This window comes from Grampus griseus (assembly GCF_964374135.1).
Source record: "Grampus griseus genome assembly, chromosome: 1".
NCBI classification, from domain to species: Eukaryota; Metazoa; Chordata; class Mammalia; order Artiodactyla; family Delphinidae; genus Grampus; species Grampus griseus.
The window spans coordinates 124,499,222-124,571,310 of NC_139017.1; the positions used below are offsets into that span (position 1 = coordinate 124,499,222).

At 38.0% G+C, this 72,089-nt stretch overlaps 1 protein-coding gene across 1 annotated transcript; it reads left to right on the forward strand.

Annotated features, from left to right (window-relative positions):
- Positions 1 to 23,196: 23,196 nt before the first annotated feature.
- Positions 23,197 to 44,875, forward strand: RPE65 (retinoid isomerohydrolase RPE65; the record flags this gene model as incomplete). The annotated part of the gene is made up of 13 exons (XM_082671039.1): positions 23,197 to 23,276; positions 24,944 to 25,090; positions 26,572 to 26,679; positions 26,783 to 26,924; positions 30,376 to 30,523; positions 34,671 to 34,752; positions 34,991 to 35,123; positions 35,234 to 35,373; positions 36,032 to 36,161; positions 42,900 to 43,014; positions 43,112 to 43,206; positions 43,321 to 43,432; positions 44,724 to 44,875. Exons 3-13 carry the CDS (start codon positions 26,603 to 26,605, stop codon positions 44,873 to 44,875), a joined length of 1,326 nt encoding a protein of 441 aa, XP_082527165.1. The 5' UTR covers positions 23,197 to 23,276; positions 24,944 to 25,090; positions 26,572 to 26,602.
- Between the last annotated feature and the right edge of the window lie 27,214 nt (positions 44,876 to 72,089).

The window sequence follows — 72,089 nt, forward strand, 5'->3', positions numbered from 1 at the left end:
CACAAAAACGGAAATATTGACCAATGGAACAGGATAGAAAGTCCAGAGATAAACACACACACCTGTGGTCACCTAATCTATGACAAAGGGGGCAAGACTATACAATGGAGAAAAGAGTCTCTTCAATAAGTGGTGCTGGGAAAACTGGATAGCTAAATATAAACAAATCAAATTAGAACACTCTGTAACACCATACACAAAAATAAACTCAAAATGGACTAAAGACCTAAATGTAAAACTCTTAGAGGAAAACATACACAGAACACCCTTTGACATAAATCGCAGCAAGATCTTTTTTGATCCACCTCCTAGAGTAATGAAAATAAAAACAAAAATAAACAAATGGGACCTAATTAAACTTAAAAGCTTTTACACAGCAAAGGAAACCATAAACAAAATGAAAAGACAACCCTCAGAATGGGAGAAAATATTTGCAAATGAAGCAACCAACAAGGGATTAATCTCCAAAATACACAAACAGCTCATGCAGCTCAATATCAGAAAAAAGCAGACAACGCAATTAAAAAATGGGCAGAAGTTCTAGATAGACATTTCTCCGAAGAAGACATACAGATCGTCAAAGAACACATGAAAAGATGCTCAACATCACTAATTATTAGAGAAATGCAAAACAAAACTACAATGAGGTATCACCTCACACCGGCTAGAATGGCCATTATCAGAAAAATCTACAAACATAAATGCTGGAAAGGGTGTGGAGAAAAGGAAATGTTGGTGGGAATGTAAATTTGTACAGCCTTTCTGGAGAACAGTATGGAGGTTCCTTATAAAACTAAAAATAGAGCTACCATATGATCCAGCAATCCCACTCCTGAGCATATATCTGGAGAAAACCATAATTCAAAAAGATTCATGCACCCCAGTGATCATTGCAGCACTATTGACAATAGCCAGGACATGGAAGTAACCTAAATATCCATCAGCAGATAAATGGATAAAGAAGATGTGGTACATATATACAATGTAATATTACTCGACCATAAAAAAGAACAAAGTAATGCCATTTGCAGCAACATAGATGGACCTAGAGATTGTCATACTGAGTGAAGTAAGTCAGACAGAGAAAGACAAATATCACATGATATCACTTCTATATGGAATCTTAAAAAAGGGTACAAATGAACTTATTTACAAAACAGAAATAGAGTTACAGATGTAGAATAGAAACTTATGGTTACCGGGGGTAAGGGCGGAGAGCAATAAATTGGGAGATTGGGATTGACATATACGCACTACTATACATAAAATAGATAACTAATAAGGATCTACTGTATAGCACAGGGAACTCTACTCAATACTCTGTAGTGGCCTATATGAGAAAAGAATCTAAAAAAGAGTGGTTATATGTATAAATGATTCACTTTGCTCTACACCTGAAAGTAACACAACACTGTAAATCAACTATACTCCAATAAAAAATTTTTTAAAAAGAAATATTGAAATAGAATCTACAACTTGGTTAGAGTCAATAAATAAATAAATAAAAATGAAAGCTGGAAAAGTCAAGGAAACATTCTCTCCTAGAGGCTTCAGAAGGAAAGCGACTCTAAAACCAATTTAGACTTCTGACCTCCAGAAAGATAAGATAATAAGTTTGTGTTGTTTTAGTCACTAAGTGTGTGGTAATTAACAGCAGGAAATTAATATACCCCTCGAGAGCAGGAGGTTTTGGTTTATTGCTACTCTATCTTGAATGATGCCAGAATAATCACCCCAAAATATGCTTCTTTGAGCTAAAGGCCAGTAGAACCTGAACACCCAGGAAAAGCTCTAAAACCAGGGCACAAGATTCCCTTTTGTAAAGGAAATTTACATTTATGAAGGAAACTTACATTTGTAAATAAGATGTCTATTTTCCTATACCAGAAAGAGGAGGACTCTTTTAACTCTTGTGAATGGAGAAGGCACCAAAAAAAACTGGTTAACAAACTTTATTAAACAACTCTTGTTTACCATATTTTTCTGGCCGCCTTCCCCTAACTAACCTCTCTCAGAAGCCCTTTATCCCTTTATCTTACCTAAGATGGTATAAAAACCCAGATTCTAACCACATTTTGGGTTGCTCATCTTTGGGTACTCTCATGTGTACATGCACAGTGCATATTGATAAACTTCTCTTTGTTTTTCAGTTGTTAATCTGTCTTTGGCCCGATTATCAGGGCCCCAGCCAAGGAACTTAAAGTGGATAGAGGAAAAGACCTTTTTCCTCCCCTAGACTTCTGGCAATGAGAATGGGCTAGCTGGGACACCCCACTTACTCTGGAGACTGTAGCTGAAATCCAGGACCCCTGACAAAGCTGGCCGAATGTAAAAATTCTTACCAAAGTCAGCCTCCCAGGTTTCTATCTGCAGGGTCCAATCAAATGAGGGTGGTAAATGTCTCTTTGTCTTATCTTTTCCAAATTTCGATTAACAAGTGAAAAACATTTGTAGAAATTAGTTATTTGGATTTTTACTCATGTGAATTTGGTTCTGAGGGACTCATTATTGATCCTTTCCCTCCCAGGAACAGCTATTGCTTTCTTCTTTGTCTAGTTCTGTGCCCTGAGAGTTTGGCTTTCCTCCTGCCAGGGCATGCAGGTTGTCATACCTGCAACTGCAGGCAGCCACCTGTCAGGGAGGTGGGGTGGAGGCCAAGAGCAAGTGGATGGGTTGCACTGCATTCACAGCTGGTGTCTTACCATTGCCAGTTCTCAGGGTTGGTTTGTCCAAGTCTTTCTTGCTTTTGGCTACCTTTGGATAGATCATGAGATCTATCACGAGAGCTTCTTCTTTTGCACCTTCTATGGTGATGCCTCTTGTGTCCCTGGTTATGCTATAAGAAAGCTAATGTTTTTGGCTTGAGTCAAAATTGGAATAGTATATCTTTGTTTTAAAAAATCTCCAAGACCTAAAACAGTATCTGGAACATAGAAGGTCCTCAATAAATATTTATACAGGAGTGAAATAGGACTTAACAATGAGGTACCCCAAAGAGAGAACCAGAGGCCTTGTGAATTTTTATCCTTTACTGTATCAACAGTATATAGAATTTTTTTTTTGCTTGACCACCTTAAAATAATATGCTTTTCCAACAGGAGAGGTCATATTCCAGGGCATAACCAAAGACAAATAGGACTCATCTTTCTGCAGAGTCAGTTTGTCATGAAATTTTGGAGGAGAAAAATATAAATAAATAATCTATACTATGTGATAGGGTATATGAATATTTTACAAACTTAAAGGAAATTTGATCCTCCAAGCCAGTAGCCTCTGGTTATGCCCACAGATGCTTAGAGGGTGAATTAATTCTCATCCAACATTGAGACTATTTGGGTGGAGAGACTTGATAGACACATATCTACTGGTAATGATGCAAAATACCTCAGTCATGCAGAACTGCTCTCCTAAGCTTTCCATGGTCACATTCTCTTCTCTTTCATAAGAAGTTCCTGAGCACTTTCCTTTACTTTGCTTCCAAAATCAATATGCATTTGTCCTCATTCCTTTTTATTCTCCTAACATTTTGCAAATCTAGCTTTACAATTACTTATATGAATGACATTTTACAAATCACTTTACCTCTTTGAGTTCCAGTTTCTTCATTTGTAAACTAAGGAGTTTATACCAAGATATCTTTAAAGTCTATACCAAGTTTAAAATTCTATGATAATATGTTTTATAGTATTAACCAGCTGCTAGTAGTTGGCTTAGAGTAGCAAATAAGCCAACATTTATCACTTGACATCTGTCCCTCATCTTTAATTACAAGATATCAAGTAGTTATTTTTGCATTAAACAACCACCCTCAAAATCTAAAAGCTTAAAACGACAACCGTTTATTTAGCTCACAATTCTGCAGTTCAATAATTTCAACTGGGCTCAAAAGGACAGTTTTTCTGATCTTACCTGATCTAGAATGGCCTCAGCTGAGATGACTTATCTTCATTTCATGCAGCCTCTCACCTTCCAGCAGGCTAGCCTGGGCTTTTTCTCATGGCAGAGCAAAGGCCCAAGACACAGAGTGGAATTGCACAATGCTTCTAGAGGGCTAGGCCTGGAACTGGCATACCTTCCCTTCTACTGCATTCTGTTGGTCTAAGGAAGTCACAGATCAGCCCAGACTCAAGGAGTGGGGAAATAGATTCCATCTCTTGATAGGAGGAGTTGCAAAGACACGTTGCAGAGGGCATGGAAAAGGGAGAAAAATTGGGGTCATCATTGTCCTCAATCTTCCACATAGTTCAATGATTCTTTTCTTTCTACCCCCAGCATCATAACTACTCTCCTTCTGAAGTGACAATAATAATAATAACTCACATTTATTAAGCACTTGTTGCCAGGCACTCTTCTGAGCACATTACATTAACAATTCATTTTCTTCTCACAAGAACTTGTTGAGGTAGTTATTATTGGTATATTAGAATGAGAAAACACAGGCACAAAGAGGAAAAATAATTTACAAGATCCTTTCCACCAGGAAAGAAAAGTTCTTAGAGGATAAGCCATGTGGTGTTGATGAGAATTAAGCCAGAATTGAACAGCTCTCCAGGTCATCTGAGGGCATAAACACCTTTCCATTGCTTTTCCAGAAGATTCAAAGGCTAGAGCACTCAGGAGAATGAAGTTGTCCCACCATTGTTAAAGAGATATTTGTACATTTACAATCTCAGCCAATGATTTTAAAAAGGCAGATTTTAAAATCATCTTTAATGGAAAGAATTCCTCTGTATAAATTTTCTTCATATCCCTATGGAATCTATTTTGTTTTAATTCCAGCAATCTTTATCAAGTGACAGTGATGCCAGACACTGGGGATATCAAGAACCATGGAGTCTTTTAATTTAACATAACAAAATCAACTTCAACTAATTATGCAGTTCTAGAGCAAGCATCAGCTAGGTAATTCTGGAGCATTCAGCCTTTCCTCAGAGCCACTAATGTCACTCAATGACCTCAACTTTTAAGCACACTCTAACTAATATGACCAAAGACATCTGCCTCTATGTCTGAACTATCTCTGATCTTCCTCTTAAGTTTTTTCTCCCCTGGTACAGCCATCTAAGCTCTATTGTACCTGCCTTGCCTATGCTAGCCCACAGACCCTATTTTAGTGTTTTCCAACGTTGCCTAATCTATCACATCAGACCTAATGAGTCTGAATCTGCAGAGAGGGAATCTGTATTTCTAACAAGTACTCCAGGTGATTCTTATGACTATGTAAGTTTGGTAAATGCTGCCTTATCTTTTATCTAGCATGATTTTAATTAGAATGATTAGTTTAATCTAGCATGATTATAGCCTAATTCTAATTGGCTTGACTGAATCCTAAAATCTGGGTTCATGAAAATTGTTTTCCATGGCAAGAAGTAAACTTTGCCTGGGAACTTAGTCTCATCATTCATACTGGGTATAGCCTAATAGGGAGACAAGATCTGGACCCTCCACCCATGATAATTAAAAGTGATGTAGAGAAGTACTATCTGGTATCCATTTGGGCCATACATGGGCTGTTGGAAGTAAACATTCTCTGGTGGGGAGAAAAGACTAAGACAAATAGATATGTAAAAAAAAATGTGCTTTAAATATCTCAAATCTAGTTGCTATATCCTATACCAAGGCCATTTCAATTCTGACCTAATTGAGAATAAAAACAATGAATTCTTGGGCTTTTACTAATAGGTTAGGTAATTGATCTTTTTGAGTTTTAATTTCCTAACATGTAAAATGGGAAGCTTGTACTAGATATTCTCTAAGCTTTTTAAAGACTAGTGTCTTGGATTCTAAGAGTTAGTTTAGTCAAATAAAATATGACAAGTCATTAGATGACTGAAATGTTTATTGAATTTATTATAGCTTTACTATACTGATCTTATTGGTTAATTCAATAATGACTAATAAAGCTATTTGTTTCTGTAAATACAGCTAATGTTTTTCACTTATTCCAAGTTTGGATATGGAGGAGAAAGGAAGAAGGAACACCTAGTCCCTCCCTTTTCTCTTCACCTCTTCTCTTCCAAGAACCTCTGAAAGGGTCCAGTGGTCCAATGATTGGTTGGAGTAGTTGCCACCCATTCCAAAATAGAGAAAATCACTTAATGCCCTTCAGAGAAGAAATGGTGCCCCATTTCTTCTTTTACTCTCTTTCAAATGTTAACTTTACTGATTCTTTCAAACCCAGAATCTTCTAGTTAGGAACATCACTACCATAATAATCTAAGATAGATCTTTTGAATGTAACAGTTAAAATTTAATTTCAGTGTGGTTGGAACCTTTCTAAATCCAGTTGTTAAAAGAAATTCCTAATTAAATATAACATCTCTAATTAATGAATGCAAAAATAATACATTAGGCACTCAAAAATGTGTCCTCATACAAAAAAAATAAAACAGAAATTTGACTCAACAGTAGATAATTCAGGCAAAAATTGAAAGTGTTAATTCAGAAATATGAACATTACAGGTCAAAGTAATTTTATAAGACCAAGATTCTTTGAATAATTGCCTCAACTGCACACAACCTGGACAGACATGATTAACTTAGCTAAAGAATGATTATGAGGAATTTATGTGGGAAAAAATTACTTGCAAATCTGATTGAATGTGAATTTCTGCATTTACGATTAATGCCAGGAAAAGACATTGTAGCAGTCTCATGGAATATCTCACAGCTCTAGTGCACATTTTTGTGCCGTTATCAGCAGTTGCAAACTAATCGACAGAGCTTGCATGGTAAGCAATTAGAATCTACTAATCTCCTTTTTTTCCCACTCAGCTTTTTTTTTTTTTTTGGTATGCGAGATAAGCAGAGTTTGGAAATAAATAACTCAACAAGTCTGATTTGGGCATCTTCAGTGGATTCTTTTCTGATATTTCACCTTTTCATAATTATATTTGATGTCTTATCAAATGTTTGGCCAAATTTTTAATTATAAAATATCATTAAAGCCCTATAACTTATGCACAACTTTACCACATTATCTTTGTGCATGGCTTTTTTTCTTCTCTTCCGCTGTGTGCCCTTTTACTGTCCTGCTGATTACGTAGAAATATCTTCTGAGAAGCAAGTTAAAACCTGACAGAGGTTTTCAATCTGACATCTCATTTTACAAACTTGATTGGAATTCAGGGTATTGAATCATGGCTTGAATAACTTGAATATAAAGCTAAAGCCTTATATTCCACAAATATTCTGAAAAGCAATCTGCTCGCTCATTTTCTGCAGTGGGCCAAGGCCATTTGATTAGAAAATATCTGCTTTTTTGAAGAGGCAGCTTTAGAAGAAACCCTTTGAGAAATGGAAATTCTCTTCATAAACCATAATAATGCCATCCTCATCAGATATAGAAATTTGAAAATGAAGTCACCTATTTCTTTTTTTCAGCTATGCTCCCAGAGTCATTTTGCTGATAGTGAATTAGCCTTGAGAAGGATGAGATGTTGTTCATTCATCTCTTCATTCATTTCTAGGCATTGTTCTAGATCCTAGAGACACATACAAAGATCCTGCTGCTGTGGACATGAGCCACAATTGTCTGCTGCCTCTTTTTTTTTTTTTCTTTTTATGTTGACGACCACAGAACTGCATTTGTCATATTGTGAAGTAAGTACTGAGTAATACTCAAGTGGATACATGACTAGCTTCTCACTTCTTTGAATTTAGGGAGTACTGCTGCTCATTTGTTTAAATTTGAAGGCAAAACAACTTGAAGTTGTCATAGAAGATTAGTATTAAAACTTTAGAAAAAATGTACTGAGCACTTAACCTATTATTATTATTACATACCAACCTCAGTTGTGCTTGAGAATAAATGTGTTGGCCATTTTGACTGATGGGTATTAGGGCAGCGGTCAGAAGGCCCATTTATCCAAAATAACTCCCTTGACAATCAACCCTAGTACAGAAAATTTGCACTGTTCATTTATCCATTCATTTATTCACTCATTAGTACCTGCTATGTGCTCTGCATTATGTACACAATGGGGTTAAAAGACTAAATAAAACACCCTAGTCCTGATATAGAGATGCTCACAGACTGGTTAGAGGAAGAGATGAATAAATTGCCAATTATAATGTAACAAGTGCTATAACAAAGGAAGTATAAGGCTACGAGGTAACATATCATATGTTGTGTATTTTTTGGATTACATCATCTACCGTAATTAAATAAAGCATCTCAATTAAGTGAATATAAAAATACTACATTAGGTACTCAAAACTTGATCTCATACAAACTGGGATGAAGTTTAATGAAGGAAGGGACTTTGTCATTTTATTCACTGCCATATTTACCACAGTACATGACACTATTTGTATCTTATAAGTCTTAACAGAAAAGTCTTTCTTAAGTTTCTTGCCTCCTGCATTATTTGACTTCCAATACCACCATATCATATGTAATGCCTTCAGTCATGAAACTCCATAATCTCATTTTCTCACTTCTAAAAATGCACAACAAAACTCCCTGCCACTGTTCTGTATGTCACTCAGGCAGTTCTCTGAAATTTATTTCAAAAAAAAAAATGTATATTTATCAATCAGTGAACTTTAGCTCTCAAACAAAATTAAGTACTAAGGACCAGAGTAACCCTCCTATCTGAAATAATTTTTAAAAGAAACAACACTGTTCATGATATGGGACATCATCAATAAAAAAAACAGTGGCCACTAGACAAGGTAAACCATCCAACTGCACCAGCTTAATGCTATGAAAGGATTCTAGGCTGTGATGCCCAGAAAGTGAATCTAGATAGAGCCTAGAAGATTCCAAGTTAAGGAGATGGAGCTGAGAATTGAGGAAAACAAGGTGACTAGAGTTCATACAAAGGAGTCCTGTAAAAGAGGAAGTCTACAGAGAGAGAATTCTGAAGCTCTGCAGAGTGTCCCCCTTGAATATTCAACTGAAATACTTATTAGTGCTTCTGTGTGAGGAGATTACCCAAGGCCAAAAGAATCACCTGAGTGGATTAGAGGTCACAGTGCTAGTCACCCACACAGAGATGAGAATATAGTACCTATTCCCAGCACCCAAACTAGAAAGTCTCATGATTCATGGAGAATTTGGTAAAATAATCAAAAGAGTCTTGAACTCGGTATTAGACAGTAATACTGCATAATACAGTGTTGAGGAAAATTGGTCTTACACTGAGCACTGCTTCAATCCAACCTAACAAATCTTTTAAACAAAACTGAAAAACCAAACTGTTTCCAAAAACAATGAGTCACAGAATAAAGCTCAATAATATTTAAAGGAATACAAATAAACCTAGCAAGCAATGAAGTAAAATTTAAAATGTCTGGCACCCACAGAAGGGAGTGGCAAGATATATTCAAAGTCCTGAAAGGGAAAAATTTGCAACCTAGGATACTCTACCCAGCAAGATTATCATCTAGAGTAGAAGGAGAGATAAAGAATTTCTCAGACAAGCAAAAACTAAAGGAATACAGCAATATTAAACCTATCCTAAAAAAAATATTAAAAGACCTTCTCAAAATAGAAAAGAAGTAAGAATCTATAGGAAAGAGAAAATCACAGTTGGAAAGTAAATCACTTAAATAAGTCAGTATACAGATTTTCTTTTTAATCAAAAAAATTTCTGTGAAAGTGATGATAACCAAAATGAACAGAAAAGGATAAACATGAGGATGTAAAAGAGGAAATCAAAATTATAAAATGAGGGGGAGGAGAGTAAGAAAATGTGGTTTTTTGGTTTTTTTTTTAGAATGCGTTTCAGCCTATATGACTTTTAGTCTAAAACAAGTAGATATAGTAATGGGTTAACATACTTGAAAAACAGGGTGACCACAAATCAAAAACATACAATAGATTCACAAAAACCATAAAGAAGAGAACACAAGCATAATAAAAGAGAAAATCATCAAACCACAAAAGGAAAAACAAAAAGAAACAAAGAAGAAATACAAAATCAACTGGAAAACAAGGTTTAAAATGGCAATAAATACGTATCCATCAATAATTACCTTAAATGTCAACGGACTAAATGCTCCAATCAAAAGACATAGAGTGGCAGATTGTATAAAGAAATTAAAAAGTAAGCCTACAATATGTCACCTACAAGAGACCCACTTTAAGGCAAAGGACACACATAGATTGAAATAAAGGGAATGGAAAAAGATATTTCATGCAAACGGAAATGACAAGAAAGTGGGGGTCACAATACTCGTATCAGATGAAATAGACATTAAAACAAAAGTCATAAAGCAAGATAAAGAAGGACACTATATAATGGTAAAAGGATCAATACAAGAAGAGGATACTACACTGGTCAACATATATGCACCCAATATAGGAGCACCCAAATACATAAAACAAATACTAACAGACATAAAGGGAGAAATTGATAGGAATACAATAGTAGTAGGAGTCTCTAACACCCCACTCACGTCAATGGACAGAAAATCAATGAGGCAACAGAGATCCTAAATGACACAATAGAACAGTTAGACATAATTGATATTTCTCAGGACATTACATCCAAAAAAGCAGAATAAACATTCTTTTCAAATGCACATGGAACATTCTCTAGGAATGATCACATACTAGGGCACAAAACAAGCTTCAACAAATTTCAGAGTATATAAATTATTTCAAGCATCTTTTATGACTACAACATCATGAAACTAGAAGTCAACCACAGAAAAAGAAATGAGAAAAATAAAATAAAATGGCATCCAATCAAAAATTACCAAGCATGCAAAGATGCAGAAAAATATAACCCATAATTAAGACAAAAATCAGTCAATTGGCACCAACCCAGAACTGAGACATATGTTGTAATTAGCAGACAGGTACATTAAAACATACAGAAAGTTAAGCAAAGGTATGGGAAATATAAAAAAGAACCAAATAGAAATTCTAGAGATGAAAACTACAATGTCGGATATGAAACATAAACTAGATGGGATTAACAACAACAAAACTTGATTTAATTCAAAAGAAGGCAGAAAAAAGGGAGAAAAAGAACAAAGAACAGAAGAGCCGAACAAAAGACAACAAGATGATAGACTCACGTTTAACTACATCAATATTTACATTAAATGTAAATGGTCTGGTGGCTTCCCTGTTGGCACAGTGGTTAAGAATATGCCTGCCAATGCAGGGGACACAGGTTTGAGCCCTGGTCCAGGAAGATCCCACATGCCGCGGAGCAACTAAGCCCATGCACCATAACTACTGAGCCTGCACTCTAGAACCCGCGTGCCACAACTACTGAAGCCTGCGCACCTACAGCCCATGCTCCACAACAAGAGAAGCCACCGCAATGTGAAGCCCGTGTACCACAACGAAGAATAGACCCCACTCGGCGCAACTAGAGAAAAAACCCACACGCAGCAACGAAGACCCAACATATCCAAAAATAAATTAAATTTAAAAAAATGTAAATGGTCTACCAAATACTATATGATATCACATATATGGAATCTAAAAGAAATGATACAAATGAATCTATATACAAAACAGAAACAGACTCACAAACATAGAAAACAAATGTATGGTGACCAAAGTGGAGAGGGAGCGGAGGGACAAATTAGGAGTATAGGATTAGCAGGTATAAACTACTATACATAAAATAGATAAGCAACAATGATTTACTGTATAGCACAGGGAATTGTATCCAATATCTTGGAATACCTATAATGGAATACAATCTGCCAAAAAAAAAAATAAATGTCAAACTAATACAATATTGTAAATCAACTATACTTCAATTTCTTTTTAAAGTATATAGTCTACATAGCCCAATTAAAAGGCACATACTGTCAGGTTGGATAAAAGAGCAAGACCAAATCATAGTTGACCAGCAAGAACTGCAGTTTAAACATAAAGACACAAATAGGTTGAAGATAAAAAGATATTTCTTTGAGAAGATCAATGAATCTGATAAACCTCTAACTAGACCTACCAGTAAAAAAAAAAAAAAGGAAAAAAGGCGCAATTACACAATACTAGAAATGGGAGATGCAACATAACTACAGATTCTATAGATACTAAAGAGATAATTTGGAATTATTATGAACAACTTTATGCCACTGTATTCACTAACCTAGGTGAAATGAACATATTTTTAAAAGATACAAATTAACATAGCTCATAAAATGAATATCTCAAATGAAATAGATAACCTAGAGTCATATATCAACTAAAGAAATAGAATTTGTAGTTAAAACTCTTTCACAAAAACAAAGCTCCAGTCTCAAATGGCTTCACTGGTGAACTCTACCAAACACTTAAGGAAGAAATAATAGTAAATCTGTACAAAGTCTTCCAATAAAGTTAAGAGCTGATAACAATTTCCAGTTTATACTTTGAATCCATCATTACCTTGATATCAAAGCCAGACAAAAGCATTACAAGAAAAAGAATAAAAAAACACTATAGACCAATATCCTACATGAACACAAAGGCAAAAACTCTTAAAATTTTAGCAAATAGAATCTAAAAGTTGATAAAATATGTTTCTGGTTTATCCCAAAAATGCAAAATTGGTTTAATATTCTAAATAAATCAATGTAATTCACCATATTAACAAACTAATAAACAATATCCATATGATCATCTTAATGGATACAGAGAAAGCATTTGACATAATCTAACATCCATTCCTGATGTAAAGCCTTCAACAAGTAGGAAATTTTCTCAACCTGATGAAGGATGTCTGAAAAAGCCTACAGTTAACATCATCCTTTGTAGTGAAAAGACTCAATACTTTCTCCTTAAGATCAGGAACAAGACAAGGATATCCTTTCTTGCCACTTCTATTCAGCATTGTCCTGAAGTTCTAGCAGTGCAATAAGGCAAGACAATAAAAGAAATAAAAGGCATCTAGATTGGAAATGAAGAAGTAAAACTGTCTTTATTCATAGCAACATGATCTTTATGTAGAAAACATGATGGCTTATTTTAAAAACCTACTAGGACTATTAATGAGTTTAGAAAGATTGCAGGATACAAGATCAATATACAAAAATCAAATATATTTCTATACACTAACATCAACAAGCAGAAGTTCATGTTAATAAAACAGTAGCATATGCAATAGCATAAAATGTTTAATTACTACTTACTAAATGCTGGGCTTTACGACAAAGTGACAAATAAACAGGGGCACTGTCCTCAAGATGCTAAGTGGGGAAACAAACATAAAAACAAATAATACACTCTGATAAGTAAAGGAATAGAGTTAAGTGTGGACATTCGGTCAAATATTCCTAACAACTTTCTCTTGTTAGGAAACCTATTCTCCCATTGTCTGAGAATAACTCATAAGCAATCCATTAATTCCATAAACTGGATCAGCACAGCCAGAATTCCTAATGCGATTAGAATAGCTCTTTTTTCTGATGTCCATGTGCCTGAAGTTAAGAGGATAAGTCTTCCTAATCCACATGTGAGGTTCTTTTGTCTAATAAACCAGTTCTCTGGCCCAGAGAGGGGGGTAAAAAGTCTATTCTAAAAGATTCAGTTGCCTTTTCTTTTTTTTTTTTTTTTTTGCATTTATACCAGCTGGCAGAACCTGAGAACTTAAAAGTGTACTGAGGCCTTCAATAGCTGAGGCACCATAATCCAATGAGGCTGGCCCAGAACCTTCTTTTGTGTGCCTTTTTTTTCCTGTGAAGCAAGAGCTGATTAATTAAAATGAGTATAATCAAGATTTTCAAGTAAAAGTAAAATATTTCAAATTCTTTCAAGAAAACAAACCCAAATCCTTAAGCACTCATTTATAAATACAATTTTTAAATTATTCTTGTGTTCAGTTCATTAAGGCAGTTCTTCTAGTGGCCTCTATTAACTTGGTTGAAGAAACAGGTTTTACTGAGTTCTTATACTGATGCCCTGAGCATAATGATGCATAAGTGTCACAGTAGGCTGTTGCCAGACCCTAAGTTTTTAAGATATCAGATGTCAAAATACTCCACACTCAAACAAGAGACCACAAGCAATTTAAATTATTACTGACACAGGCATATGCAAAGCAAGGGGGATTTCCTGAGTAAGGGGCAGGACCCACCAGCAAGAGGGCACTCTGATATCCCCTGTAGGAGAGAGAGAGGCAGAATGTACGTGGTCAGGAGGATGTATACACATATATCCCTCCTTCTCTATGACCTTTTTGAATGATGCAAGGGCCGACTAAGTTCTGGTGATGGGGGAGGAGAAAAGAGGGGCAGGGTGAGTTGCCTCACATGTCATTTTTGGGGGTGCAGGAGAAGTAAGTGCAGAGCTTTTGATAGTCCATTGGTTTTCACCCTGGGGGAGCAGCATGGTGGCTGCCAGTTTCCATCCTGACAGGTGTTGAATGATTTAGCCAAATGTCATTGTGCTAGGGTGATTTAATTCTCTCTATCTACAATAAGCAAGAAGCCCACAATCAAAAGTGGAAGACAGACATGCTAACAAATGAAACGACATGATGTGATATATACAAAAATAGACTTATATGTGAGTTTCAGAAAAAGTACAAAAGAGAGCATCCTGTCTGAGGCATCATAGAAAAGCAATGCTCTATCAGGGTTGTGATAGAAACTGGGAATTTACCAGGTGGCCAAGGGAAAGAAGGGAGTTCCAAGTAAAGGAGCTAGCCTGTGTGAAGAAAGGGAAGCATGAAACAGTTGACAGGAAGCAGTGAACAGCTTGGTACTGCTGGAGCACAGATGAAAGGGGAGTGGCAGATGTTGACACAGAAGTAGGCAGGGGTCAGGTGTGTGAGATCTTATATAGCTGTGCTAAAGTGCTTGGACTTTATCCAGTGGTCATGCAGACCTCTTCAACGGTGCCAAATATAGAAGGGACATGATCTGATTTTCCTTTAAGAGGAATGACTCTGACAGTATGGTTGGGGAATGGTTGAAGGCACACAGTAGGGGCAAGTCAGCTGAGAAGCTTCCAGGAGCATCTGTCTACAAGGAGCACTAAAATATCACTGAGCGTGTAATGAAATCAAGAAAATAACATTTACCGAAACTTCCATTTGTGGATGGAAGTAATACTTATAACAGTACAGACCTTAGAATCCGACTGCTTTGGTTTGAATCCTACTTCTACTGAACAAGTTCCTTCAGGGTAAGGAGGATCAGGGGGTGCTACAGGAGGGAAGAAGGATAGACAAGTAAGCCCCATGGAGAAGATGAACGTTTTACAGCATCTCAGATTTTACTGTGAATTCTTGATATACCCATTCCCACTCAACCTTTCCTCCTTTAGTCTTAAAGAATAGTGTAATATTCATTCAGCTGCTCAAGCAAAAACCTAGAAATCCAATTTGTTTCTCCCATGTGCCATGCTACAAAAATTGCCCGGGTTTTTCATCCTTTTCTATGTCCGTGGCCTTTGCCATGTGACACTGCAGTTCTCACTAATGACTAAAAAGGCAGAGGCTATTTTCACACCCCTTGATGCATGGACTGGACTCATGACTTGTTGGATTGACCTAATGGAAGATGGTAGAAGTGACAGTGTATTTGTTCTGAGCCTTGGCCTTAGGCAGCTTTTCATGTTTCTACTTGCTCTGTTTCATCTCTGCCATTGCCAGGAGAATATGCCCAGGTCACCCTACTGGAGAGGAGACCTGTGTAGTAAAGCCAAGCTACCCCACGCATCTCAGCTGAGACCTGGATCAGCTGACAGGCAGGCAAAGGCCAGTTACAAGAGCAAGTCCAGCCAATATCAGCAAATCTACCTTAATGTTGTATGACACTGAGGTTTGGTGTTAATTTTTATGCTGTAATTTTTATGCTGCAATATTTGCAATAAATAAATGATATACCCCATTACCCCATTTTATTTCATCCTAGACATATCACATGAGTCCTATGTTCCTACTTACAAAACAGATCTCAAATCCATTCACTTTTTTCCATCTTCATTGTCCCACTCTAGTTTAAGAACCATCATGCCTCATCTGAACTACTGCTTTATCTACTTCCATGCCAGACACTTATAATCTATTCTTCAAATACCAGGGAGAGTGATTTCCCCCAAATAACATATATTAGATCACCTCAGTCATTGCCCTGCTTAAAATCCTTTAATATCTTCTCATTGCTCTCAGAATATAATCCAAATGCCTCATGATGACCTCATGGTCTGCCTAATACCAAGATGAAAAAGTAGCTTTTATTTTACCTTCAGAAATGGTTTCTTCAAAGAAGTGTGGGATCAATTCTTATTTAGAAATCTCTGCTTGAAGAAAGTTGATTTACTGTTTCAACTCATGGAATATTATTTTGGTAAAAGTACCAAAATATATCAAAATGAAACAGTTTCTTTGGAAAACACAGAAATCAAACATGATGATTTGATTTTACCAAATAGCAAAAAATTAAGGTGGAGAATAAGAGGAGAGGATGAAAGAAAAAATAACAATCCATTGGTGGTCCAGTGTATCACATTGAAATGACAAAAGGATACAATTAGACCTGAAAGAGAAGTCTACATTTGGAGCTTTGGAGAGTATATAACCCAGCTGTTCTCTAACTTCACAGGGACCGGAGAACAGAGGAAATAAGTTACCCTGAGGTAGGAGGTATAAGCTGGAAGATTAGACATGAAATCAAACTCCCTCAGAATCAGCATTGGTAAGTATTACTTAATACTTACATACAGTACTTAGCTAAAAAGTGCTTTTGCTTATTTTGCTTCGTTTATACCTGAAGACCTTGGGGTCTAGTGAGGTTCAGTGGATAGTAATTAGTTTTCATTCTGACATTAATCACACATGGTAACTTGACAATCCACACGATCCATGAGTCTGAAGCCTTCCCATAGTGAATTGCCATTATTTGTATTTTTAAAACAAATAGCCGTCAAGCAGCTGCCTCCTACGATGGAAGCAGGCTGAAAACTAAAGCCTACCAAAGATGCGAAATAAAATGCAAAGATCACTAAAATCAGTTCCTGTTTTTAAATAATGTGGCTACAGCCCCAGAATACCAAAGGCAGCACAGGAATACCTAAGACAGGCATTTGGTGCAGTTGTGGGCACCAGTAAGATTGACTTTAATCTCCCTGGAAGTGATATTCAGTATTAACTGCAGTTTGTCAATGCCCTGTCCCTCAGGGCATAATGTTGTGCAGTAGTGTAGTATAGTGTAGTGTAGTTTTCTGGCACCTGACTACCACAAAGCCTTCTCCTTTGGCCCCTTGTAATGGGAGGTGTACAGGAAGAAGAGCAGCTGGGTCCTGGTATTCCTGGAATTTCTCTTCAGTGGACTGCCAGTGTACAGGTATCACAACGTGGCACATGGCTGTACTCAAGGAGATGAGACTCCTTCTGAGAAAATGAAATCCAGCAGAAGTGGTACAGAAGACAGAAAATTCTTCTAACGTGTGCCTCCCAAACTGCCTTCTCTCCCTCTGTTCCCTTCACCAGGAGTGTCCTCTCCATCTTTGCCTTCTCCACACCCTGCCTATCCTTCAGATTCCAACTCATCACACTTCCCTATAAAGCTTTCAAAGTATACAACCCCCAGTGATCTCTTTCTTTAATAAACATATATCTCAATCAGAATTTATTCTCTCTGCATCGCTGACACATCACACACAGACTGCACTATCCCAATGAACTGTACCATAATTCAAGCCAGAAACCTACTCGTAATCCTTGTCCTGCCTTTTATTTCTCCATACATTCACCAATCACAAAGTTTGATCAGTCTTCCTCTGGAATATCTCTTAAATATCATATCCAGCCGCAACCCATCCCCCTACATCAACTACCTTCATTTGTTTGGTCTCTCTCTAATTTATCTTGCCCAAATCTCCCAGTCCTACATATTGTCCACAATGTAATTAGAGTGGTCTTAATAAAAGGCAAATCAGATCATGTCACTCTTCTGGATAAAGTATTTCAGTGATTCCCTCTGTTTTGGTGATATGGGTATCAATTTCTTTACATAGTTCACAAGGCTCTGCAAAATCTGGCCTATGATTATCTCTAGTCTAGCTTCATCTCTTGCCATTTCCCCAAATCATGCTCGTTTCCAGACTTTTGTAAATTCCCCCAAGCCGTGCCTGAACACTCTTCTCCCTACACTTTTACTGGCTAACATTTACATATTCTTCCTATCTCAGCTTAGATACATCCTCAAAAATCCTTCCGGGACCTCCATATACCAATATAGATGTTCATTATATGTGATACCACAGTATCCTATATTACCATCATTTTCTAGAGACAGAGCTCTTATCTGTAAACAGTGAAATCAACTCTAGTTAATCAAAGCGGCAAATAAAATTTTTAAATATTAGGTAGCTAACAGAATCTCTGGGATCACTAAAGAATGAGACCTGGGGATCACCAGGCCAGTGATAATGCTCCAGGCTTCACTGTGGAATGGCTCTACACTACAGCTGCCTTGGATGAGTGGAGACAACACTGATGCTAAGCACTGGGTGCTACCACTAGGACATCTGGCCCTGCCTCTTATTGATGGAGCTCAGGTCACATTCCTGAATCCTCACTGCAAGGCATGCTGGGACAGTAAGGTTTTGTCATCTATCTTGAGGAGTGCTCAAATTAATTGTTTTATAGGTTTGTTGAGGAGCTTGAGGGTGACTAGCCATAACCACTTATTAATTTTTTATATCAGTTTTTTTAATATTTCTTTTTTTTTTAACATCTTTATTGGAGTATAACTGCTTTACAATGGTGTGTTAGTTTCTGCTTTATAACAAAGTGAATCAGCTATACATATACATATATCCGCATATCCCCTCCCTCTTGTGTCTCCCTCCTACCCTCCCCATCCCTCCCCTCTAGGTGGTCACAAAGCACCGAGCTGATCTCCCTGTGCTATGTGGCTGCTTCCCACTAGCTATCTGTTTCACATTTGGTAGTGTATATATGGCCATGCCACTCTCTCACTTTGTCCCAGGTTACCCTTCCCCCTCTCCATGTCCTCAAGTCCATTCTCTACCTCTGCATCTTTATTCCTGCCCTGCTCCTAGGTTTTTCAGAACTTTTTTTTTTTTTTTTTAGATTCCATATATATGTATTAGCATACAGTATTTGTTTTTCTCTTTCTGGCTTAGTTTACTCTGTATGACAGTCTCTAGGTCCATCCACCTCACTACAAATAACTCAATTTCATTTCTTTTTATGGCTGAGTAATACTCCACTGTATATAAGTGCCACATCTTCTTTATCCATTCATCTGTCGGTGGACACTTAGGTTGCTTCCATGACCTGGCTATTGTAAATGGAGCTGCAATGAAAATTTTGGTACATGACTCTTCTTGAATTATGGTTTTCTCAGGGTATATGCCCAGTAGTGGGATTGCTGGGTTGTATGGTAGTTCTATTTTTAGTTTTTTAAGGAACCTCCATATTGTTCTCCATAGTGCCTGTAACAATTTACATTCCCGCCAACAGTGCAAGAGGGTTCCCTTTTCTCCACACCCTCTCCAGCATTATTGTTTGTAGATTTTTTTGATGATGGCCATTCTGACTGGTGTGAGATGATACCTCATTGTAGTTTTAATTTGCATTTCTCTAATGATTAGTGATGTTGAGCATTCTTTCATGTGTTTGTTGGCAATCTGTATATCTTCTTTGGAGAAATGTCTGTTTAGGTCTTCTGCCCATTTTTGGATTGGGTTGTTTGTTTTCTTGATATTGAGCTGCATGAGCTGCTTGTATATTTTGGAGGTTAATCCTTTGTCAGTTGCTTCATTTGCAAATATTTTCTCCCATTCTGAGGGTTGTCTTTTCGTCTTGTTTATGGTTTCCTTTGCTCTGCAAAAGCTTTTAAATTTCATTATGTCCCATTTGTTTATTTTTGTTTTTATTTTCATTTCTCTAGGAGGTGGGTCAAAAAGGATCTTGCTGTGATTTATGTCATAGAGTGTTCTGCCTATGTTTTCCTCTAAGAGTTTTATAGTGTCTGGCCTTACATTTAGGTTTTTAATCCATTTTGAGTTTATTTTTGTGTATGGTGTTATGGAGTGTTCTAATTTCATTCTTTTACATGTAGCTGTCCAGTTTCAGCAGTACCACTTATTGAAGAGGCTGTCTTTTCTCCATTGTATATTCTTGCCTCCTTTATCAAAGATAAGGTGACCATATGTGCATGGGTTTATCTCTGGGCTTTCTATCCTGTTCCATTAATCTATATTTCTGTGTGTGCCAGTACCATACTGTCTTGATCACTGTAGATTTGTAGTATAGTCTGAAGTCAGGGAGCCTGATTCCTCCAGCTCCGTTTTTCTTTCTCAAGATTGCTTTGGCTATTTTGGGTCTTTTGTGTTTCCATACAAATTGTGAAATTTTTTGTTCTAGTTCTGTGAAAAATACCAGTGGTAGTTTGATAGAGATTGCATTGAATCTGTAGATTGCTTTAGGTAGTATAGTCATTTTCACAATGTTGATTCTTCCAATCCAAGGACATCGTATATCTCTCCATCTGTATCATCTTTAATTTCTTTCATCAGTGTCTTATAGTTTTCTGCATACAGGTCTTTTGTCTCCTTAGGTAGATTTATTCTTAGGTATTTTATTCTTTCTGTTGCAGTGGTAAATGGGAGTGTTTGCTTAATTTCACTTTCAGATTTTTCATCATTAGTGTATAGGAATGCAAGAGATTTCTGTGCATTAATCTTGTACCCTGCTACTTTACCGAATTCATTGATTAGCTCTAGTAGTTTTCTGGTAGCATCTTTTAGGATTCTCTATGTATGGTATCATGTCATCTGCAAACAGTGATAGTTTTACTTCTTCTTTTCAATTTGGATTCCTTTTATTTCTTTTTCTTCTCTGTTTGTTGAATAATAGTGGTGAGAGTGGGCAACCTTGTCTTGTTCTTGATCTTAGTGGAAATGGTTTCAGTTTTTCACCATTGAGAATGATGTTGGCTCTGCGTTTGTCATATATGGCCTTTATCTTGTTGAGGTAAGTTCCCTCTATGCCTATTTTCTGGGGGGGGTTTATCACAAATAGGTGCTGAATTTTGTCGAAAGTTTTTTCTGCATCTACTGAGATGATCATATTGTTTTTCTCCTTCAATTTGTTAATATGGTATATCATATTGATTGATTTGTGTATAGTGAAGAATCCTTGCATTCCTGGGATAAAGCCCACTTGATCATGGTCAGTTTCTAAAAAAGTGTTAAAGTTGTCAGCTGGTATAGTAAGTATCTTGTGTGTTTCATGGGGACTCCTTTGGTCAGTACCATGTCTGTGCTGGCAAACAACTGAGGCTAAATAAAGGAGTGTGGAAATATGAATGAAATAGTGCTATTTACTATCTGAGTGCAGCACACATACCAATGAACAGGAAGGTGATGTGGAGATCAGGAAGGCATTAGTAACAAGCAAAGATATGAAAGGGGTTCATCTGCAGCAAATCAAAAGAACATAACTGAAGTCCTCAGCCTGGTCGGAATTGGGCCCTGAATGGAGCCTATAAGGTGACCAGAGAGAGTTAGACGTGCTACAATATGCTTCCATAACACTCTATACTTCTCCAATCATAGCACTTATAAAATTTTATTGAAGAGTTTGTTAGTTTCTTGTTATTCTTGCAGAGTTACAAGATGTGTGAAGACAGAGATGGCTCATCCATGCCTTCTCCATAGACAATGTGTAATAGATATATTTAAAAATAAGTAAGTGAATGAATAAATGAATGGGGGTAAAGATGAGGGCACAGAAGTGGAAGAGGGAGGTAGGCACCAGAGAATGTTGCCTGGTTCCAGTGGGGTGACCTGGATCAGCACAGGCCTGATGCTAGCCACTCCCACACAACTCCTTTCTTTCTAATCCACTTCTCATTCTCTTTGGGAAGGATTGAGGTCTCTGGAAAATAGCCAAAAAACAATTAAGGGAGCGGCCAGCCCAAATTAATGCTCAAGCATCAGGAGTATCTGAGCACTGAAAGCCACTTCTATTCACGCTCTCTCAGATCAAGGGGTGAGAAAGGGTTCCCAAAGCCATAACTCTTTTTAGGTGGATTTAGAAGGCATATAAAGGCCCCTGGCTGAGGACTTGCCTCCTCATTCCACAACTGGTGCCAGCACTCTCAATCCTCCACTGAGAGAAAATGTCCATCCAGTAAGTATCTCTGGGAGATTATTTTTTTAATTCCTTAGTGTGTTGATGGTAAATGGTCTATTTCAAGAGCTCCTGAAGAGGATTGATGACCCCTTTAGGGAAGGCCTTGACTCATGGTTGGGGAGTTTATTCCTATTTTATGTATTGAAGCAAATATCTAGAATTCAGGTCTAAATTACAGTGGGGTTTGTGTGGCTTGGAATGGGCCTTGGAAGTAGTAGTGAGCATGAAGATTTCAATGAGGCAGACCTGGGTTCCACTTCTTGCCCAGCCATTTCCTAGCTGTGTGATTTTGGGCAAATTACTTTTTGAAGTCTTGGCTTTTCCGTATATAGAATGAGTAGTACTTACCCCCATTATGGTGTTGTGAGATTGAAATGAACGAATAGCATACAAAGTCCTTTTAAAAGTATGTGGCACATGGTAAGTCTTTAATAAAAAATAACTATCATAATTAGGCAGTCTGGTCAGCTCTCACTCTAAGAAGTTATAAAATGGAGCCAAAGTGAGAAGGGAGAAAATAATCAAAAACATAAGACCTAAATCTCCTTGTCTGACTATATTTAAAATGTACTGTAGCTCTTGGAGACTGGTGATGAAGTGAGATGATGGGAAGAAGTGATGGTATAATATGGGTGAATAACAAAGGATGACAAACTGACCCCCAAACCTGTGATCTCCCAGTGCATAAGAGAGAGAGGAATGAGACTGTCTGGAAGGCAAGAGAATAAATGATGCAGTAAAAGCTGAGGGTAGGGACAGGGCAGGCTAATTCTGTAGGAAGGACTCGGTCAGGAAGAGAAGTGACAATGGTGGGATTTTTTGACTTGTCTTCAGAAATATGGGAAAACTGCAGAGGGCAAGCAAGTCCACTGTGGCATTAAAAGGGAGGTCATTTTCTCCTTCATCAAAGGAGGAGCACTGACCTGGGCCCCTTTGCCAACCTGATACATTTCTACCACCACACCACACCAAAACACTGTGTGCTCCCAGCCCAGGCTAGACTGGCAGTATGCACCACCATTGAGCAGAGAGCATCTTTTCTCCTGGAGCTCTGCCTCTATCTCCGTGGACTTCCTGAGATTCCACATGAGCTTCCTCCTCATTATTCCACCATTTCAGAGTCGAACATCCTGCTGGTGGTTACAAGAAACTATTTGAAACTGTGGAGGAGCTGTCCTCACCGCTCACAGCTCATGTTACAGGTTGGTCTCACCTATCTTGAAGCCATCTTCTCTTTTCTGTCTCAATCTCTCTTCTCTGTCTCCTTATTCATTGGCATCTCTCAGTACGGGCTCCCCCTGTGGGCTACAGAGAGAGGAATCTGGACATTTGGGCTTTTTATGCTAAGAACCCATTTCCTCTTTTCTTTACTTCTCTAATATAGAAAAATGCTACCTAACTGGAATTCCTTAACAACTGGGACTATACGTTTGTCATCTTTAAGGTGTCAGTGCCTAGCTCAGTGCCTGGCACATAGAAAATGTCCTGTAAATGTCTGTTCTATCAGTTGCAGAATAAATGAAGGTCTGGTGACAAGCATCTGGGAATATGACAATAAAGGGTGGTAGGTTTCATGCCCATTATATCAGAAGTCTTGGTTCTGGAGTCAGGCAGATGTAGGTGCTAATTGTAGCTCTATTATTTTACTATCTGTGAATCCTTCAACAAGTTATTTAAACTTTCTGAGTCTCAATTAATTCACCTACCATAAACCAAATTTTACCTCATCGAGATGTTGTGAAGATTAAATGAGATAATGTAAATCGAAAGATTCACACAGTATCCAACACAAAGTTATCAATAGATGGTTGTAATTATTACTACTGCTATCATTATCCAAAGTCACCACATGACCCATATAGCATCCTTGCTTAGACATGGTGTATAGGAAGGTCCAAAGCCTGGGCAGGTCTCTTTCCTCCCAATTGTCTCTTATGCAAAATAGAAGGAATGAGCCCGGTGCTCTTTCTCAACTAGATTCTGATGCTAACAATCTAGGTTCTAGCAATCAAATTAATGCTGTGCCTTTTAGTTAAGCCATGCCTTCTTTTCAAATTTTTATCAGAAATATACATCCTTGTAAAGTGGGCTGCTGAAATTGAGCTATATGAAATAATACATTTGTGTTTTTTTTTAATAGCAAGGATTATAAAAACACTGCCAAATGCTGCACTTTTCAAAGGATCAAAGGGCACAAACTTAACTGTTTAGACTGAACAGACTTAAGGCCTTTCTTGTGTGCCCCTCATTTTGCAGAGAAGGACACGGAGGCCTAGAGATGGCACATAGCAAATCCTGAACCAGAATTCAGGTCTCTGACAGCCCTTTGCACTTTCTGCTATAGCAGGTTGACCTTTATCTGGACAGTAGCCCATATTCTCAAAGGAATATAGGTCTATATTTTAAGAAGCCAGTATTCTTGTTGTTTCATTTAAACGGTTTGTTCTGTAGACACATCTTTGTTTAGTATCTAGATCCCTGCTTCTAATCCATCCCTCCTATATATCAAGAAATTTGAAATTTTTCTTAAAAGTGAGACAGTAAAAAGGCAAATGTATTGGTAGCTGGGGAAATCTGTTAGATGGAGAATCCCATTCCATTCGAGATACTTTTCCCTGTCTCCTTCCAACCCTTTATCTAAACTCTGAGATGTTGCCACATTTCCTACCACTTGGTCTCCTAGTGAAAGGAGAGTAGGCCAGCAGGCATTTCCTGAGAGCTACCCGCCATGAGAACTGGGAATGGAAATGACTGCCAGCTTTAAAAGTAAGAGGCTGCCCAATCAGGCTGCTTAGATAATCACTGCTCTTTACCTGGGTGAGAAGGGCAGGGGTAAGAAGCAATGTTCTGAGTCTTGCCTTCATCACAGGCAGGATCCCCCTCTGGTTGACCGGCAGTCTCCTTCGATGTGGGCCAGGACTCTTTGAAGTTGGATCTGAGCCATTTTACCACCTGTTTGATGGGCAAGCTCTCCTGCACAAGTTTGACTTTAAAGAAGGACACGTCACATACCACAGAAGGTAAAGAACACTAGGGCCCACTCCTCCTAGGGTTCGGACCTATCTTAGCTCCTCCCTCCAGGTACTTTTCAACCTCCTGAACCCAAGAGGAGACTTTTATACTCGCCTCCACTCAGAATCCTTCTGGGCCAGTGAGTCTGTATGGACACCTCGGAGATGTACTATGGGATAAAGAAGCAGCTAAGAACTAGGGCTTTGGGGTCTGACACGCCTGGCTTCAAATCCCATATGCCCTACATACCATTTGCCTAGGTGGGTGCCCTTTGGCAAGATGTTAGTCTCTAATTCTTTGTTTTGTCATCTATAAAAATGGGAGAAATAAGAGAATTTACTTCAGGGTTTATTACAAGGATTAAATGAGAACATGGTTCCTAGCCCATAGGAAGCATTTAATAATAATAATAGTTATTATTATTAAACCATGGGTCTCTTGATGTCTTTCCTTTTTTATAATCAGAAAGGCCAATGGGAAGGAGGGAGGGGTGTTACAAAGGAGGCAAGGACCAAATATGTCTTAATAATACAAGAAAGAGAAGTTTTCTAAAAACAGAAGATTGTTGCTAAAAGGCTTGAAGCCCTAAGCCATCACTCCAATTTCATTACAAAGCTTCATTAACACCACAATAAATAGTTTGTCTTATGCGTTAATATTCAGGCCTGTTAGCAGCTTTGTTGATCACCACAGATTTCAGGCATTCTGAAGAGACATCAAAAGAAAGAATAAATGGAGTCTTGAAGTAGTCAGGATAACTTGGACTGTAATAGAAGAGAAACAGATCAGGTCAAGCAGAAATTTAGTTATGAAAGCATATTTTGGAGGTCAGGCAAAGCCTTTATATGCCTTCTAAAGACCTTGGTACTTTTTCCTCTTTATGGAAGTGCAAAATCAGATTTTAATTGGCTCTCCACATGAGAAATCCTAGGCAACGTATGCCATCTAGTCTGGGAGATATGGTTCAGGAGGTCTGCCTGTGCAAGAGACCAGATTCAAGAATATCTACTTTTAAAAGTAGCAAAATAAATTTTTAAATTGAAGAAAAACATAAGAGGGACATAAGGAAGATTGAAAGGAATATAATTCAGCATAACATGTTCTATACTTCCCCGCTCAGTGTAGATTGTTGAATTATAGGCTACAGGAAGTCAGAGGTCCAATGTGAACTACCCATGGGGCTGCATAGTGTGATATGGAACAGGCATGTTTTCTGGCTCTGGCCACATATGCTGATCACTTAATTTCTCTGAACCTTGATTTCCTCATATGTCACTGTGAAGTTTATAAGACATAAATTTAAGCTCGTGGCACATTGTCTGTTTCTCCTTCAGTCACCCCAAGAAAGTTACGAGACTCTTCATTCTTCGTGTTGTGGATTTATGATTCTGACTTTAGGAGGTCACATAGAATGACCATTCTAAGCTCCCCGTGGACTACACTAATTGCCCTTGTCTGTGACCCTTTCCCGTGTCTCAATGTCCTTCAGGTTCATCCGCACTGATGCTTACGTACGGGCAATGACTGAGAAAAGGATCGTCATAACAGAATTTGGCACTTGTGCTTTCCCAGACCCCTGCAAGAATATATTTTCCAGGTTACTGAAACCCAACTGCATGTTATTAAAGACATTTTACATTAGCCCTTTTTCTCTCATGGCTTGAAAGTTACTGGACTGAAAAATCCATTTGCTTCTGCAGGTTTTTTTCTTACTTTCGAGGAGTGGAGGTTACTGACAATGCCCTTGTTAATATCTACCCAGTGGGGGAAGATTACTATGCCTGCACAGAGACCAACTTCATTACAAAGATTAATCCTGAAACCTTGGAGACAATTAAGCAGGTAGGACACAGTGCTCAGACTATATCGCTCAGGAATTTAGAGTTTGCAACTTAGAATTAAATCAGCTGTGCATTTGGGTTTGAAGAATATGAGAGCCAGATAGATTAAGTTTCAAATCCCTGCTTTGTCATCAACTACTAGCAATGTGACATAGGGCAAACTTTGTTTCTCCATCTGTGAAATTTTAAACATTTATTATGTGGATTGGAGGAAAACCGTATAAAATGCCTAACATATTTATTTGTGACACAAATATTTATTGAGTCCCTTCCATGTACCAGAACTTATGCTAGATGCAAAAGATATACCAATGAGTAAGACAACATCGTCCCTGCTCTTCATGGTTTTTATAGACTAGCATGGAACTGGCACATTTAATATTGAAAACCCTACCATTCATTGTTCTAGGAAAGTGTGTTGTACCAACTTGCCCCTTCTTATAGACACTTCTTGTTAGAACTAAAGCTATATCTTAAAAGAAAAAGCATAGAGAAACATGTCAGCAGTATTAAAAAGTGATAAATTTTGATGAGAACTTAGGCAATCTTGGTGCAGCATTTGATAAGATAGATCTACATTTTCAACCAATATTTATTAAGATGTAACTATTTGCAAGGCATTGTTCTTGTCTTCAGAAAGCTTAACACCTAGGTGGAGAAATCAAATAAATACATTACTTAACTATAATAGGACACAGAATGTGAGGACTCTTTTCACAGAGGGAAAACCTTCTATGAAAGAACAAAGATTGCTTCTGGCAGTAGTTGGTGGATGTGAAGTGGGGCAGACCAAGGAAGGTTTAAAAGTCTTGCACTTGAGTTAGAAGTTAAAGGGAAGGCACAACTTCATTGATTTTGGAGAAAGAACATTTCATATACAGGGAGTACCATGATCAGCTGTATAGAGGTGGGAAACTGGAGGATAAAGAATAATTTATTTGGCTAGATTTGCAGTATTTCTCAATGGACGTGGCAGTGGCGTTGGGCCGGTGGTACTTCATCATCGTGGGGACTGTCCCACCCACTGCAGCGGTTTGGTATCCCTGATTCCACCGACTAAACACCAGACATGTCCTCAATCATTGTACAAACTCCAAATGCTCACCAACATTTCCAACTCTCCCCCTAGGGGGCAATAGCACTCCCAGGTGAGAACTAGTGATCTAAAGCATGCCACGTCAAGGGGAATAGTGAAACACAGGGTAGGGTGAAACTAGAAGTTTGAATAATGGACAAAAATTTGGAATAAGTCATTTAGCTGATGGGAAGCTACTCAAAGTTTTTGTTCAGGGAAGTGGTATAAGCAGAGCTGTACTTTAGGTTATTTAATCTGGAAGCCACGTGTAAGCTGTATGGGAGGACAAAAGAGATAAGGGATAGCTAGGAGACCAGTTAAGTGGAATTGAAGACCAGAACTAGATATTCAGTGTAGTAGGAATAAAAAGGAAAAGCAGTCCCAACAATGGGTCTCAATATCACAAGCTGATTTATAATCCCCAACAGACTATTTACTAAGGCTTAACATATTCTCGATAGCTCTTTCTTAGTTTAGATGTATGTTTGAAACCACATATGAGTGTATGTGTAGATCATTTAGAGAAATACTGAAGCTGAGTTTCTAAACCATCCATTTGACTTTGACAGTGAATCCAATTACCATAGTAATTTAATTGGAAGTGTGAAGTTCATGGTATGGCTCCAGAATAGACTTTATTAGGAGTCAGGTTTCATTGTGAGCAGCACTATACCCTGACTTCGTATAAAAATGTAGTTTTAAAATTTTGAGTGTTTTTTTGTTGGTTTACTATTACTGAAATAGACTCCTAACAAGTTCCTTTGCCTCCAGCCCGATTCTCTTAAATACAGCTTCCTTAATTCAGTAGAAGCAATTTTCTTTTCTAAAATGCAAGTATAAATGTGTTATTCCAATTAGTGCACCCATAGTTTCCAAGATAAAGTTAAAAGCACAGACCTTTGTGGCTGGCCATTTTACTTCTCCTCTTCCATGTGTGTGTATCACCACAGCCATGCTGAATGACGAGTAATCCCCAAGCAGCATTCACTTTTTGCGACTCTATGCCTTTACATTAGGGTTCCTACTCCCTAGAACACACTGTCATCCTTCTCCATCTGGTAAATTTTACTCATCTTTCAAGCATGTGTTGGAGTCATTGCCCTTGGGAAGCCCTGCCTAATCCCCTAGTCTGGGTTAGATGGCCTTTCTTTACAGATATCATTTTGCACCTACTGCACTGTATACCAGCTTATTGGTCTAATACAGTGCTATTAAATGGAACTTTCTACAATGATGGAAATGTTCTATGTCTTCATTGTCCAAGTGCTATTGAGCACTTGAATGTGGCTACTGTGACTGAGGAACTGAATTTGAAGTTCTATCTAATTATGGTTAACTTATATTTAAATTGCTATATGTGGCTACCATAGTGGACAGTGCAAATCTAGACTGAAGTTCTTGAAAGCAAGGGCCATCTCTGTTTTCCTAGACCCTGACACGGCACCTGGCATATAATAGAAGCTCAAGGAATACTTGATGAATGACTGAATGACTGAATGAATGTCTTGCCTTTTATTTAAATGAGGGTGCTAAAAACTCCCTATGCTTTAAAACATACTCTCCTAATCACATAGAAAGAATTTTGGTTAGACAAATATATACTCCATCGATTATTCATTCAATAAATCTTTATTGAGCAGGTTCCAGGTAGAAATTCTAGTGCTCTACATCCTTAGATAAGTCATTTGATCTCTCTGACACCTCAAGTTCTCCTTATGTAAACTGAGAGGTTTGTGGTAGATTAGTGGTTTTGAATTTTTTATGAGAATCCAAAACAAATTAAAGCACTGAATCCTATCTTCAAAAAGTTTCCATTAACTCCAGGAATTCATGGTTCCCCTGAAGTCTATTTAGGTTAAGACTTTCTATACTAGATGAATCCTGAAGTTCCTTTCAGTTCCAAATTCATTCTGTATGTAAGATACTGGATTTGGTATTTAGGTTGTATCATAAAAAATTGCCATTTTTATAAAATGAAAATTATTGACTATCAGCATACAATTCAATGTAATTCAATAAGGAGAATGTAAAGAAGTTTCAGGATTCAAATTTGTCACTGTTTGAAGACAAACTGCATGTGCAAAAGGAAAGTAACCAACCAGAGTAATATATGGCCTACATCAATTGAAAAGCTCAATCAGGGAGAACTTGAAGATTTCAGAGGCATGAGGGGTCAGCATGGGGGTCAGAGGAGAGCTCAGCGCTAAAGATGGGACTTCTACAGACTTAAAAGAGGGTAAGACCCAGAGAGATGGAAAGAAAGAGAAAGCACACTTAGGGTGAGGGTGCAAGTGGTAACGATGAGGTCAGACTGAGGAAACAAAGGTGTAATACGATCTTCCTCTTAACATGGGTGACGTTTGTTCTCCTTCCATAGGTTGATCTTTGCAACTATGTCTCGGTCAATGGAGCCACTGCTCACCCCCACATTGAAAATGATGGGACTGTTTACAATATTGGTAATTGCTTTGGGAAAAATTTTTCAATTGCCTACAATATTGTAAAGATCCCTCCACTACAAGCAGGTCAGTTTACCACTTTGACTCTTCTTAAAACAAGTATCTAGGGGCTTCCCTGGTGGCACAGTGGTTGAGAGTCCGCCTGCTGATGCAGGGGACACGGGTTCATGCCCCGGTCCGGGAAGATCCCACATGCCGTGGAGTGGCTGGGCCTGTGAGCCATGGTCGCTGAGCCTGCACGTCCGGAGCCTGTGCTCCGCAATGGGAGAGGCCACAACAGTGAGAGGCCCGTGTATCGCAAAAAAAAAAAAAAAAAAACAAGTATCTATAACATGAGAAAGTTACTGGAAATACAGGGTGTCAGATCAGAAATATATCAGGCTAGCACTATATGGACAGTTAAATTACTCTCAGATTTTAGGACAACTGCCCCTCACCCTTACCCTACCAGGGGACCAATGCCAAAGAGCACCACAGCAGGAAATGACATCTTCAAAAGTAAGTTGCCATGTTCTATTCTACAGTGTTTCAAAGATGTAGTGTATATGTGACTTTGATCATATAAGATTTAGATTCAAATCCAGCAAATATTTATTGAGCACTTATCCATGTGCCAGACAAAATTAAGATTTTAAACAAACATGTGTATGTGTAATAGGATACACACATGTATATGAAAGTGTAGTAAGTATTTTGTGTGTATTTAATTCCCAAAACTAAAAACATAACTTTTTAACTCATATACTATAGAGAAAGAATATTAAAACAGAAGAGAGTACTCTTTAGAATTCTCCATTCATCCTCCATTCATTGCCAGAAATTTGATAATGATCTTGATAATAGAATTATTTGAGTATATATAGATTTTTACATACAAATCTTGAGCCCCACCTGAGGTAGACTGAATGAGTAATTCTAGGGGTGAGCCCATAGTCAGTATTTTCAGAAGCTTTTTATGTGGTTCTTATATACACTAAGGTTTGAAGACACTGCCGTAGTAGTAAATAAACTTTAATGTGCTTAAGAATTATTGTAAAGGGCTATGGACCCAAAACACATATGCCATAACTTTATAGATAACTTAAGAGATTGTAAAAGGCACTTTGACCATACTAAAATTTTGCCTTACCCCCTTGACTTAGAACCCACCTCCAGATGTAAGATGTGACTCCATTCTATCAAACATTTAGAGAAGAGCTAACACCTATCCTTCTCAAACTCTTCCAAAATATAGCAGAGCGAGGAACACTCCCAAACTCCTTCTACGAGGCCACCATCACCTTGATACCAAAACCAGGCAAGGATGTCACAAAGAAAGAAAACTACAGACCAATATCACTGATGAACATAGATGCAAAAATCCTCAACAAAATACTAGCAAACAGAATCCAACAGCACATTAAAAGGATCATACACCATGATCAAGTGGGGTTTATTCCAGGAATGCAAGGATTCTTCAATATACGCAAATCTATCAATGTGATAAACCATATTAACAAATTGAAGGAGAAAAACCATATGATCATCTCAATAGATGCAGAGAAAGCTTTTGACAAAATTCAACACCCATTTATGATAAAAACCCTGCAGAAAGTAGGCATAGAGGGAACTTTCCTCAACATAATAAAGGCCATATACGACAAGCCCACAGCAAACATCATCCTCAATGGTGAAAAACTGAAAGCATTTCCACTAAGATCAGGAACAAGACAAGGGTGCCCACTCTCACCACTCTTATTCAACATAGTTTTGGAAGTTTTAGCCACAGCAATCAGAGAAGAGAAGGAAATAAAAGGAATCCAAATCGGAAAAGAAGAAGTAAAGCTGTCACTGTTTGCAGATGACATGATCCTATACATAGAGAACCCTAAAGATGCTACCAGAAAACTACTAGAGCTAATCAATGAATTTGGTAAAGTGGCAGGATACAAAATTAATGCACAGAAATCTCTGGCATTCCTATATACTAATGATGAAAAATCTGAAAGTGAAATCAAGAAAACACTCCCATTTACCATTGCAACAAAAAGAATAAAATATCTAGGAATAAACCTACCTAAGGAGACAAAAGACCTGTATGCAGAAAATTATAAGACACTGATGAAAGAAATTAAAGATGATACAAATAGATGGAGACATATACCATGTTCTTGGATTGGAAGAATCAACATTGTGAAAATGACTCTACTACCCAAAGCAATCTATAGATTCAATGCAATCCCTATCAAACTACCACTGGCATTTTTCACAGAACTAGAACAAAAAATTTCGCAATTTGTATGGAAACACAAAAGACCCCGAATAGCCAAAGCAATCTTGAGAACAAAAAAAGGAACTGGAGGAATCAGGCTCCCTGACTTCAGACTATACTACAAAGCTACAGTTATCAAGACGGTATGGTACTGGCACAAAAACAGAAAGATAGATCAATGGAACAGGATAGAAAGCCCAGAGATAAACCCATGCACATATGGACACCTTATCTTTGATAAAGGTGGCAGGAATGTACAGTGGAGAAAGGACAGCCTCTTCAATAAGTGGTGCTGGGAAAACTGGACAGGTACATGTAAAAGTATGAGATTAGATCACTCCCTAACACCATACACAAAAATAAGCTCAAAATGGATTAAAGACCTAAATATAAGGCCAGAAACTATCAAACTCTTAGAGGAAAACATAGGCAGAACACTCTATGACATAAATCACAGCAAGATTCTTTCTGACCCACCTCCTAGAGTAATGGAAATAAAAACAAAAATAAACAAATGGGACCTAATGAAACTTCAAAGCTTTTGCACAGCAAAGGAAACCATAAACAAGACCAAAAGACAACCCTCAGAATGGGAGAAAATATTTGCAAATGAAGCAACCGACAAAGGATTAATCTCCAAAATTTACAAGCAGCTCATGCAGCTCAATAACAAAAAAACAAACAACCCAATCCAAAAATGGGCAGAAGACCTAAATAGACATTTCTCCAAAGAAGATATACAGACTACCAACAAACACATGAAAGAATGCTCAACATCATTAATCATTAGAGAAATGCAAATCAAAACTACAATGAGATATCATCTCACACCAGTCAGAATGGCCATCATCAAAAAATCTAGAAACAATAAATGCTGGAGAGGGTGTGGAGAAAAGGGAACCCTCTTGCACTGCTGGTGGGAATGTGAATTGGTTCAGCCACTATGGAGAACAGTATGGAGGTTCCTTAAAAAACTACAAATAGAACTACCATATGACCCAGCAATCCCACTACTGGGCATATACCCTAAAAAAACCGAAATTCAAAAAGAGTCATGTACCAAAATGTTCATTTCAGCTCTATTTACAATAGCCCGGAGATGGAAACAACCTAAGTGCCCATCATCGGATGAATGGATAAAGAAGATGTGGCACATATATACAATGGAATATTACTCAGCCATAAAAAGAAACGAAATTGAGCTATTTGTAATGAGGTGGATAGACCTAGAGTCTGTCATACACAGTGAAGTAAGTCAGAAAGAAAAAGACAAATACCGTATGCTAACACATATATATGGAATTTAAGAAAAAAAAAAATGTCATGAAGAACCTAGGGGTAAGGCAGGAATAAAGACGCAGACCTCCTAGAGAACGGACTTGAGGTTATGGGGAGGGGGAAGGGTGAGCTGTGACGGGGCGAGAGAGAGTCATGGACATATACACACTAACAAACGTAGTAAGGTAGATAGCTAGTGGGAAGCAGCCGCATGGCAGAGGGATATTGGCTCGGTGCTTTGTGACAGCCTGGAGGGGTGGGATAGAGAGGGTGGGAGGGAGGGAGACGCAAGAGGGAAGAGATATGGGAACATATGTATATGTATAACTGATTCACTTTGTTATAAAGCAGAAACTAACACACCATTGTAAAGCAATTATACCCCAATAAAGATGTTAAAAAAAAAAAAAAAAAGACGTGACTCCACTGTACCCTGTCTGCCACACACTGTTTGAGTATACTTTCCAAATCTGCTGCTATTTGGATTTTCCTGGGTGATTGCAGCTCCGCGTGAAATTTCTCTAAGAAATGCCAGTGACTGAGAAAATGGAAATAAACTCTTTAAAAAATCAAGATCTGAAAATGTATTTCTTTGCTTGCATAAGCTGTTCTAAATGCTTTGTATTTTTTTTATAAAAAAAAAAAGAGGCTGTTCCAAAGCCTTTTGAAACCACTTTATTTCAGACAAGGAAGATCCAATAAGCAAGTCAGAGATCGTTGTACAATTCCCCTGCAGTGACCGATTCAAGCCATCTTATGTCCATAGGTAACTTGAAGGCCTGCTATGAATCTTCAGGAAAACTCAGGTTTAAAGATCTGCTTTGCCTACCTTTGATACCAATCCTGATCATGACATTTTCTTGCAGAAACCTAAATTTAAATGTAGTTAATTTCTTGTAGGCACTGTTGATTCATATAACTGAGTATACCTCATGTGTACATATTTCTCTGTGGTTTGAGAATCAACCCTTCCCACTCACAAGTTTATTTCTGTTTCTGAACAGTTTTGGTTTGACTCCCAACTATATTGTTTTTGTGGAGACACCAGTCAAAATTAACCTTTTCAAGTTTCTTTCTTCATGGAGTCTTTGGGGAGCCAACTACATGGATTGTTTTGAGTCCAATGAAACCATGGGGGTAAGTCTTCCATTTATTTGTCAGCTTTATGGTTCTGAAGAATATGTCTTTCATAATGCACACTTTTTTTTCTTTCTAAATGCATCAAAATATTCTCTTCACTTTTCAAGGTTTGGCTTCATATTGCTGACAAGAAACGAAAAAAGTATATCAATAATAAATACAGGACATCTCCTTTTAACCTCTTCCATCACATCAATACCTATGAAGACAGTGAGTTTCTGGTTGTGGATCTCTGTTGCTGGAAAGGGTAAGAAAGGACATTGGATAAATGTTACATCTCCAGTTGTTCCTGGAAATTAGGGTTTCTTTCGGAGATGCCACTCTCAATATTTAATCTGAATTACATCTAAAAAAGCAAGAAGAATGCTTAAGTCACAAAATATGATTGAAAAGGCTGTAGGGAGTTTAGATAATCAGAAACACTAACTGAACCTCAAAACTATGGTTAATGATTGAAAACTGATCAGGTCCATGAACCAGACCTGAAAATAAAAGATTCTGTGACTTGATGAGTAAACTTAAGCTTAATTTCACTCAAACTTAACAAGATCCTTTGGGGAGCCTAGAACTCCACCTAGTCTGGGTTTGGGAAAAAGAGATATGCTTTCTTCAAAACAGCAGGTCACTAAGAAAGACAGTAGCCCCTGAAGACACAGACAGAATGGTGAGAGAGAAACAGAGCAGAACGTTTTAAAGGCTGTTGTTATTTAAACATATCCATGAGCAGGATTCTTTTCTCCACCCAGAGTGGGCAGGAGAAATGGCTCCAGGATTCCTGAGTCTTTAGCAGGTTCTGGGTTGGGGTCTGAAGAATAGGGAGGCACTTGTGCTTTTAAAAGGCATGAAGCATGTCTCTAAATTATTTGTAATTGGCTGTCCTCATGTTTGACTTCTTATTTTTGCAGATTTGAATTTGTTTATAATTACTTATATTTAGCCAATTTACGTGAGAATTGGGAAGAGGTGAAAAGAAATGCCAGAAAGGCTCCCCAGCCTGAAGTTAGGAGATACGTACTTCCTTTGAATACTGACAAGGTAACCACCCTCTACATAGATTTCAGATATAACCAGAATGTTTCATCTCGCTCAGGATTTTTTCTCCTGCTGTGTGTTTATACATAAAGTCTTGAAATTTCAGAGCTGGAAGGAACTTTAAAAATTAATTCCACTTCCCTCATTTTATAAGCTAGGAAACTGAAGCTCAGAAGAGTCACATGACTTAGCAAAATCCAACTGTGGTGGAATCAAAACGAAAACCAGGTTTTGACTCTAAACCTGTTGTTCTTCTATTTACAAAATCCTTTCAAAGTGATTGCAATCCAACTGGTTAGAACATAAGCAAAAACAGTGGAATAAGTGGGCAAAAAAGCTTAAAAAAAAGTAGGTTGGCAGTCTTTGAAGGCTTTCAGGCCAAAAGGTTTGTGCTTTATTTGACAGGTGATGGGGAGATAGTCAAGGTTTTGAACAGAAGAAAGCCACATTCAGAGCTGGTGGACTGGGTATCAAGCGTACTGACTACTCTAGTTGTCCCTGCTACTAAATGTCCGGCTTCCCTGAGCAAGTCACTCAGTGAGCAAGTCCCCCTACAGTTCTGTTGCCTGCTCAGAAACCTAAGTAAATTGGACTAAATAATAACTAAGGTTATTTGCAGCTTTGATTTTCTAAAATAAGGCTGTGTTGTGTGTAAGTAGTATTGGAAGTAAAGAAAGGATGATGATAAGGGACCTGGGATTGGAGACAATGAAAATCACTCAGGTGATAGAAAAATGTAGTGGTAGTAGGAACAGACAAACCGACAAAAGTGAGAGTTCCTACAGGTAGAATTAAAAGGATCTTACATTTGATTGGATGGTAGAATGAATTAAGTCTTATACATGCAAAAGACCATAGAGATCCTTTAAGCCTATGTGTCTAGAGTGTTGATACCTTTGGAAATAGGAAATGTAATAATAGGCAGAGCAGATTTGGAGATAAACCTGAATTGTAGAACTATGAGGAAGTGGGGAGAATGAGTAAAAGGGCTGACTTCAAGACAGACCCAGGTTGACCAGGGCTTCCAGCATTCTAGCTGTTTGATTCGCGGCAAGACATTTAACCTTTTTAAATCCCCTTTTCTTTATCTATATCCACCATACAGGATTTTAGTGATCAATAAACAAGGTGACACATGTCAATCACTGAATATAGTCCCTCACACAAAGTAAGTGTTAAATAATATTGATTATAATCATCATCAACAGCAAAATCAGCATCAACAACATTTTCGTGAAGACGTCTTGTAGGCTTTCATATGGAAGTACAGGTCCTTGCGACACAAAGTAGGGTCAGAAGAAAAGAGCTGATAGTTATTGGAATTGAAATGATGATCAAATATATGAAGACAGATAAGATTGCTAGCAGGAAAAATTCATACTTTAGAGTGTTTTAAAAGAAACATACAAATTTGTTTATTTTAAAAATGATGAACTTGATAGCCATAACATGCTGAAAGAAAAGAAAAGATGGCCAAGCACAAAAGTTGGGGAAACATCCATGTGCAGAAAGTGGTAAGAAAAGAGGAGTCAGAAAAAGAAAGAGAAAAACGTCACCAAAGGGCCCTAGTTACAGCTAAGAGAGGATAGTGCCACATGATAAGGCAAGAGAAGGGTTTCACTGGTGCCCACTGCTATATATAGACAAGTTGAAAAGAATGAAGATGAAGAGCCAGAAACCAGATTTAGTGATCTCCAGGGGAGTAGGGAGGGAGGCAGAAATCAGGTTTCAAGGCAATAAAGGTGAGCAATTGATGAGAATGTGGGAGCAATTACTATAGCCTGCACTTTTAAAAGTTTGGCAATGAAGAGAAAAATAAGTCATAAATTAGGGAAATAAGAGATAAACAGATTGAAGGAAGGAGAGGAAAGAGTATGAGTGAAGTTTCCAGTTTAGTGATTAATATAACAGTGATATCTTTAAAATATACCTTTATTATTTTTGAATAGGCAGTGAATTTAAATGGTCAAAAACTCAAAATGATCTAAAAAGGTACACACTGGAAGTGTCGCTCCAACCTCTCTCTGCCTCCATTCCATACCATTCCCCTTCACTTCTGTGTGTAACTTTTAATGTCTTTCCTTTTCCTTTTTTAATGCAAATATAAGAAAATATAAATATATATAATTATTATTTCCCATTTTTACACAAAAAGTAACTTTCTATATCCACATTTTTGTTCCTTGCTTCTTTTCATTTTAAAATATATATTGAAGATCTTGCTTTCTTCAACTGCACGGTATTCTTTTTTGTGAACATACCCAAGTCCCTCACTGCTGAGCAACAGAGTTGTTTCCATTCTTTGGCTGGTACAGATAATGTCACAAGGAATAACTTTGTATGTATGTTATTTTATATATGTGCAGATATAGCAATAGGATAGACTCTCAGAAGTGAAATTGCTGGGTCAGGGGATAAATGCACGTGTTAAAAAAATAGTGAGGGGGAAGAGTGAAAATAAGGAGCTAGTTTGGAAAGCAAAGATAATGTTACACATCTCTTACATTAAAAACCCTAATTTAATGGTGGAAAAAATAAGATACAACAGAGTAAAATCATTAAAGTTACAGTCGCATAAGTAATGTGTTCGACATCAACATTTGAACTTACTGAATACATGTATAAATATGTATGTATGCACACATGCCGCTCTCTCCTTCCCAAAATCACCATGAAGTGCCTCGAGGCCCCACTTCACAGAATCTCACAAGACCCATCCTCACCTCCCATCTCTTCCCAATCCTGAAAATCTTTCACTATTTCCTTTTAATTCATTGTACATACCAGAAAAATTCCATCTATCCTCTGCTCAGAAGGTTCCTTCCACCTTCTTTCTTTTACCAAAAAATCTGACACTCTCTCTAGGACACTGGTCTCTTCAGCAGCAATTTCCAGGGGTAGCAGTTTCTCCTCCTACAGCGCTTGTACCACTGGGCCTGGGGCTGTGGTACACTTGTTCCACTTTGCTGCTTCCAGACCATTGCTCCTTCCACCCACCCTTAAAATCTTTCAATTTCAAATCTCACTTCAGCTAAGTATATAGCCAAGTGGTATGTCTACATTTACATATATACACCCCTCATTATTATTCTCACCAATTAACCACCACTCCTTCTCCCTTCTGGCTCAGTGTCACACTCCCCTGATCTACTCCTGACTCTCAGTTATTTCAATATACACATCATAGGTGACTCTTCCAACAACTGGTCTCTCAGTTCCATGACGTCTTCCACTGATTTTGTCTTCCATTCTATCTCAGCCACTCACTCCCCACAGTCGTGCAATTGACCTTGCCATTACCTTTGACTGTGCTTCTACCATAACCTTGGTTTCATGCATGACACATTCTGACTACCACCTATTATCTTTCAAGATTACTTGCCCTATTGCAGTTCCCACCAGGAACCTCCAATCTATTGAACCTATTACCTTCTCATCATCTCTCACTCCCTTGAGGACTTACCTTCCCTCCTTATTCAATAACAATTTCATGGTTAATCATTGTAATCAGCCCCTTGAGTAGATCTTCATTTCTCTTCCCTCTTTCTTACTTTATAGAACTTATTTGTCAAAATCATAATCCTAGTTAAATTCAACCCTCCACCCACTCCATGCTTGTACCTCTAAGGCTGAAATTAAGTGCTAAAAACACACAATTGTGTTAATTGGCCCATTTTTAAGTGCATGACAACAAACCTTACTGCTACATTTCCCAACTTCACTTTCCTAGTTAAATATTTCACACCCTCCTCTCTTCAACCTTCTAACACCTCCCACCTCCACACTCATACTCAACTGATGGCTCTGCTTCCTATTTTACTGAAACAAATGAAAGAAATCAGAAAAGAACGTAGACTCCTGCCACCACATCTACCCACCCACCAGCATCTGTACTCATACTGAATTATCCATCATCCTATTCAGAACTAGTCTTTCCCATCCTTCCTCACCCTCTCCAGGACAACACTCTACAATTCTCCCCCTCTCTCATATATCTCACTCTCCTCCTGTTTTCATTAAATCATGCATATCATGCTATTATTTTGCCCTCTTACAAAATCCTTCTTTTAACTCTTCTTGCCCCCACCACCTATCCCCTCATTCCTCTCTTGAAGACCCCTTAATGTTGGAGGGCACCAGAACTCAGCCCTTTGTTCTATCTTCTATCTGTACGTTCACTCCCTTTGTAAAGACTCATGCTTTAAAGCAGCCTAGAATTTCACTTCCAACTTTCCTTTTAACTCAAGGTTCTTATATGCTACTGCCAATGCCATGTCTTTATTTTGATGTCCAATAAACACTTCAAGTTTAATAAGACAAAACCTAAACTTCTCCTCTTCCCCTACCAAAAATTACCTTCAGTAATCCCCATCTTTGCTGTGACAACTCCAACTTTTAATTATTCGGGCCAAAAACCTTGAAGCCCTTCTTGACTCCTTTCTCAGTTTCATGCCTCTTCCCCACCCCATATCTGAACTATCAGGAAATCCTCTTGGCTCTACCTTGCACTCCTCACTGACTTCAATGCTACTAGCCTAGTCTGAACCATTGTTTTCTTTTGACTGGACTACTACAAGACAAACTGGTTTCCCTGATTTCACTCTTTCATCTCCCCTTTTTTTTTTTTTTAATTTACATGTATTTTATTTATTTATTTATTTTTGTATCTCTCACATATATATATATATATATATATTTTTTTATATAGCAGGTTCTTATTAGTCATCCATTTTATACACATCAGTGTATACATGTCAATCTCAATCTCCCAGTTCATCACACCACCACCCCCACCTGCCGCTGCTTTGGTGGTTTGGTGATTTGCTGCTTGGTGTCCATACATTTGTTCTCTACTTCTGTGTCTCAATTTCTGCCCTGTAAACCGGTTCATCTGTACCATTTTCTAGGTTCCACATATATGCGTTAATATACGATATTTGTTTTTCTCTTTCTGACTTAACTTCACTCTGTATGACAGTCTCTAGATCCATCCACGTCTCTACAAATGACCCAATTTCGTTCCTTTTTATGGCTGAGTAATATTCCATTGTATATGTGTACTACATCTTCTTTATCCATTCGTCTGTTGATGGGCATTTAGGTTGCTTCCGTGTCCTGGCTATTGTAAATAGTGCTGCAATGAACATTGGGGTGTATGTGTCTTTTTGAATTATGGTTTCCTCTGGGTATATGCCCAGTAGTGGGATTGCTGGGTCATATGGTAATTCTATTTTTAGCTTTTTAAGGAACCTCCATACTGTTCTCCAAAGTGGCTGTATCAATTTACATTCCCACCAACAGTGCAAGAGGGTTCCCTTTTCTCCACACCCTCTCCAGCATCTGTTGTTTGTAGATTTTCTGATGATGCCCATTCTAACTGGTGTGAGGTGACACCTCATTGTAGTTTTGATTTGCATTTCTCTAATAATTAGGGATGTTGAGCAGCTTTTCTTGTGCTTCTTGGCCATCTGTATGTCTTCTTTGGAGAAATGTCTATTCAGGTCTTCTGCCCGTTTTTGGATTGGGTTGTTTGTTTTTTTAATATTGAGCTGCAAAAGTGATCTCGACAGAGCAGTCAGGGTGATTCTTTTAAAAATAAATCAGAGCCTGCCACTGCTCTGCTCAGAACCCTCCAATGACTTCCCATCTCTCACTCACAGAAAAAGACCAAGACCTCACAATGACCTATCAGTCTTTACCCCTCCACTCTCCTCTCCTGCTCTTCTCCCCCGAGCTCAGTCAGTGCAGCCACACTGGTCTCTTTAATGTTCTCCAAGGACCTTTGGCATACTCCTACCTCAGGCCTTTGTAGTTTGTTCTCTCTGCTCAAATGCTCTTCCCCAGATACCTGCATTGCTAGCTTCCTTCATCTCCTACAAGTTTTATCCCAAATTTCACCTTTTCAATGAGGCTCACCCTGACCACCTACTAAAATTACAACTCACCTACTCTTCACATTTATGATTCTCCTTACTCTGCTCTATTCTTTTTCCTCACATTCATGATGTACTAAACACTTTGTCTATTAATTATATTTATATTGTTTATGTTCCCAAATTAGAATGAAAACGTCATGATGACAGGGACTCTGTTCTCTGAAATATCCCAAATGCCTAGAATAGAGTCCATCACAAAACATGTATTTAAGTATTTGATGCAGGTATTACTAAATGAATATGTTCTTTGAAAGAGCTCATGATATTCATTCCTTTCATAAAATAATCTGAAAAATCACGTGGGAGCAATGTGGGTGACAAGAGATCTTAGAAAACATCTGGTCAGTAGTTTTTTAATTTGTTTTCTTTTTTGACAACTTACGAGTATGATTTTGTTTTCAAATAAAATACAAATATAGCCTAACTATAAAGGAGACAAACACTGTATGGATACCTAGAGGTTGAAGTCTTTGTTGTTCTGCAGAAAAATACTTCTTTTTCCAGAGCCCATCCTCAGAGCTGTAAATTTTCTTCGAGGTCAGTCTCATTTCACTGATGAGAAGACTGAGGGCCTATGAAGTTGTATGACTTTCCCAGTGACACACAGCCAGTGACTGATGTGGACACAGACAGCTTTCCCAGTCATGTTCCTGGGCTCCCCTTTCTAGAGTTTTCTGCACTGCCTCTCCCTACATGTTGTCTTAAGAAATGAAGAACACAGGAGACAAAACTTGGGAAGACTATATTTATGGCTGCTTGATTTTTCTTTCCTGATCACTGAGGTTTCTGTTATCCTCTTTCTTAGGCTGACACAGGCAAGAATTTAGTCACACTCCCCAACACAACTGCCACTGCAATTCTGTGCAGTGATGAGACCATCTGGCTGGAACCTGAAGTTCTCTTTTCAGGGCCTCGCCAAGGTGAGATGATTTAGGAAAAAACCTCACATGAGAGAGAACAAAATGTTCCATTCAAAGAGATTAACGAGTTTTCCTAAGCACGTGCTCTACTTTGCAGCATTTGAATTTCCTCAAATCAACTACCAGAAGTATGGTGGGAAACCTTACACATACGCATATGGACTTGGCTTGAATCACTTTGTTCCAGACAGGGTAATTAATCCATCTTCCTAATATTCAAACAGTACTTTGAGTCACATGCTAGTCAAGTAGAGCATATTGACTGATTGACTGACTGATTGATTGACTTTTCTTTCTTACAAGCAGCTCTGTAAGCTGAACGTCAAAACTAAAGAAACTTGGGTATGGCAAGAGCCTGATTCATACCCCTCAGAACCCATCTTTGTTTCTCACCCAGATGCCTTGGAGGAAGATGACGGTAATGAAAGTAATAGATGTGTCTGAACACTCTCTTTTCATTGCAGTTCATATAGTTAGTTAATTAGGAGAGGAGTTATGTTGATTATTCCCTAATGTTCAGAAATAATCCTTTATACTATTGAATGGGACAGCACTAAAGAATTTAAACTTATTTGAGAATAAGTTTTATCTTATGGTCAGGTTTCATTTGGTACTGTTGGAAAAATGCTAAAGCACCATCTGGTGTCACGATGGAACATCAATGTCTGCTCTAGATGAAGGAGAGGAGGAAGAAGGAGCAGCATGCGGTCTAGGTTTTTGCCTTTCCTGACCTAGAGACATTTCTGAAAAGGGATAGAGTTCTAAGGAGGGAAACTGAGTATTCTAACAGATCCAAGAGAATGAGGATGAGGCTTTGTGTTTCTAGTTTTGGTTTTTCCTTTCAGTAAGCTGGGGCTAGAAAGGGATCCAGAGCAACAGCCTATAAAACAGCAACTCAGTTACAAAGAGTCATCCTAGTTAACTATTGATTATCCGGGACAAGGAGGTAGGTTATCCTCTCTGGGATTAAAATATGGAAAACCACAGAGAAATGAATAAAATAAAGAATTGTAGAGCCATTTTACACTAAGTGATTTTACATATACAGCCTTTCCAGTCAAAACCGCAAAAAGTTTGTTCTTATTTTGTTTGAAGGAAGTAAGCTTCCAGCTAGGTCTTGGAAATTATAGAAATAATATACCTTACCATTTTCAAAGTCTTTTTTTTTTTGGCCGCACCGCTCAGCTTGCGGGATCCTAGTTACCCGACCAGGGATCGAATCCGCTTCCTCAGCAGTGAAAGCGCGGAGTCCTAACAACTGAACCACCAGGGAATTCCCAGAGTCTTTTAATATACATTTTTCACTTGATTGTCACAACATTTTTTTTTTTGCAGTAGGTAGAACAGGTGTTAAATCGTATGATACAGATAAAAACACAGAAACATTCATTAAATAAGAATTTAATGAATACTTACTATGTTCTAATCATTGCAGTAGGCTATTGGAATACAACAGTGGGCAAGAGAGATAGGGTCACTCCCTTCTTAGAGCTTATAGTCCAGGGGACATGAAAAATTTTAAATCCCTTTCAGGGTTACCACACAGCCAGGTGGTAGAAGAGTCAGAGCAAGATTTCAAGGCATCTGGTTTTCTTTATTTGTCAATGTAATGCTTCCTTGCTTCCTGTATTATTTCAGTGACACTTAATCTATTGCTATGGGCTTTTTTTTTTTAATTCAACATTGCCTTATTAACTTCTGATTAACAGGTGTAGTTCTGAGTGTGGTGGTGAGCCCTGGGGCAGGTCAAAAGCCCGCTTATCTCCTAATTCTGAATGCCAAGGACCTGAGTGAAGTTGCAAGGGCTGAAGTGGAGATTAACATCCCTGTCACATTTCATGGACTGTTCAAAAAATCCTGAGCACATTCTAGCCTAATATGCTTCTGGTGACAAAACCCAGAACAAAATAGGTCTGCAGTGAAATTCTGTTCAGTTTTAGCCTGCTGTATATGAGTTTTAACTTGCAGATGCACACAATTTTGCAGTGTTTTACAGAACGCACAGAGTTGAGTAAGCAATTCCTTTTAAAAAAAGTGCATATTTAGGTAATCATACTTTCTCTGTGAGACAGACACATCATAACTAAAAACTCTTTATATATTTACAATCAAAGAGCAAATGAATGTGGATTTATTAACCTGTTTTTTTATTCCTATTATAAAAGTGTATTTTAGGTACCTATCTGCTCCAATTATTTTTTAACACTTAAAAGCCAGTCCTCTACACCTGATTTGTATGTGGCTTTGCCAAGTCAAAGCAGTATCTTACAAAAAGGCTTAATTATTAAATGTCAAACCAAACTTTTTCTCAAACAAGGGACTATCATCTAAGACAATCATTGTAATCGTATGCATATATATATTATTGTTCAAAGATTCTCAAGTTTTATAAACTTTAACATTTCCATTTAATATAAGCAATTACTACTATTTCTGATTTTACAATGAGGAAACCTATCTCTAATCCACTGAGGGCTCTCAACCAAATAATTTCTCAGAGATTAAGTTATCTATTAAAAGCTTACATAACATCCAAGCAATTACATATAGTAGTGACTGTAATTTTTTTGAAAAACAGAGCATAAAATACTGACAAATATAATTTCTGTTTAAAATCAGAGTATGGGGTAATAATATGTGTGTGGGGGGTTATACTTTGTTGCCTCGTCTGCTTAATTATATTTAAGCACTGTGCAATCACCTGAAAGTGAAAAAAGAGAAATATTGTCATTAACTTTCCAATATTAATATATTTTAAGTATTTATGTTTTTAAAATTATTCTCTTCTGAGCTAGATATTGCAAAAAAATGAAGATTGTCAAAAATGTTTATTCTATATCTTAATCCTGGCATCTATTTTATGCTCAAAAGTATTACATATCATTGTATTTAAGATGATCAGCTTTGTGTCTGACTAAGTAAAAACAGCTTGAAGGAACAGACTGACTAGTGTACTTGATGCATCCATTTGATTTCTTTATTTAGATAAAATGCAAACTCGTTTTTTAAAATTATAAATACTCATTAAAACATACTTTTCAAAGAAAATCTAAAATTACAAGAAAGTGGAAATTATAAAGTAAAATCATACACAGCTCATCTAAGCTCAACTACTGGTCTTTTCCATCATTTTTCCCCCTGTGGATTTTTAATGTAATCATTATTTCTTTGTGGGTAATTCCTAGGTAGAGCTAGATATCTCAAAAAATAAAAAGGAAAATGCCAGAAAATAACATGGAATATGTGACTATAGATAAACATCAGTCTGTTATTTTTGTCTCTAGACATGGCACATGAACATAGTTCCACAAAGAAGGCTATTTATCCATTTCTTTTAAAAATGAAGAAAATAAATTACTGAATAATTACTAAGTTTTATACTTATTTAAGTCTTTAAATTTTAGAGAATTCCCCAAACTGTCGCTTCCTACACTTGCCGATCAGTCCCTGCCTTCTTCCCATTCCTTTTCCATAAGCAAGTCTGGCTATTTGGTGTGCCCACTTCTCCTGTTGCAGGATCCCATTTTGAGCCCTGTGCTCTGTGGAGATCGCCACAGTGTTAAGAAGGGAGAGAGGCACATCTGACTAAAACATTCTGACAATACCATTTCACCAAAATTGGAATTGTCTATATAATCATTGCTAATATTATACCAAGAAGGCTTAGGAGCTGTTTTCAATTGCAAAGATGGAATTTGAGCTTTAAAAACTTACATTAGAATAAGGGAGATTTAAGTCAGGCAAGAAGGATTAACTTGGAAAGTCAGATTGAAAAAATTAAGTAACCTGGTTTCTAAGAATCAGAGGTATTCATCTAGGGAAATCTAGAGAATCATGTCCCATCCATAAACAAATAAATCTGTCTTAAGGGGAAAATTCAATTGAATTAAGATAAATAAACCTGCTAATAAGTAGTTATTTTTAAAATAAGTTGTTTGAAGTCAACCTTTTTCCATTTGGGACACCTTACATTTGTCATAGCCAAGGAGAAAGGATAATAACATCTTTGACAATATCAAAAAGTAATTAGTAACTGATAACTGCCTCATGGCAGATAATCTAGATAGAGTTCCTATACTACATGCTAAACCAGAAAAGATCAACAGACAGCAAAGCCAGCCTACCTTCCGACTAGTATTAAGAGAAAATATCCCCTAAAGGATCCCCTAGGGAATGCCAAATCTGGTACAATTCAGTCTCAGTGGAAAAAAAGTCTCTGAAAGACAGGAGAAAAGGAAACTTTACTTATTGAGTGCCTTTTACTTTTACAGAAAAGTGGAAATTACTCCTAATACTATACCCACCATGGTACTATAGTCACCATTTTAAAGATTAGGAAAAGGAGGACCAGTTACTTTTCTAATAGTAGCAAAACTTAAACTGAAATCTAAACCTATCATTTCTTCCACTAAAAATTTAGTTTCTGATACTTTGTAAAATATTTCTACTAATTTGAAATTTATTTCAAATACAACCACTATCACACTACTTAGTCATCAAGTCTGGATGCAAATAAAATCTTTGACTGTTCAGTAATTCTCACTATTGATTAGTGGGCCAAATGCTTCTTGAATAATCGTAACCAAGTAACAAGTATATATTATGCCAGGGATTCCACTAATTAGTCTTTATGTATAGATTTGATGATTCTATCTTGCAGATGAGGAAAGTGAAGCTCAATAAAATTAAATAACTTGGCCAACTTTCCACACAGGATGAAAATCTGATTCCAAACATCATCTGTATCTGTTGGGCACTGTGAACTACTACCTTGAGGTAGTTCACAATTTCAACATTAGATCACTACATTCCTTTTGATGACATTTTAAAAAACTAGTTTTCCATTGGTTACTGTGAAAATATAAGTACCATGCAAAAATTAACATGGAACGCAAAATAATAATGACTGTGTCCAATCTGATTCCAAACTTTGAGAAGTTCTGCCATGTCCAAAAGATACTAGGCTATTAGAACAAATGTATATATTATGTCACTTGGACTTAACTATGTAATAAGCAGAGGTGTTACATATTTCTTTCAGAGTGCCATAAAAAAGTTACTCAGACATTAAAGGCTTTGTGAAGCTAGAATGTTAGAGAATCTCTGTTCAAGACTCTGGTTTTTAACTTAGTAGGTAAATCTCTAACCTCATAGGACCTAGTCTACAGGGTTGTGACTTAAATAACTTCATAAATTCATCCTCAAAACAAGTCATTTTATATCAGTTCCAACATTAAATTTATATCAAAGAGCTTTACTTATTTAAGAAAAAGAAGAAAGATGAAACAATCATATCCAATATTTCTATGATTAGTCTGTTTGTGGACATTTCTTGTTCTAATATGTTCATAATATTGTACTAGATGGATGATAAAATAAGTTTAAGAAGTTACCAACAAAAATCTCAAAACTTGCTGTTTCTCAAGTTTCTTTAACTTGGATTCATCCATATACATATCTTCATCTCCTTCCAGAAGGTGAGCAAAGGGGTATCTCCCATTTACAAAAGCAACCCTTGCAATGGGACATAGGACTAAGAATTCAGGCTCAAATGATCTACCACACTAAAAGAAGAAACATTGCCAAGTGTTAGGGAATTATGTGAATAGTGCATTTGTATTAATGATCAACTAATCCAAGAAGCAATACATTATTGCTGAAGCTATTATAAAGAGAGTTGAATAAGTACTTAAAAACCTAGATGTGAAGGCTAAGCTGATGTGAAATGTACAAGAGACTTAAATATTCTTCATAACCATGACTGGTTATGAGTTACTATTTCAGTGGCATAATAGGAAATAGTACTAGACCTGACTTTAATTTGGGGGAGATATTAAGTACCTAACATAGTGCCTAAGACATAGTAGCTACTCAACAAACGGTAGTTAATATTTTTAATCTGGGGTTTCAAAAACCTTAACAGCTTTCTTTGCTACATGATTTTTCATTAATATTTAAAGTATTTTATGGGAATTCCCTGGTGGCGCAGTGGTTAAGTCCGCCTGCCAATGCAGGGGACACAGGTTTGAGCCCTGGTCCTGGAAGATCCCACATGCCACAGAGCAACTAAGCCCATGCACCACAACTACTGAGCCTGCACTCAGAGCCCATGAGCCACAACTACTGAGCCCGTGTGCCACAACTATTGAAGCCTGCGAGCCTAGAGCCCATGCTCCACAACAAAAGAAGCCACTGCAATGAGAAGCCCACGCACCACAACGAAGGGTAGCCCCTGCTTGCCACAACTAGAGAAAGCCCGCATGCAACAATGAAGACTCAACACAAACAAAAATTAATTAATTAATTAATCAGTTTTTAATAAACATAAAATAAAGTATTTTATGATATCCTACATGGGAGAGAATATAAAACAATTCTCAACCTTATACAAGGATAGAGCCATTTTTATTGACATATATCATGAGACGTGTGTTCCAAAAACAAGCTAGAATGCTGATAAACATCCAGTGCTTTTAAATTAAGATGTTAAGTGTAATCACCAGGGCAACCACTAATAAAGTAACTAAAAAAATGTACTAAATATTAAAATATACACTAGAAATATTTAACAAAAAAGAACACAAGTGGAGGAAGAAGGAACAAAAAAGACAAAAGATACAGAAAGCAAATGGCAAAATGTCAGACAAAAATCATATCAGCAATTACATTAAATATAAATGGATTAAGCATGCCAATCATAAGGCAGGGATTGGCAGGATGTATTTTTTTAATGATCTAATTATATGTTATCTACAAGCAACACATTTTAGATTAAAAGGCACAAATAGGTTAAAAAAAAAGGGATGGAAAAAGATATACTGTGCAAAAAGTAAGCAAAAGAGAACTGAAATGGCTATACTAATATCAGAAGAAACAGACTTTAAGACAAAAATTGTTACTAGAGATAAAGACATTTTATAATGATAAAAGGGTAAATTTATAACGCATAAGGGAATTCTATGAACAACTCTATGCCAATAAATTAGGCAACCTAAATGGAATAGACAAATTTCTAGAAAGACAATAGCAACAAAAATTGACTCAAAAACAAATAGAGGGGCTTCCCTGGTGGCACAGTGGTTGAGAGTCTGCTTGCCAGTGCAGGGGACACGAGTTCAAGCCCCGGTCTCGGGGGATCCCACGTGCCATGGAGTGACTGGGCCCGTGAGCCACAACTACTGCGTGTCTGGAGTGTGTGCTCCGCAACAAGAGAGGCCGCGATAGTGAGAGGCCCACGCACCGCGATGAAGAGTGGCCCCTGCTCGCCCCAGCTAGGGAAAGCCCTCGCACAGAGACGAGGACCCAACACAGCCAAAAATAAATTAATTTTTAAAAAAATAGAAAATCTGCATATACCAATAAGAAGTAAAGAGATTGAATTAGTAATTTTAAAACTTCCCCAAAGAAATATCTAGGCCCACACTGCTTCACTCATGAATTGTACCAAACATTTAAAGAAGAATTAATACCAATTATTTGCAGACTTTTTCCAAAAGTGGACATAGAGGAAATACTTCCCAACTCATTCTATGAGGCCAAATTTACCCTGATAACAATATCAGACAAAAAAATCACAGGAAAAGAAAACCACAGACCAATATCACTTATGAATTTACATGAAAAATCCTCAATAAAATACTAACAAACCAAATTCAACAATACATAAACAGGACTCTACACTATGACCAAGTGGGATTTCTCCTAGGAATTCAAGAATTAGCTTAATATCCAAAAATTAATATAATGTACCATATTAATGGAACAGCAGACAAAGCCACATGATCATTTCAATAGATGCAGACAAAGCGTTTTGAAAATATTCAACAATCGTTCATTTTAAAAAATGAAGAAAAAAATCACAAATAGAAGGGAACTTCTTCATCCTGATAAAGAGTATCTATGAAAAACCCACAGTTAACATTATACTTTATGATGAAAGATTGAATTTTCTCCCCAAGATTAGGAACAGAATGTCTGCTCTCCCACTACTATCCAACACTGTACTGGAGGTTCTAGCCACAGCAATTAGGCAAAGAAAAGAAATAGAATGTATACAATTGGAAAAGAAGGAAAACAATTTATAGATGACATGATTTGTACGTAAAAATTTCTAAGGAATTCACTTAAAAAATCCTATTAGAACTAATAAACAAGTTCAGCAAAGTTGCAGGATACAAGACCAATATACAAAAATTAGTTGTATTTCTATATACTAGCAATGAAAAACCTGAAAATAAAATTAAGATAGCAATGCCATTTAATAGTATCAAAGAATAAAATATTTAGAAATAAACTTAATAAAATGTTTCAAGGCTTGTACACTGAAACTACAAAACACCATGGAAAGAAATTAAAGAATTCTTAAATAAATGGAAAAAATCCCATTTTCTTGCATTGGAAGATTTAATATTGTTAAAATGGCATTACTACCCAAAATGACCTACAGATTCAATGCAATTTACATCAAAACTCCAGCTGTCTTTAAGCAGAAGTTGACGAGCTGATCCTAAAATTCATAAGGGCATGCAAGAGACCAAAAATAGCCAAAATGATCTTAAAAGAAAGAACAAAATTGAAGGATTCATACATTCCCACTTCAAAACCCACTACAAAGCTGTTGTAATTAAGACAGTGTGGTACCACCATAAGGATAGAGACATAGATCAAATTAACAGGGTCAAGAGTCCAAAAATTAACCCTCACATTTGGTCAAATGATTTTCAACAAGGGTAGCAAGATAATTCAATAGGGAGAGAATAGTATTTTCAACAAATGATGCTGGGAAAACTGGATATACACCTGCCAAAGAATGAAGCTAGACCTCACATCATATGTAAAAATTACCTCAAAATTGATCACAGAATTACATGTAAGTGCTAAAACTTCAAAACTCCTAGAAGAAATCATAAGGGTAAATCTCCATAACCTTGGTTTAGACAGTGGTTTCTTACATGTGATGCCAAAAGCATAAACAACAAAAGAGAAAGGTAGATAAATTAGACTTTACAGAATTTTTTTTCTTTTTTCTTTTTGGCCATGCAGGGAGGCATGCAGGATCTTAGTTTCCCAACCAGGGATCAAACCTGCACCCCCTGCAACCGAAGCAGGGAGTCTTAACCACTGGACCGCCAGGGAAGTCCCCTATGGAAATTAAAAAATTTGTGCTTCAAAGAACTCCATCAAGAAAGTGAAAAGACAACCTACAGAAAGGGAGAAAACATCTGCAAAAAATATAGCTGATAAGAAACTGGTGTATCGGGGCTTCCCTGGACACGCAGTGGTTAAGAATCTGCCTGCCAGTGCAGAGAACACGGGTTCGAGCCCTGGCCCGGTAAGATTCCACATGCCGCGGAGCAACTAAGCCCATGCGCCACAACTACTGAGCCTGAGCTCTAGAGCCCATAAGCCACAACTACTGAACCCACGTGCCACAGCTACTGAAGCCTGCGTGCCTAGAGCCCGTACTCTGCAACAAGAGAAGCCATGACAATGAGAAGCCCGCACACGGCAACAAGAAGTAGCCCCTGCTCACCGCAACTAGAGAAAGCCCGTGCGCAGCAACAAAGACCCAACACAGCCAAAAATTAATTAATTAAAAAAAGAAACTTGTAGAGTTTCTCTGATGGCGCAGTGGTTGGGAGTCCGCCTGCCGAAGCAGGGGATGCGGGTTCGTGCCCCGGTCCGGGAGGATCAAAAAGAAACTCGTGTATAATATATACATATATACATTTTTATATATTCTAATAATATTCCTAGAAATATTTATTAATAATTGTTATTCACTCGTATTTCAAAGCTCGCTTTGACGAAAGCTTAGTCGTTTAAAAATTGTACGTGTCATTGTGTCCACTTTCCATCATATATTTTATAAAATAGAGAATACATAATCCTTGACATCCTTTTAGAATAACAGAATCTTAAAATTGAAAGAACTTGAGAAGTCATCCAGGCCAGCCTTTATCTGGTAAAAATCTTTTTCACATTTTAGGGAAGGGATTATCTAATCTCTTTTTCAACCCCCTGGTGAAAAGAACCCACTATTTCTGAGACAGTGGATACACTAATTTACAAATCTATTTGTGAGAAAACTAGTTTTTACTGAGACAAAACCTACTTACATTAGGATTATAAAAAATAACTGTTACCAAGAGGAACAGCAGGAAAATCTTGCTTTGTTCTAAGAAAGTGGTGCTTGTGAATATTTTTTATTTTAGCCTTTAGAAAACAGGTATATTCAAAGTATATAAACCACAATATCACAAACAGTCCAATAGTAAATAATCACTAAGATATTAAATTTTGTGGCCTTAAAAATTAAATGGTAGAACCATAATGCCTCAAACTAGAAATGTGTTTAAGCATCATGTAAGAGAGATGTGTCAGATGGAGACATTTATTTTTTTCTGACTTCAGGGGAGTTCACTTGCAACTAATAAACTTAACATTTAAGAAAAATATTAGTAAATTGACTTTATGGTATAAATAGCTTGAGTTTTACATGAAGTTATAAGTAATCTTTGACAACGTAAATGTTGAAGATAAAAGTTACTATAAGACATGTAATAAAAGAGCTTTGGCAAGGCTCTATTGCTATCCATAGGATTGTGAAAGTCTCCCCACCTCTCTGCTCTCCAGTGTCCTCAAAATGAGAGGGACTGGACCATATTATCTTTATGGTTCCTTCTAGCTTTGATAATTCTGTATAGGATGCATACATTAGGAGAGCATAGGGGTTATTCTATATTGATTTAGAATTAAATAATATCTTCAGTATTTACTGATAATCAGCTGTATGCCAGGCTCTCTATTCCAAGCACAGTGGTGAAACCAAATAGGCAAATATCCCTGAAATCGTGGAGCTCATGTTCTAGTGATTGAGCAGAAATGAACAATGTAAGTAAGTAAAAATACGTATGTTTGACAGTGGTTAGTGTTAAGGAGAATAAATAAAGTAGGAAGGAGGTATATGAAATATTGGGAGGGGATTAAAACTTTAGATGGGATGGCTAGGCAAAGTCTTAATTAGGTGAAATTTTAGTCATGCCTGAGGAAAGAATCTACAATGGAGTGAACTAGTGAAGTATGAATATGAAAGCAGAGAAGTCTCGGGAACTGGGAGGTTGGTGAGATCATGTGGACTTTCAGATTGCAAGCCATTGGAGAGTTAAACAGAGGTGTAAGGTGACCTGGTTTACGATTTAACATCATCTTTTGGGTAGCTATTCAGAGATTAGACTGCAGTGGAACAAGCCAGAGATAAGGAGGCTGTTAAGAAGCTACTGCAGTAATCCAAGTGAGAGAGGATGGAGGTTTGGACTAAAGAAGTGATGAAGGTGATGAGAAGTGGAATTCTGGATATATTGTGAGGATAGGGCCAACACAATTTGCTGACAGATTTGGTTGAGGGGAAACAGTAAAGAGTCAAAGATAACACCAAAATTTTTGTCCTGAGCACCCGGAAGGGCAGAATTACCATTAATGAAAAAGTCAGTATGAGGAGCTGGTTTAGTGACAAATATCAGAAACGGGTTTTGAAATGTTAAGTTTGAGATATCTATAGCAATCCACATGACATATCAAGTAAGCTGCTGGTTATAAGTTTCTGGAGTTGAGGAGAATTCAGGTCTGCAGACATATATTTGAGAGTCATTACCACATATACGGTATTTAAAGCCATGAAATTAAGTAAGATCAACAAGGCAAAGGATAGAGAAAGGGAAATAAAGAGTTTCAAAGACTGAGCTCTGGGGTGCTCCAACATTTAGAAGTCAGGGAGATGAGAAGGAATTAACAATGAAATTTTTTTCCCCTTTTTTTTTTTTTTTTTTTTTTGGCGGTACGCGGGCCTCTCTCACTGCTGTGGCCTCTTCCGTTGCGGACCACAGGTTCCGGACACGCAGGCTCAGCGGCCATGGCTCACGGGCCCAGCCGCTCTGCGGCATGTGGGATCTTCCCGGACCGGGGCACGAACCCGTGTCCCCTGCATCGGCAGGTGGACTCTCAACCACTGCGCCACCAGGGAATCCCAACAATGAAAATTTTAAAAGGGTAGACAGAAATGTATAAGAAAAACAGTCAAGGTGGGTGTTATAGAAGCAAAGTGTTTTAAGAACAAGTGGGTGACCATCTGTGTTAAATACTAGAAGAGGTCAAGTTAGAGAAGGATTGAGAATTGACCTCGTCTCATCTAACTTAGCAACGTGGAAGTCATTGGCTGACTTTGTTAAGAGTAGTTTCTGCAGAGTGGTGGGAAAAGATACTTGACTGGTATAGGTGCAAAAATGAATGAGGGGGAAAATTGGAAATATAAAGCATAGGAAACACTTTCAACAAGTTTTTCCATAAAGGGAAGGAGAGCAGTGAGATGATAGTGGGGGTGACTGGGAGAAATTTAGATACAAAAATCTCTTTTTAATGGAAGAAGTTATGGCTTATTTATATGCTGTTAAGAATGATCTGGTAGAGAGGGGAACATGATGATTTGGTAGAAACAGTGGGAAATTTCTGGAGCAATGTCCTGAACAGGCAAGAAAAAAATGGAATCTGGGGCACATATACTTTGGATAGGCTGAGGAAGTTTAGTATTTATGCAAAAAACTTATTATAATGAATAGACATGGAACTTAAGCAGAGTGAGACAGGAAGATAAAAAAAGATCATGAGGATAGGGTCAGTGGTCATGTCAGGCCAACCTATTTTGGGAGTAAGAGAAAATAGAAGGCAATGGTTGCAAAATGGAGTGTGTGAAATTGAGATTATAGACAGTGTGCAGTAAGGGGTATAACAAGATTAAGAATAGGACATGCGAATGAGTGACCAAGGAAGGGTAAAGGAGAGGAGTCAAACAACCTATGATACCAGAGCACAGGTACAATCATCTAAATGAATGTTGAAATTCCCAAGAATTATGACAAACGTGGCATTGAATGGGAAGAGAGTGATCCAATAGCTAATTGCTCAACAGATGAAGGGTAACAACCTAGAAAATGCTTAAATAATTACATTAGGAGAAATAAGAGATGGTAAAATCCGATAACATGAGATTTAAGCTGGATGATTTTTATGAAGGAGAAAGAGAGAAACGGCCTGAAATGCCAGGTATGTTTCTGGGAATATATGTCCTTTTAATACATGATTCTTCTCTTTGTTCCCATATGCCCCATGTACCTTTCTGCTAATTCACTTACCATAATTGTTTCATAATTAATTGTTACCCACTAGACTCTAAACTCCTTAAGAGTAGAATCCTTGTCTTATTTATATTTGTGTCTCAGTAGCTAGCACTGTGCCTGGTACTTAATAAGGACTTAAATATTCACTGGGTGAGTTAATGAATGAACAAATGAATAAAGACCAAACTGCTATTTGTATCCATGAATGAAAATCTCACATGAAATTTTAAATGTAAGTTTCTTGACCTTAAATATCCATTTGACTATTTCCAAAGACCAAATGTATAAGGCGTTTACAAAGTTGTCCACATCAGTCTCTAAACAGTCTCTAGACTCAGTCCCCATTTGCTATTCTCTTATCATGAGAGTTGCTAATAATTTGTATTTCAGTATATTTTCATTGTATGAAGGAATCCTAGGTTCCTAAGAAAGTGGTGTTAGACCACTATCAGTAGCATCTAAGAAAATAAAAGTTTAGGGTTTAAAAATCCTAAGAAGCAAAATAACTTTCACTATAATGCTAGCCCTTTCTCATTGTGGTTATAGCTACAGGCTTCATGGTAGAACTATTCCAGAACTTTTACAGCCACATCCTTCATTTGAACCAAGCAACCATTGTCTAAACAGCCACTGCAATCAGAGCCCAAGAAACTCTAGAGCAGGAGGTCTCCATGGGGGTGAAACAACCATAGGGGAATTTTGGAAATATATAAGGCACATTGTATCATCAGGAAGATGGGAAAAGGAACACACTGATAACATTTTAAGCCAATCCAGAGATGTCAGTTTTCCTGTAATCTAGGGAACTACTGATCAAAGAAGAACTCTGTACTCTTTGTAACTTCAAATGTCGTGCTAGACATGTAGAAGAGTGAAAAACTTGCTCATAATTATTAGAGCCTAGAACATGGCTCAATTTTACATTTAAATCTAGTATTTTTTCCTTGATTTTAATATACACAGAAATTGCCAGGAATACATGACCATGTGTAAAGAGGGAATATTGTCCTTTATTGGTTTGAGATTTTGATTGTTGACAATTTCATATGATTATGTCACTGATGGCAAAACCACTCTGAGTTGCCAATACAGCAAAGCTGTGTGAGTTTATATTTGCAGCTGTTGCATTTGTGGTGATTCTGCATAAAGGTGCAAGCCTCTAGGCACTCATGTGTTCTAATGGAGTTGTTCCCCTATATTTCCTACCGAAATACATATTATTTTATCAAAATTTGTTTTTTCACATTTTCTCATTCATATATATATATGAATTGTGTGATGTTATTATATAGCTTTAAAATTACGTGTACAATTGGGTTATATCACCTATTTCACTTCAAATTAGTAAAGGTGACGTTACAAAATCTAAGTTATTAAAAACTGTTCTATAGAAATAACTGTTTGAAATCATGAAGGTTAAGAAATTCTGCTGCAGAGCAGCAGTGTCCAATAAAACTTTCTGCAGTGATGGAAATGTCCTATATCTGCATTGCTCAATGGAGTTTGTACTAGCTACTTGTGGCTATTGAAATGTGAGTATAAGGAACTGAATTTTTAATTGGCATTTTTATAAGCAAGGAAACCCAGGGTCAATATCCTTTTGAGGATATTGAGAAGGATAAACAGGGCTCATGACAGGGAAAAGTAATGGATATGTCTGGACCCATTCAGAGGGCCCTGTGTAAGGATTTTGGTTTTGATCCGCTAGCATGTGAGAAATCATTGTTGATATGGCCATATGAATCAAATTATTAGTATAGTATCAGGCCAAATTCAGCTTACTCTCTTTTTCATTATGGTTGAAGCTATTACTAGAAGATTGATTTTTAACAGAAAAACCGTAGATGAAATTTTATAGTAGAATGTCTTATAGCCATAAATCATCATTGAAAAGTCCCATTTCCACAGAATAAATAAAAACGTTTCCACATAACTGAAGCATGTGTAGGAAATAAGTATTGCCTTGGGGATCAAGATTTTCATCACGTATATTTTTTAAAAATACTGGCTTTGTGTTGGGTACTTTGAACAGCTAAATAATTTAAATCTCCTACATAGCAGCTACAAATAGCTTTTGTTGGTTATCTGAAGGAATAATATGCTGAAATATGAATGAGAGAAGTCATTAATCACACAAAGTGTCAGTTCACTGGAATTTGGGAGAGCTGTTTCTCCATATGTGGATGTTGGGCGGGAAGACTAAGGCAGGTTCTCCTCTAGCGAGTGGTGAAGAGTTAGGTTTGGTGACAGACTTCGGTTTGAATCCTGGCTCTGCCACTTCTGAGCTAGGTCTGGTGCCCCATTGGTAGAAAGGGGTTAATGAAAGCTCCTATTTCACGTGTTTACTGTGAGGATGAAACAAGAGAAAGCATGTGAAGTGTTAAGAGCAGTATCTGAAACTGAAGGAGTACCAAGTAAATGTTGGTTGTCATGGTTAGAGTGTTCGTAGAGGGGTAGGTTTTGGGGAGGTTTTCTCAGATGTTCTCTCAAGCAGCAAAAAGGGTTTTAGAGTCAGATAGATCTGGACCAGAATCCACATTCTTCCGTATATTATCTTTGTGAACTTTGACAGTTTATTTAAAATTTGCATCTATAAAATGGAACAACAACGGTAAGTACCTTGTTTCCTTCTCTAGAACCTAAGTACCTTGAAGGGAAAGGCTACCTCTTATCATTTTTCATATCATTCTTGACATACTGCTGTACTTAAGTTCTCAATAAACAGTATGTGTTCACTAACTGATAGAGTGTACTCAGAGCCTCAAAGGATAGGAACACAGGCTCTGCACTCTGAGGAGCCTTGCATGGCACATTTTGGGACACATAGTACATACTTAATAAGTAGGTCTTTTGAGAGCACGTGGACTGCCTAAACTTTATCTGAGATCTGTCATTCACTTTTTAATTCTGAAAGGGAGAGAATGACTGCTGTATTTATAAAAAGCTTGCTAAGTCATAGTATACTGGTAAGGTAGCTAACGTTCCTGATTTGCTAATTTGCTTTTTAATGAGTAAACCAAAGTTCAGAAAATGTAAGTAACTTGCCCAAATGTACTCAACTAGTAAGTAGTGGAGGAGACATCAGAACTCAAACCTATCTGACTTCAAAGTCCATCCTTTCCTACCATTCTTCATTGCATCTAAATTAAGGAAAGATAAAAGAATGGCAAAAACACAACCCAGTTTAAAGGGTATTAGAGGAAACTGAAATAGGCTCAAGTCAGTGTCTATATCTACTACTACCTACCCACGCGTTCATCCCCCTTCATAGTAAACTAGGCTGCAGAGTGTAAAGGAGTAAGTATCAGAAGCCCTGAGTTCTAGCCCTATTTTGCTTCTCATAAGCTATGTAACCTGAAGCAAAACACTCACGTAAAATGCCCTGAAGTTTGTCCACAAAGTTGCAAGAATTATACCAGCCCTAACAGCCCTCCAAGATTATTCTAAGACAAGTGAGATGACATATATAAACATCTTTGGTAAACTGCGGAGATGGATTCAAGTGTAATGCACTGATTCAAATAATGTAACTGTTCGTTTTGAGAGTAACTAAATAGACCAATTAGCCGTGAAGTTTTAAAACCATAATAAACAAAACCAAATCACAAAGAAGAAGTCAGGTCACTTTTACTCCTGTTATTGAAAGCAGCTTTTTTGTCATCCACAGAGGTTGCTTGGGAAACCACTGCAAGTGGATTACAAATATGTTGACTGCCAGCTCTGCTCACAGCCACCACACACACACACACACACACACACACACACACACACACACACACACACACACACACACACTTCACATTGTTTCCCCAACACAGACTCGCTTCACAAAATGTTTGTAAGAGTGATCCCAAAGGGGTTTTGGAGTGAGAATCAAAAGGTTGAAGAGAAAAAGGAACAAGAACAAACAGGGCCATACAGTTATGTCAAGTTCATCCTGTTTCCTGTAATCAAAAGGGAAGGTTTGTTTAACTGCACAAACAGTGGCCATGAGGAAACACCATTCCTAAAAGACAAACAGTAAAAATTCATTCTGCCTCCACAGAACAAAAGGTCCTCCACTGAAGTATTTGTTGTTTGGAAGCCACCATGGAGAGGAAGATTCTTCAGCATGCCCAGATCACTCACCATTTGAAAAGAGCTTTGATTCTCAAAAAACTCTGTGAAGTAGGCAAGGCAAATAAATATTCTTTGTTTACTCAACCCTTTCGCTCAACTAATATTATTGAGCAACCACTATGTTCCAAGTACTGTCTAGACCAGTGAAGGTGGAAATGTTCTGTACCATGTTGTCTGATGCTATAGTCACCGGCCACATAGGGCTGTTGAGCACTTTAAATGCGCCCAACATTTTTACCCACCCTCCCTAAGCTGGGCCCCAACAAGAGTCCAGCCCCGTGTTGTTTGAGCCAGAAGAACGAAACCAAGTTTTGTTCAGAAGCAAAGGAAAGTTTTCTTCTTTGATCAAAGAATGGACAGGTGAGAGTTGCGCTCTAGAGCGCAGGCTCTCCCCGACAGGCCGTGGGCGGGGCTGCCTTATAGGGGTCTCCCGGCAGGGCGGGGGCGGGGCTCTCACAGGCCTGGCCCTGCCACGCAGCTCCCGGTACTCGCTGCAAATCTCGGGTGCCGGGGTGCAGCGTCTCTGCACACGGCCCGCCGCCACCAGCTTGGGTGGAGGTGTCCTGCATGGAGTCTCGACACAGACCCCTGAGCGGAGGTGCTGGCTCAGCTGTTTAGCACTAGGAACTCTGGTCTGAGGAGCTGGGGGCTAGACCCCCGCACGTGGCACCCTATAAGCAAATGAAACTGGACGAAGCACAAAGGAAAAAAAAAAAAAAAAGAGGTTAGACTTTTATCTTTTTACCCAAATTCTATTTTTTTAATTTATTTGTTTTTGGCAGTGTTGGGTCTTCATCGCTGCGCGCGGGCTTTCTCTAGTTGCTGCGAGCTGGAGCTACTCTTCGTTGTGGTGCGCGGTCTTCTCATTGCAGTGGCTTCTCTTGTTGCAGAGCACGGGCTCTAGGCGTACAGGCTTCAGTAGTTGTGGCTTGTGGGCTCTAGAGTGCAGGCTCAGTAGTTGTGGCTCACGCACGTAATTGCTCCACAGCATGTGGGAGCCTCTCGGACCAGGGCGTGAACCTGTGTCCCCTGCATTAGCAGGCAGATTCTCAACCACTGCGCCACCAGGGAAGCCCTATTATCTTTTTGATTAATTTTATTTTTCATGGAGATATGACATATATGCTAAACATGTAAAGTGCATTATATTAATTATACAATTTGAAGATTTTTTTACACATGTAAAATATCATGTAACCACCACCAAGATAAAGACATGGTAACTCCTATCATTACAGACTAGTTTTGCCTATTCTTGAATTTCATGTAAAGTAAATCATACAGTTAGTATTCTTTTGTGTCTGGTTTCTTTCAGTAACATATCTGTGACATTCATCCACGTAGGTAATTGTATTAGTAGTTCAAATTCTTTGTCAGTTTCCTATTGATAAACATTTAGATTAGTTCCAGTTTGAACCTGTTGGGAATAAAGCTATTGTGAACATTCTTGCACATGTCTTTTGGTGGGCATATATACTCATCTTGGGATTACTGAGCAATAGAATGTCTTTAGCTTTAATAGATATTTCCAAGCAGTCTTCCAAAGTGCTATAATAGTCTATACTCCCATGAGCAATGTATGAGAGTTCCAGTTGCACAATATCCTTCCTAACAGTGGTTGTTGTCAGTCTTTTTAATTTTAGGCATTCTCTTGGGGGGTTGATTATATCTCCTTGTGGCTTTAATTTGCATTTCCCAGATGAATAATAATATTAAGCACCTTTTCCTATGCATACTGGTCATTTGAATATCCGCTTTTGTGAAGCATCTACTTCTAATAAAATTTGAAATGCACATACACCTTAACCTAGCACGTCCACTTCTACGAATTATTCTACAAAAATATTCAACCTGTTTCTGCAAGAAATATGTATAATGGAGCATTGCTTATAATACCAAAACACTGAAAACAACCTACGTGTTTTGTATATGGAAATATGAGAAACTAGGCAGCTATCTGTATAATGAAGCAAATTAATGAAAATCAGAGTTTGAACACTTTTCTTCAAACTCTGAAGGGGGATATATAGAGTCCAGCCAGAGATTTTTCGCACTTTTTGAGGTCTACACTTCCTATATATATGACAATCTTCAAAAAAGATAATACCTTTCCTATCAATCTCACTGATGTTTTAACAGTCTGGCCACACCAGACCCTCCAGCACCATCAGCCATCATTTTCCCTTGCTCTCTCTGATCCAGCTACAGTGGACTACTCTCAGTTTGTCAAATATATATGCTCTCTTCTACCTACAGGTCTGTCCACATACTTTTTTTTTTTTTTTGCGGTACGCGGGCCTCTCACTGTTGTGGTCTCTCCCGTTGCGGAGCACAGGCTCCGGACACACAGGTCCAGCGGCCATGGCTCACGGGCCCAGCTGCTCCGCGGCATGTGGGATCCTCCCGGACCGGGGCACGAACCCGTGTCCCCTGCATCGGCAGGCAGACTCTCAACCACTGCGCCACCAGGAAAGCCCCACATACTTTTTCATTTACCTGTAAAGCTCATCTCCATCCCCTACACTTTGTCCTTATCTCCACCCAGTTAACTCCTATCCATCCCTCAATTTTAGCTAAAGTATCAGTTCCTCAGGAAGGACATCTCTGATTCCTAGACTAAGTTAGATATCCTAGTACATGATCCCACAGCTGATTTAACTGAAATATCTAACATATGTATTATTAGTTAATTAATCTATATCTTTCCTACCAAAATAAAAGCTCCAAACATGCTTACCTTATTCATCATTATATCCCCAGCCCCCAGCAAAATACCTATCCCAAATCAAGTACTCAGAAAATATTTATTGAAACTGATTGGAGAATTCCAAATAGGTGAAACATTACCACATTATCATTAGTTAGCTCAATCATATTATTGAAGAAAAAAGACCCCAGAGTTAAAGAAATTAATCCCCTTAATTACTTTCATAGCTAGGAATTAGCATAGCTGAGACAGAATATCATCAATGTTCCAGAAATCAAAGATGATGAACCTCCTGCCATGAGTGAAAATCATCAACACTGTCCAATGATAACAACTGATACGAATCTATACAGAAACCAAATGACTAATAATTCATCATTCTGACTATCACTTACGTAGTAGCAAGAATGCTCCTCCACTATCGATGAGGTACACAACTGCAAGGTGGTTCTTGATTGCATGTCATGTGCTCACAGTTGTTTCTTCACCATAATTAGGTATAGTGACACATCTTTCACTGTTGCATCATTTGCTACTAACATACACCAGACTCCATATATCTTTCCAGTTCCTGTAGGATAATGTATAATTAATTGGATCTTAGAACAAGAAAAATGTTGGTGTTCATCCACAAATGCTGTTATCTATTCTCTCCCTCTACGTTCACCTTTTCTCCCTCAAAATAATATAAAGTTGCCTCAGCCATTAACACCTGTTGCAGAAAAGCATCTGGGCTAACAGTGATTTTTTCAGGCAGCCTGAATAAGTTCCTTCTAGTCCACTCTCTGGCTTTAAGTTAAGCATAATTTTACACTATACTCTTAAAAAACAGAGAGACTATTTGTTGGGTGTGTGGTAGATGTGTGGTAAAAATTGGCAAGAAATTCTCCCCATCCCATTATCCACACCCTTTGGCAAAGCAACTGTGCAGTTTTTCCCATTGAGATGGAGTACTTCTCCACCCTCTAAATCTGGGCTTGGTCATGTTCCTTCCTGTGACCAATGGGATTTTAGTAAACACGATGCAACTAGAGTCCTGAAAGGTGCTTGGGTTTGGGGGCTTGCTCTCTCTTGCTACTTTTAGGAACCCTATCACCACCACCATGTGAACAAGCCTGGCAATATTCATTACCCCTGATGACAGTTAACTGCCAAACAGGTAAGTGAGGCTATATACGATTGCTAGGTGACAACACACGTGCGCGTGAGACCACTCAGACCAAATTGCTAACATACAGAAGAATAAGCAAATAATTGTTGTTTTAAGCCACCAAGTTTGGGACTGTTTGCAACGCAGCACAAGCTGATATAGGATTATCAGAAAGAAAGAAACAGACTCAGCTGCATGTAACCCTATTTTACCAGTCCTGGCCCTGGGGTGGAGTTGTCCATGGGTCTGAGGGTATTATTCCCCTCAGAGTGATGTAGTGTTCACAGAACCTGAAAGCACCATGGCTTCGTTGTTTACGGGCATCTTTCCAAGCCCAGCAGGAGCAAGAGAAGTGGGGTTGGTTCACAAACGTAACACCAAAGGCAAAGACATTTCTTTGGTGATACCAGTCTCTCCAACAATAGTATATTAGAAAGTGGGGAGAAGGGTTATTTTTCATTAACTAGTGAAGAGTAACAGAATATGCCACTTTGACTTTGATTATTTTGAGCTGTAGGTACTTGAAAAACAGCAAATGCAGGGAGAATCTGTCTTTGAACTCCTCTTATCTTCCTAAAGACAGATCCTCCTAAAGGAAATCTCCTGTTCTAGTGCCCCTCCCAGGAACTTTCATCAACCAGGGAAATGGACGCTGATCACAGGAGAGGAGACCAGAAGTGAACACCACACCAAGACAAACTTTGTCACAATCTATCATACCTCCTAGCTATTCTTCTGAAGGTCCATTCATCTTTCCTCAAAATCATTTACTCTCCCCTAAGAGGCCTATATCTCCCTGACCCTTTCCCTATTAAGATGGTACTTAAATCTGAATTCTAAGCCTCCTCAGGGAGTTACTCATTTTTCCTGGGTGTTTCCCATGGGTACATGAAGTACACATGCTAATAAACTTCTGTTTGTTTTTCTCTTGTTAATTTGTGTTTTATTACAGGAGTCTTAGCCAAGAATTCAGAAAGGTAGAGGGAAAGTTATTTTTCCTCCCCTACTCTGATTAAAGGAACAAAATCTGGCAACACTCAATTGAAATATACTTCTGATTGGTTTGTATTAACTAGAAGGATAGAGCTATTTCTAAATCGAAATTATTTCAAGGCAAAATATATTTTGTTACATGAATCCTTACTATGTCAGTATATTTTTGCTTCCGTTTTAAGGAGGAAAAATCCACACTAATATTAAGAGGGAAATGTTATTATACATGTTTTAAATTTTTCTTCCCTATCCCCAGTACTTCTTCTGAGAATGGTTCCCTCTAGCACCTCCTCTCCCCCATAGCACTCTGCTTCTCATGGTCTTTACTCTTATCGTAACACTTCATTGCCCTCCCCCACCCATACAATATACTTTGGTGGATGGGGATAAGAACTGATCCATTCCTGATATCATATCCCTCAGCACTTGGCACAATGCCATGACAGGCATGCAATACATATCTATTGAATAGAAATGAATCTGAGAATAACAAAAGAGCAAAGGCCTGGACAAGTAGCCAGTGTTCAAAAATACTGGTTTGTAGATTGCTATGGCTTGGAGTTATCGGTCATTTCACAATGAACTCAACTGTCACATGGTCAACGAGCTTCAGGTTTTTTTTTTCTTAACTTTTATTATAGTTGATTTACACTGTTGTCTTAGTTTCTGCTGTATTGCAAAGTGAATCAGTTATACATATACAAATATCCACTCTTTTTTAGATTCTTTTCCCATATAGGTCATTACAGAGTATTGAGTAGAGTTCCCTGTGCTATACAGTAGGTCCTTATTAGTTACCTATTTTATATATAGTACTGTATATATGTCAATCCCAACGTCCCAATTTATCCACTCCCTTCAGTTATTTTTAAGATGTAGTTTTTAATCCTCCTTCCCTTGCCGCTTGGTTCAAGAATGGGTATGTGACTCAAACCTAAGACAACCAGTACAGAGTATTCCCATGGCCATCAAAATAGGACATAAGATGACCTTATCAGAGCAAAGCTCAGGACCCTTGTGGAAAAGACTCCCTCTCTGTCCCTGGTGTGAACAAAGAGGCATGTAGCCCTTATTGCTGAGGGCAGCCATCAGGCAACCATGAAGGAAAACAGTCTGAGGATAAAGAAGATGAGGGCCAAGATAATTGAAAAGAAATATATCCAGGTCCTTGATCAAACTGTGTTTGATGTCTACATTACTAGTGGAATTTTTAGTTTTGTTAGCTAACATATTTCCTTTATCATTAAAGCCACTTTGGGTTATATTATTCATTAGCTGCAACCAAAATGATCCTAAATAATGCAAACTCTAAGAGGATTACTTCAAGATCAAAACATCTGGCTATGGCCTTTCTTCTATTTCAAAGACTATCTCAAGCTTCAACTCCATCATGAAGGATTCTCAGACAACTCCAGGACAGAGTATTATCTCCATCCAAAGACTCCAGAGTATCTCTTGTTTATGTCCTTTGTCTGTTGTGCACTGTTTTGTAATCTCTACTATATATTTATATTGTATGATCGTGTTTCTCTCATTATTTTAATATATAGCATTCTCAATAACATTGTAATTTCATTGAGCTCGTGACCATCTTTGTATCTTGGACAACATTTTGTAGTCAGTAGACTGCTGATTAAATTCAATCAGAGGTTAAACAATTCTTTCAATTTCCTATATCAGTAGGAAAGACATACCTATGGTGTTGAAGGAAAATGTCAAAGCCAACCTATTGAGAATGTGTATCTGACAACAGCACCTGAAAGCACTTTAAATGCTTGTACTAAGGACTTTACCCAATGCCACATATGACATGAAACACTTTTCCACGTTATAAAACATAACAGAGTACTAAAGGTTTACTGAGTACTAAATTTTACAGAACACTGTGTATTACTGTACCAGGCAGTTCCACCTTGCCTCAGAGACTTTTCCCTTGTCTATTCCTTTTTTAAAAATTTTATTTATTTATTTATGGCTGTGTTGGGTCTTCATTGCTGCGTGTGGGCTTTCTCTAGTTGCAGCAAGCGGGGGCTACTCTTGGTTGCGGTGCACGGGCTTCTCATTGAGGTGGCTTCTCTTGTTGCGGAGCACAGGCTCTAGGCGCGTGGGCTTCAGTACTTGTGGCTCATGGGCTTTAGAGCATAGGCTCAATAGTTGTGGCGCACGGGCTTAGTTGCTCCGCAGCATGTGGGATCTTCCCGGACCAGGGCTCAAACCCGTGTCCCCTGCACTGGCAGGTGCCACTGCGCTATCAAGGAAGTCCCCCCTTGTCTACTCTTATAATCTGATGTGTCACTACCCACATTTTAGGATTAACTTTCCCTGAATCTCTAGATTAAGGTAGATACCCTTATTATAAATTCTCATTGCATTCTACTTATGCCCTTCATTGGATCTATTATATTTGCTATTACATTAATATTTGTTTAAATTCATCTATTCTGCTACACTGTAGCATCCACTAGAAAAAGAGCTAGAGCCATTTTACTCTCCTGTGTATTAACATTGCCTAGAACACAGCTGGCAAATCCTCAATAAATACCTGTAGAATGAATTAACACTTTGGGAGACGGTTGCAGATTAAGAATTGTCCCTCACTCAAGAACAATGCCACTGTGCCCTTCATCCCTGACATCTTTGGTAATTGGCCAAAAAGCAAGGCTCTGTAATCCACTATTCCCTTACGTGCTATCCTTTCTATACTATGCTATACTCTTCCTCACCTCTGATTCTTCTTTCCATAGCTGTCCTACTTCTCAGTGTTCTACAAAACTCTTGATTTTATTTCAACCATCCTTTTTATATCCCCAACCTAGTTACAGGATGTTCCTTCACCTTTCTAGTCTTACCAGAAACCTGAATCCCCCGTGGGAATTTGTTTTCCCCTAAGTCCTCTTAAGGCTGCTTATTTTCTCACTCCAAATACCACAGAGTCCAGGTTCTCCCATATCCTTTTGTGCATTGTTACTTTTCCATACTCAGGCTGAATCACTTACCACTTTGATATCCATCTATACCACTCTTTATCCCAAATTATTGATGTCATCTACAGACATCCTAGCTACTCTCTCTCATTCACTGAGCTCTTTGACTTTTAGTCCAAGTCTTCTTTTTATTTAACTTCTGCCTCCTTTATGTATAATTTTAAGGTTCACATATAAAATTAATCCGCAAAGCCACTGGCAATGTTGGGGACCATTTCAACACAAACAATCTTTATTTACCCTCTAGTCCAATGAACCATCTCTGTACACATGTATGCAAATGACTCCTAGGCACCTCCACTTGGATATCCGTATGTTCATTCAACAAATGTTCATTTAGTTTTAGGCGCTGGGGATGCAGTGATAAACAAAATATGTAAGGTCCCTGCCCTGAAGAAGCTTACTCTAGTAGAGAAATCAACAACCAACAAGAAAATAAAGACTTGCTTCTCTTCTCAGTGAAATAATAATTGGGGCAAGAGACATCTCACCAGTGAAGTTGCCTGCATTCTAGGTAGTATCATAGGTAAGTCATGGCTTGCTAAGGGTGACACCTCCAGAATGTTTTCATCATCCAGGAGTAAACTGAGTTGCTCGTGTACTAGCAGTTTGTAATTAGTGCCCTTGTGTCTCAGATGTCCTTTTTCTTTCTTTGTCTGGATGCTGTCAGTAATTCTGAGTATCTGGCTTAAAAAAAAAATGCATGAGAACTAATAATAGCTTTTGAAAATGTATTACTACATTATACATTAATATATTACATGTTAATACATTCCAGTAATTTATAAATACAAGATGATGTTGTTTGGTTGATTGTGTTTTTTTACATTTTTATTTCAATGTTGAAGAGAGATGAAGAAGCCCCTGCTTGTATATCCGGGATTATTTTTGTTTCTTTATACTTTATGGCTCTAGAGTACCCCAACTACTTGTAATTACCCTATGTAGTGCATAATATTTGTTTCACACCTCCAAATCGTTGTGCATCTTGTTTCCTTTGATTGGAAGACCGTTTTCACCCATTCTAAGCCTAAGTAATTCCTACTGTTTTGTCAAGACTCAGCTCAGCACCATTCTCTCCAGAAATACTAGGAATCCCTCTTATGTGCACTCATAAACATTTTCACATTGTATTAAAATTATGTGTTTGATCTATAAGACTGCATTCATTTATTCACTCACTCAAAAAATTTTATATCTATTACTAGACAGATGTTCATTCACCAAATATGTACTGAATGCCTACTAGGAAACATGTACTTCTTCTTGGCGTTCAAGATACAATAGTGAATGAGACAGTAAATTGCCTGCCATCATGAAAGTGGCATTGTTGTGTAACATTTTGGATAACAATTAAGAGTGGGGTAAGAGGGCTTCCCTGGTGGCGCAGTGGTTGAGAGTCCGCCTGCCAATGCAGGGGACACGGGTTCGTGCCCCAGTCTGGAAAGATCCCACGTGCCACGGAGCGGCTGGGCCCGTGAGCCATGGCCACTGAGCCTGCGCGTCCGGAGCCTGTGCTCCGCAACGGGAGAGGCCACAACAGTGAGAGGCCCGCGTACCGCAAGCAAAAAAAAAAAAAAAAAAAAGGTGGGGTAAGAGCAAGTCAATGACTGGGAGTGGGTGGGATCTATTAGGTAGGGTGGTCAGAAAAGTCCCCGTCGAGAAGATGGTATTTCAGAAGAGATATCAATTAAGGCAAAAGAAATGCCAGGGAAAGAATCTCACTGGCAGAGAAAAGAGCAATTTTCTAGTTTCAAAGGCAGGAAGGAATTGCTCTATTGTAGGGCAGCAAGGAGAACGTCGTAGGTGGATGGGAGTGAATAAGGCAGGAAATGGTAAAGATGAGGTTGTGTAGTCAGTAGCCAGATTGCATCACACCTCATAGGAGTTTGGAATTTATTCTGTGAGATGGAGAGTCACTGGGGGTTTTGACAAGCATAGTAATTTGATCTAATTGTCCTTAAATATTATTCTGGTGGCTGTGCAGAGAATAGATCAAAGGGGAGCAAACAGGAAAGCTGAGTGGCCAGACATGATACCCAGTACTAGGGATGCAACAATGGGCAAGAAAGAGACTTAACAGAGAGCCACACAGGAGAGTAATAAGGAATATAGACTCCAGCAAGTCTATGTGAGTTTGAACCCTGGCTCCTCCATCTTATGCTCTGTGACCTTGGGCAATTTGTTTTTCAGCTTTTGCTGTATTTCCAGTCTTCATTATGCTGTACTTTAAAAAAATTTATTTATTTTATTTATTTATTTTTGACTGTGTTGGGTCTCCGTTGCTGTTCAGAGGCTTTCTCTAGTTGCGGCGAGTGGGGGCCACTCTTCATTGCAGTGCACAGGCTTCTCACTGATGTGGCTTCTCTTGTTGAGGAGCACGGGCTCCAGGCACCGGTCTCAGTCTCTGTGGCGCAAGGGCTTAGTTGCTCCGTGGCATGTGGGATCTTCCCGGACCAGAGCTCAAACCTGTGTCCCCTGTCTTGGCAGGCGGATTCTTAACCACTGCACCACCAGGGAAGTCCCTATTATGTTGTACTTTTCAGACCAATACCTTCAGTCCCAAGTTGAATAAAGTATGTTGATAATGACCATCCTTGTCTTGTTCCTCATCTTAATGGGAATGTTTTCAGCATTTCACTATCAAGAATTATATTTGTGGGGCTTCCCTTGTGGCGCAGTGGTTAAGAATCCATCTGCCAATGCAGGGGACACGGGTTTGAGCCCTGGTCCGGGAAGATCCCACATGCCGCGGAGCAACTAAGCCCGTGTGCCACAACTACTGAGCCTGCACTCTAGAACCCGCAAGCACAGCTACTGAGCCCGCGTGCCACAACTACTGAAGCCTGCGCGCCTAGAGCCCGTGCTCCGCAACAAGAGAAGCCACCGCAATGAGAAGCCCGCGCACCGCAATGAAGAGTAGCCCCCGCACCGCAACGAAGAGTAGCCCCCGCTCGCCGCAACTAGAGAAAGCCCGTGCACAGCAACGAAGACCCAACACAGCCATAAATAAATAAATAAATTTATTTTTTTAAAAAAGAGTTATATTTGTGGTATTTTTTTTCTTTTTCTGAGGATGTCTATTATCAGGTTATGAAAGTTTCCTTTCATTCCTAGTTTGGGAAAAATTTCTTGGGCAATTTAATGCCTCTGTGCTTCAGTTTCTTTGTATATAAAAATAGGGATAATGATAATAATAAGTACTTATCTCCGAGCGTTGCTGTAAAGATTAAATAAGTTAATACATGTTTAGTGCTTACACCCACAACCTGGCACAAAATAAATTCAGTACAAATGTTAGCTATAAGCATTACAGCCTGTGAGGAGGTTAGATATACCAGACGGCACTGGAACTGATCATTTATAAAAGCAACAGTGAGTGTTAGTACAAGGTGCTGGGAAAGCTCGTAGGAAGAGTTCCTACCTAGTCCTGGGTAGTCAGCACAGTGGTTGGGCACACAGTAGGTGCACAAATAAATACTTATTGTGGTCAAATTTTATGGCCTTTCATTTTCAGATAGATCTTTTGGGTATCAATTTTAATTCCATAAAGTACTATTACTGGTATACAAGAGTCATTAATCTCTGTGTTTATTTGCTACAGTAGAATTCATCTCCACTTTTAAGTATTTTTAATTAGTGTTTCCTCTTAGGATTTTATTATTCATTTAAGCCTAGTTATTCTCCTATGAAAAAAGTTACTCCTTGATAACAAATAGATACTGAGGAAGATACAATAGCTCTACAGGTTACAAAGTTAGAATCTGCACCAATGGTTTCCTAAACGTTCCCCCACCTTTAGCCTGAAAGCACCCTTGCCTTCCCTAATTTATTAGCAATGAGTCGTTACAGCACAACAGTAGCGTCCAGATTATGTATGGAAATAAAATGAACTAAAGAAAATGGCCTTGTAAGAAAATGTAGTGAATGACTCTGTGTAATTACTAAAA